This window comes from Camelus ferus, chromosome 18 (genome assembly GCF_009834535.1).
Source record: "Camelus ferus isolate YT-003-E chromosome 18, BCGSAC_Cfer_1.0, whole genome shotgun sequence".
Lineage (NCBI taxonomy): Eukaryota > Metazoa > Chordata > Mammalia > Artiodactyla > Camelidae > Camelus > Camelus ferus.
In genome coordinates this window covers 16169302-16230249 of record NC_045713.1, presented here as the reverse complement: position 1 = coordinate 16230249, position 60948 = coordinate 16169302, and the positions used below count along the sequence as shown (strand labels likewise).

The 60948-nt window shown below is 42.0% G+C and overlaps 2 protein-coding genes across 2 annotated transcripts; one reads left to right on the top strand and one right to left on the bottom strand.

The window, feature by feature from the left end:
- The first annotated feature begins 2297 nt into the window (after nt 1-2297).
- Nucleotides 2298-25706, top strand: MTO1 (mitochondrial tRNA translation optimization 1). Its single transcript, XM_032460319.1, has 12 exons — nt 2298-2620; nt 10097-10296; nt 10378-10495; nt 14357-14646; nt 16525-16637; nt 16720-16910; nt 17140-17270; nt 17879-18083; nt 18314-18485; nt 19844-19962; nt 22301-22461; nt 24003-25706. Exons 1-12 carry the CDS (start codon nt 2404-2406, stop codon nt 24162-24164), a joined length of 2079 nt encoding a protein of 692 aa, XP_032316210.1. The 5' UTR covers nt 2298-2403; the 3' UTR covers nt 24165-25706.
- Nucleotides 25707-37586: 11880 nt separating this feature from the next.
- LOC102523342 (elongation factor 1-alpha 1) lies at nt 37587-40853 on the bottom strand. Its single transcript, XM_032460318.1, has 8 exons — nt 40718-40853; nt 39909-40086; nt 39436-39615; nt 39023-39319; nt 38778-38928; nt 38430-38686; nt 38107-38341; nt 37587-38005 (listed from the first exon to the last, which is right to left on the bottom strand). Exons 2-8 carry the CDS (start codon nt 40050-40052, stop codon nt 37881-37883), a joined length of 1389 nt encoding a protein of 462 aa, XP_032316209.1. The 5' UTR covers nt 40053-40086; nt 40718-40853; the 3' UTR covers nt 37587-37880.
- Between the last annotated feature and the right edge of the window lie 20095 nt (nt 40854-60948).

Below are 60948 nucleotides of genomic sequence, written 5' to 3'. Positions count from 1 at the left end.
GGGGAATACAGCTCAGTGGTAGAGTGCATGCTAAGCATGCACGAGGTCCTATGTTCAATCCCCAGTACCTCCATTTAAACAAACAAACAAACAAATAAACAAACCTAATTACCTCCCTCCCAATTTTTTTAAATAAAATAAAGTCACTTTTTAAAAAAGATTAAAAAAAAGAATATGAACATTACAGCTTAAGATCAATGAGGATTCTCTTAACTCAAAAAAGGGTGTGCAGTAGACCTCGGGTGTTCAAACTCTACACATTCCAAAGAAAGGACTGGCCCCTGACAGGTTCATGCAAGATAACTTCTAAGCCCTCAGAATATCTGGCCTGATAGAATTATCTTTGTACATACCTGGGGCTTTGGACCAGGCTACACAGTTTATACTAATAATGTGATTTATGGTGAACCATGGTGTATCAGTCTGACTTCTGGAGGGGCTGGAGACTAAGTAACTAGGTGGGTCAGTCATACAGCATGGAGTCATGAGACTCCCAGTAAAAGTCCTGGATACCAATCCTACCAAAGTAAGGGTGAGCCTCCCTGGTTGGCAATACTTGGTGCTGTGACAATGTGTTACACATCATTGCTAGGAAAACTAAGCACTGCCCATATGACTCTAGTGGCAGAGACAATGGAAGCTTGTGCCTGGTCTCTCGTGGGCTCTGTCCTATGTGCCTTTTGCCTTTGCTGAACTTAAATCTGTGTGCTTTCACTGTACTAAACCAATAACGTGAAGAGAACAGCTTTTCTGAGCTCTGTGAGTCCTTCTAACTTATCATTAAACCTGAGGATGGTCTTGAGGATTCCAACACAAAAGGGAACAGACTCACTTCAGCATAGAGAGCTTAATCTTTTACAGCAGAAATCCAGTTAATCATGTACCTATCCCTGCCTAAACACTTTATCTTTGGGTCTGTGATTAGCATCTCTGCAGGAAACAGAAGGGTCTCATTTAAATACACACCATGTTAAGGGAATAGTGAAATTGAAAAGGTACGCCTGTGACTATCTAATCAAAGGCTCAAGCTATCGATTTTTAAATATTTATTAATAAAACTACATTGTGCAGCACTTGAAAATGACATAAATCTGTATTTGTTGACATAGAAAAATGTCCATGATAAACTATTAAGAGAAAAAATAGATTACAAGACAGTGTGTATAGACAGTATGATCACATTTTCATTAAAAATATTGAAAATATACCTGTTGCTAGAAATTAAAATCCAGTGCTGGCTACAGTGTGATGAAATAATCTTACACTGTTAATGCAACCTGACACAAAGTTTTTATAAAGTTTATTTAGCAGTTATCAAAAATTTAAACATTGTGGAGTCCTTTTACACAGTATTTTCACGTATGGTAAGAGTCCCATAAATTTTAAAAGATATATGTACAAGGATGATCATAATATAAAAAAATTAGAAACAATCCAAATGCTCAATAATTGGGAGTTTATTAAACTATGGATTACATACACAATTGACTATAACACTAAAAAGTAAGATAGATTCATATATACTGGCTTGGAGATAGTAAAAAATACATTGTTTTTAAAAGAAGCAAACTGAAAAACAATATAAGCACAGTATCATAAGTGCAAAATAATAGTTACAGTATAAAAGAACTAGGAGGCATTAACATCGAAATGCTGACAACTGGAGGTGAGGATTGTAAGTTGAGCTGGAAGTTATGGTTCTATGACTTGGAGTTTTGTATTTCTGTAAGCTTTCAATTGTGTGTCAAGAACGCTTACTATTAATGTAATAAGACAAAAATTATGTATTCGATAGATTTTAATAATCAGAATAAAACTGCCACATTGGTTGTTTCATTATCCGACCAGTCAAAGGTTTCGTTCCTAAAGAAAGTTTTAAAAATATCAATTCCAAAAGTCTGGACGTTTAACCTACAGCCGTTTGAGTCCCCTAATTAGTCATCACGAATCTCTGATCCACAAACGCACCTAAACTCCTTTCGAATCTATCTTTATTCAGACTCTAGTCTTTATAAGCAGAAGACAGTGCACCAGAAAACAAAGAATCTGATAAAGTCATAAAAATTATGGTTTGTAAGTGGCTACGTGGCGACTAGAGCAGCAACTCGCTGAAAAGGACAAAAGATGTCGGAGTTGAAGCCCCTTAGTGCGGAGTCATAAGGTAATCACACACTCTGCGCCCACCAAGAAACCAGGTACACATCCCCGGGCCCCCTGCACCCTTACCCGGGTCTCACTTCGCCGCTCAAGTCGCGCCAAACTGCCAATCAGCAGCGACGCCGGACGTAGACGTGTTACGCCGTGACGTCAGAGCAAGATGGCTGCGCCCTGACGACTTTCGTCCCCTAACTTGTCGCCTCGCTCGCATCAGGTTCAGAGTTAGGCTGACTCGTTTCTCCGACCATGTTCTCCCTCCAAGGCTGCGGTCGCCGGGTCGCGGCTTCCCTCAGCAAACAGCACCTTCCGTCCGCCCGGTTCAGCGGTGACCGCGCGGCGCCCGGGACTCCGCACTTCGACGTGGTGGTCATCGGCGGAGGACACGCTGGGACCGAGGCCGCCGCCGCCGCCGCCCGGTGCGGCTCGCGGACACTGCTGCTCACGCACCGCGTGGACACGATCGGTGAGCAGCGCGGCGTGGGGCTTGGCGTGGGGCTTGGCGTGGGACGCAAGCTGCCAGCATCCTCCCCCTCCCAGCGCCTGATGTGGGCATCCTCTCTACTACCTTAGAGGTGGTGAGAATCCTACCCCTGTGGTCTTAGCCTGAGTCGTGTTTGCAGGTCAGGCGGGCCCGGGCCAGAACTCCGGAGTAGGCTGCTCTGTGGACCCCGGATTGTGGTGCTGCTGACAGAAGTTAGTGGGGGGAGGGGGAGGGAGATCCCTTCGGAAAGGGGCAAATTGTGAGAATGCTAGCAGATACCTTATTTCATTGTGGCCATTTGCTCTTTACTAGCTTATTGCTTTGCTGGAGTGAATTAGCATTACTAGTAACCGTTTATTAAATGACCGTTGTGTTTTTCTCGAGGTTTCGGGAAGCCCTTTTGAAGAATGATGCTACTTTTTATTGCATTCTGTATTTCTACTGGATGTTTATTCCCCATTTTTGTGCTTAGGACCCGACAGCTTTTTTTGCACTTAATAGGCAGCGATTGAACGGCCATACTTTAAAGCAAGACCGCTATCATGATAGATGCTACCTTGTAAATGATGCACGTCTGTGGCTTTCCTCCTGCATTTTGCTTAAGAATGAACAGTAATTGAAATGTTAACTGTGCTTTGTGAAAATTGTTAATAAATCACATACTTATGTACTGAAATACTTTTTTAAAATAACCATTCATCTCATAACGGTGGAGAAATATAACCTGTTAACAGAAATTCTTTTGGAGAGAGACTATAGGATTACCCAAAAAGTTATACTTCGCTTATTATGCATTTTTAAAACCGTAAAGACTGGGTGCTACCCTTCAATAATAATAACTTTAAAAATCTAATGAGCAAAAAAGCACTATTGAACAAGATGGTTATTAAATAGTGTAAGTAATGTAGTTCTGTCAGAGATGAAGGAAGTCTCATCGAAACACGCATTCGTATTCTTATACCAACACACTGTGACTTAAGTTTTCTCTTTAAGTAAATAGATGTCAGAGATATTTTAATAATCCTTATGGATGACTTTAGTAAATGACAATTCTATCTTAAAAATCAAAGTCTCATTTTTAAGGTAATTTGATGGAGTGGAGTATCAAGTATTTCTGTGTGGCGTCAGAAAGATTAGCTTTGGCTTAAAAGGTTGGACTTCCCATAAGACTACAGAATGCAGGGATTGTCCTGCTGTGATTCAGTCTTACCATCTGCCAGTAATGAAGTCAGAGGCAGAAAGAGAAATTTTATACTAACCTAAAGAATAATGCTTTTTGGCAAACTATTTTTTGCCTTTCATGACAAAAGTGAAAAGCCTTCTGAGCCTGTTTATTGTGTTGTATCACATATGCACTTAGTGGAGAATGTTGCCTATTAAAGAAATTGTTAGATATTCTGAATTTTAATCCAGGTTCACTGCGTACTAGCTAAGTGATGTTGGACGTGGAACAGTGTATCTAAGCCTCAGTTTCTTTTCTGTGAAATAGAAATTATAATACCAACTTCATCCAGTTGCTGTATGTTTAAGTAAAAAAATACATGCAAATTGTTTGGAACGGTGCCTGGCCCATTTTAAGTGGTCAGATGTTAAGTCTTGCTTTATTATAAGCTTTTCTACATAGCTGACTAAGTAGAGTGAAAAATGGACTTAGTTGTACATTTTTACTACCATTACCCACCCCAAGTACTAGTACCACACTTGGGATGTTAGTAGCCCCTGTTTAAGACCAGAGGTAACCAATAGACTTTCTTATTCCAGTTATAAATGATTTGGGGTGAATGGTAGCTTTGTGCAGTTCTATGTTGAGAAGGATTTTGAGAGTTAAGCCAAAGAGAGTGGCATGCTCAACTTTTATGCCTCTATGGGGAGGGGCTCAGCACTGATACATATATTTCTTTCAGCAATTTAAAAAAACAAGGATTTCCCTTGTTATTTCTTTTTTTTAAATATTGTTTTTCATTGAAGTGTAGTTGATTTTCAGTGTTAGTTTCAGGTGTACAATGAAGCAATTCAGTTATATACATACATACTTTTTTTTTCAGATTCTTTTCCATTATATGTTATTACAAGACATTGAATATAGTTCCCTGTGCTAAACAGTGGGTCCTTGTTGTTTATCGATTTTACATATAGTTATGTGTATCTATTAATGCCAAACTCATAATTTATCCCTCCCCTGCTCTTTTCCCCTTGGTAACAATAGTTTGTTTTCTATGTCCATGAGACTATTTTTGGTTTGTAATAAGATTTGTATCAATTTTTTTTAGATTTCACATGTAAGTGATATCATATGATATTTATCTTCCTCTGTCTGATTCACTTCACTTAATATAATTTCTAGGTCCATCCATGTTGCTAAGAATGGCATAATTTTGTTCTTTTTTATGGCTGAGTAGTATTCCATTGTATAGATATATCACATTTTTATCCAGTCCTCTGTTGATGGACATTTAGGTTGTTTCCATGTCTTGGCTATTGTAAATAGTGCTGCTATGAACACTGGAGTGCCTGTGTCTTTTCGAATTATAGTTTTCTCCCAATATATGATATGTCCAGGAGTGGGATTACTGGATCATATGGTAAGTCTATTTTTAGTTTTTTAAGGAACCTCCATACTGTTTTCCATAGTGGCTACACCAATTTACATTCCCACTAACAATGTAAAAGGATTTCTTTTTCTCCATACCCTCTCCAGCATTTATTATTTGTAGACTTTAATGATGGACATTCTGATTGATGTGAAGTGATAACTTGTAGTTTTGATTTGCATTTCTCTAATAATTAGCAATATTGAGCATCTTTTCATGTGCCTGTTAGCCATCTGGATATCTTCTTTGGAGAAATGTCTGTTTAAGTTTTTGCCCATTTTTGATTGGGTTGTTTGTTTTTTGATATTAAGCTGTATGAGCTGTTTGTATATTTTGGGAATTAGTCCCTTGTCAGTTTCATTATTTGCAATTTTTTTCCCCATTCTGTGGGTTGTCTTTTCATTTTGTTAATGGTTTCCTTTGCTGTACAAAAGCTTTAAAGATTAATCAAGTTACATTTGCTTATTTTTGCTTCTATTTCCATTACTTAGGAGCTGGTTCAAAAAAATATATTGCTGCAGTTTGTATTAGAGTGTTCTGTCTACGTTTTCATCTAGAAGTTTTATAGCATCTGGTCTTACATTTAGGTCTTTAGCTCATTTTGAGTTTATTTTTGTATATGCTGTTACAGAATGTTCTGATTTCATTCTTTTATATGCAGCTGTCCCATCACCACTTGTTGAAGAGACTATCTCTTCTCCATTGTATATTCTTGCCTCCTTTGTCTTAGATTAATTGACCATAAGTGCATAGGTTTATTGCTGGACTTTCTGTCCTGTTCCATTGATCTATGTGTCTGTTTTTGTACCAGTACCACACTGTTTTGATTACTGTAGCTTTGTAGTATACCCTGCAGTCAAGGAGCATGATTCCTCCAGCTCTGTTCTTCTTTCTCAAGATTGTTTTGGCCATTCGAGGTCTTCTGTGTTTCCATACAAATTTAACTATGTTTTTGTTCCAGTTCTGTGAGAAATGCCATTGGTAATTTGATAGGGATTGCATTGAATCTGTAGATTGCCTTGGTTAGTATGGCCATTTTAACAATATTAATTCTTCCAATTCAAGAACATGGTATATCTTTCCATCTGTTTGTGTTCTTTCATCAGTGTCTTATAGTTTTCAGAGTACAGGTACTTTGCCTCCTTAGGTAGGTTTATTCCTAGGTATTTTATTCTTTTTGATGCGGTGGTAAATGGGATTGTTTCCTTAATCTCTCTTTCTGATAGAGGTGTTAGTGTATAAAAATGCAACAGATTTCTGTGTGTTAATTTTGTATCCTGCAACTTTATTGAATTCATTGATGAGCTCTAGTAGATTTGTGGTGGTGTCTTTAAGGACTTCCTATGTGTAGTATCATGTCATCTGCAAACAGAGGACAGTTTCACTTTTTTGTTGTTGTTAAGTTTTACTTCTTTTACACGTGGATTCCTTTTATTTCTTCTGTGATTGCTGTGCCTAGGACTTTTAAAACTGTTGAATAAAAGTGACAAGAGTGGACATCCTTGTAAGACAAGGATTTCTTTGCATTTGATTCTCAAAAATGTGAATTTTATAAATAGGCATATTATACACAGTAATTCAATAAAGTGCCTAGAAGTTATTTAGTTTAGAGATGTAAGGAATTGGTAGAATTTCAGTAATTTATTCTTAGTTTGAGCTTTTTTCCCTCCTATATATGAGAAGACTCATTTCTCAGGATGAAAGTTTGAGATCTCAGAAATTAGTGAGATTCAGAGATTTTTTAAAAGATTAATTGATACATAGTGAATTAAAAGCTAAGTCATTTTGTTTTTTTCATTTTGGGATTTTTTTTTTCACAGTAGGAAATGCTTTTATTCCTTAGAAGCAGTTGTTTTAAGAAAAAGGAATCAAAACTGCACTTGTTGGTAACCACACTGGCCATTTTTAGAATAGTATGTGCTACTAAGAAAAAGCAATTTCTTTCTTTCCTTTTTTTTTTTTTTCCTTTTGAGCTGCTCCTCGCTGGATGATCCGCATCTATTCTATAATGATGTGAACAAGACATGTGATGAGCATGTTTAGTGAAAAGCTAAGTCATTTTGATGAGTAACAGTATCTAAAACAGGGATCACAACTTCATTTGCTCCAAGAGCCAGACACATAAATTTAAATGTGTGAAGCTATGTGGGTATAAACAACATGGAGTAATGGCAGCAGTGGTGAGCTGGAAAATACATCCCCATTCATTGTTTTGTTTATTTGTTTGTTTTTAACAAAAGCCTTGTGTATATCAAACAAAATACTACAGGCAACCAACCCCCACTGGGTTATGACCTCTATCTTAAAAGTACCTGTGATGTGTCCTCTCTAAAATGGGAAGAGGATTACTTTAGAGTGGTACAGAGTTTGAGATTTACATATGTTAGTCACTATATATAAAAATACATTTAAAAAAAATTTCTTCTGTATAGCACAGGGAACTATGTTCAATATCTTGTAATAACCTTTAATGGAAAAATATGAAAATGAATATATGTATGTATATGCATTACTGGGACATTGTGCTGTACACCAGAAATTGACACATTGTAATTGACTCTACTCCAAAAATAAAAAAAGAGTGGTACAGAGTAACAGAAAAAATCATACTTGGTGATGTCATTCCGCACTTGGTGATGTCATTCCGCACTCCTAGTTTATGTTTTGGTTATTTATTCATTAGCAAGCAATTTCCAGTGGGAGGCTATATAGCTCAGTGGTGGAGCACATGCCTAGCATGCACGAGGTCCTGGGTTCAATCCCCAGTACCTCCATTAAAATAAATAAACCTAATTACCTTCCCCGCAAAACAAGTCAAACAAGCAATTTAAATGTTTGAGGTGTAATTGAATTATTATGTGTTTCTGTATGATTTTTTCTCTACACAAAATAGTCCTTGTCTGCAGTTTGACGGTTAATATGATACCTGGGAGAGAGCGAAGTGAGTAGAGCTATGAAAGACCTAAGATTGGAGCTGGATGATTGGAGATTCATTATACTCTCCTCTCTACTTCTTATTCTTTAATAAAATAGTTTAACATTTGTATATGAAATACTATATTGAATTAGAAACTCAGGAGTGCAAATTGGTTGCTTTCATATAAACCCAATGATAGGATAAGTATTCACTATTAATGCTTATTGATTTTATAGAAAGTGTAGGGAGCACTTTCCTAAGATGCATGTAAGATACTTAGTAATATTTTACACATTTAAGAAAATAGTCTAGAAGAATCTTTTTCAATGTTGCTGGTGATGAAAAATTATTTATGATGAAAAATAGATGTACAAAAACCAATTCAAGAAAATCATGTGATGTTTAAAAGGTAAAGATGAGAAGCAAAGAATATTTTACCCTGAAGTAGGAAATATAAATCAAAATAATTATTAGTGAATGTTGTTTATTGCTTACTTCATGCCAGACCCTGTGCTGATTGCTTTCTGTACGCTGTCTCATTCTGCAGGGAACAACTCCTTATTCAATTAGTTTAAACAAAGAGGAGAATTTATTTTCTAACAAGAAGTCCTACAGGTAGATCAGCTCTAAGCCTGGTTAATTCAGCAGCCTTCCTTCCATATCTTCAGCGTGCCACTCTTGGGTTGTTTTCAGGTTAGCTGTCTTATGACTGCAAAATGGCTGCAGTCGATCCAGGTGTTGCATCCAGGTTTGACAACTTTCAGCAGAAGAAAGTTGTATCTCTTTAAAGAAATAAAAAGTTTCCTAGAGACCGCCCCCCACAGCTCACCCCTCGTGACTTATTTCCTACCCTTAAACCAGACCCATTGGCAAGTAGGAACATGATTACCATGATTACTTTTAGATCAATACTTACCTCTAAACTGAGTTTAGGTTACACTCCCCAAACACAGAGCCTCACAGGAGGGGGGAGGGTACAGCTTAGTGGTAGAGCACATGCTTTGCATGCATAAGGTCCTGGGTTCAATCCCCAGTACCTCCTCTATGATAATGATGATGATAATAATAATAGTAATAATAAACCTAATTACCTTCCCCCTGGAAAAAAATAATTTTTTTAAAAAGCCTCACAGGAGAAAATGTTTACCTGAATAAACAGTGATTCTGTATCAAAGGAGGAGGAGACATAATCCACCACAGCTGTCAGTCCTGTTTTTCCAGTAGGGCCATGAAGGTACAGAATATTAGATAATTTGCCAAAATCACATGGAGCTTGCAAGTGGTGGATCAGATCTCGTTCACTCACTCCTAACCCAGGCTCCTAATCACAGCACTGTTCAGCCATCCCTCTGGAGAACATGGAAACTGTGGGGCTCAGTGCTGACCCCAATGGACCCACAGATCGTTGACATAGCTTTCCCACCCCTCCAGTGCCCGCAGAAACCTTTGAGGTTAACCACTCGAGTTTAGATGTCCAAGTAAGACTAGGGGAATTTAAAGAGAAGGTATAAAGTGTGGTTCTACTTTCAGAACGCTTATCATTTAATTATTTCTGCAAAGTAAGCATAAAAAAATAGCAGATGGTATTTATGGAAGAGTTAATTGATTGTAACAGCGAACCAGTGCAAGGGGACTTCTTAAAAGTACACTTGTTTGGGAAGGTTTCATGAGGTGAGGATTTCAAAATCTCACTGAACAGGAAAAGAAAACCTACTGAAATAGTAAAAATATGCACAAGGGAAAGTTTCAAAAGAAACTACTTTGTCTTCCAGGATGCCCTGAATACCTCTTGCATCCCACTGGGACTTCGGCGTGTTGTTTTAGTGTTTGCTGCAAGTTTTTATTTTGTTGCATGAGAGGATGCTCGTCACCTGGATAGGCATCTCCCTGTCAGGACTCACTGTGTATGAGGTGCTCGTATATAGATTTTTTTATGTCTGTTCTCTCTAGGTCAGATGTCCTGTAACCCTTCCTTTGGCGGCATCGGAAAGGGGCATTTAATGAGAGAAGTTGATGCCTTGGATGGGCTGTGTGCTCGAATCTGTGACCAGTCTGGCGTGCATTACAAAGTATTAAACCGGCGTAAGGGCCCAGCCGTTTGGGGTCTGAGGGCTCAGATTGATAGGAAGCTCTATAAACAGAACATGCAGGTGAGAACAGGGCAAGGAAGCACAGGAGAGAGCTGCGGTGACCGTTTCTCTGTTCGGTTTCAGCTTGCGCTCTCTTGACAGAAGGAAATCCTAAACACGCCGCTGCTCGCCGTGCGGGAGGGAGCCGTGGAGGACCTCCTCCTAGCCAAGCCGGAGCCCCAGCGCCCGGGGAGCTTCCGCGTCAGGGGCGTCGTGCTGGGTGAGTGCGCCCCCCGGTGGTGGTAACGGTGTCTGACTCCGGGGGAGCGCGGCGTCGAGCAGAGGAGGGGGGCGCTCTGTTCATCCCAGGAAATCACTGTGTTTTCTCTTCATGGATGGGGGAAACTATGAAAAAAGCACATTTCTTTCATTTCATGTGTTAGTGTGGGACTTCATAGCCTGCGTGAGTGTGTCTTCTCCTCCTGGTATTTCTTTTTTTGTTTTTTGTTTGTTTTTATTATTATTATTATTCTCCTCCTGGTATTTCTGTTGTCATTTGTCTTTTTCTTAGTTCTGACTTTAAATATTTTGAATTTATATTTTATAAGGTAATTGTATACATTTATTTATTTTATTTTTTTGAGGGGGAGTAATTAGGCTTTTATTTATTTATTTTTAATGGAGGTACTGGGGATCAAACCCAGGACCTTGTGCGCGCTAAGCGTGCACTCTACCACTGAGCTATATCCTCCCCCATGTACGTTTTTGTGAGTCGTGTATTTTTAATCAAAATAACACATGCACGTCCGTTTTACAAAAATCACATAGCATTTAAGTGTGTGGGGGAAAACAATTTCTGTCTGTCATGTCCCGCTGCAGACTTCACCGCGTCAGCTGTCTGAGTTGTCGCTCCTGAGATGCGCTTACACGTCTCTAAATGCTGGGCTCATATTTCACTCCCTAAATTGCCAGTCATAGACTTCATTAACCTTTTTTATGGTAGCTCTCTTTAACGTCCCACTTTCCTTCCCTCCATCCGTCAAATAAATTTGGTTGATAGTATTTACATTATTATGATTATTTAAATACTGTTCACTGCAGATCTGAATAGTACGTTTCATTTGTTCATTTGACCTGTGTACCAACCTTTTTCATTAGAAAACTTCCGACTCTTCCATCAGAGGAGCTGTCACTTCCTCACTGTTCAGTTTGCCGGCCCCGGTCTTCCCTTTGATGCTTTCCTCCAGAGGCGTCAGCCTCCGTGGCCCCCACGCCCTGCCTGCGACACTCAGACCCTTGCTCTCTGGGCCTGTGCACAGATGTCGTTTGAGATGTCCTTTCCCTGCTTTGCTGTGTGACATCGTCCCTGATTGTCTGGCTGCCTCCTCCTCCCTGCCTCAGTTTGCTGGGCCACATCCCCCAGTAGCTTCCAGAGCAAAAGTATGCGGGAAGCAGGGTTTTTGAGTCCTTGCACATCTAGAAATATATTCTCTCCTTAGACACGACTCTTCATCTGGCTGAGAATAGAATTCTAGTTTAAATCTTCTTTCCTGAGAACTGTGACAGTCTTGCTCTTGTATCTTCTAGCTTGCAGCTTTGCTATTGAGAAACTAAACAGAGTGATTTAAATTATTTTGTATGTGACTTTTTTTTTTTTCCAGAAAGCCTCTAGGCTTTTGTATTTGCCTGTGGTGTTCTGAAATGTTTAAATGATGCCCCTTAGTCGTCTTCGTTCATTGTGGGAGACTCGATGTTCCCCTTTTAACCCAGAAACCTGTCCTTGATTTCTGGGTGTGTTTTTCAGTTGTTTCTCCCATGTTCCCTTTCTGAAACTCCTGTCCCTTCCTGGATTGGTCTTTCAGGTTTCTTCTATTTTTCTTTCTTGTCATTTTGCCATACTTTCAGGAGATTTCCTTAACTTTTTTTGTCCAAATCCTTTTTTAAAGTTTATGGTGTTTTTCTTTTATAAACAGCGTCTTTTTTTTTTTTTTGATATTTGTCTTGACATCTTGTTTTTGGTTTCTGAATTTAATATCTTCTCAAGTCTATTTAAGGACTTAAATGGTTGATTCTTGAAGTTTCCTTCTGACCTGTGTGTTGTTTTCTCCAGATTTCTTCATCCTGTTTGCCTATTTGCAATGCGTGTTTCCAGGTCTCTTTCCTCGAGTGTCTAGGAAACGTTGGTGTCTGTTCCAACTTTTAAATGAGGTGCTAAAACACTGATTGGAAGATTCGTGTGTGCACAGTTAATTTTATCGCTTGGCCGACACTATCTGGTGATGAGGGGTTGGACTGGCCTTTTTGTTGGGGAACTCCCAAACATCGATGTGTGTTAGTCCTCAGGAGCAGAATCTGCCCTGGCCAGGGGCCTGCTGGCCGCTTGCTGGTGCTCTGGGAACAGCACTACAGGCGGGGTGGTACTGGGGGGCACGGTGGGGGGGGGTCTCATCATTTAAAATACAAATCCTGACCCCTTTGCCCTGTTGTAAAATTAATTTTTATCATGGACTAATTAATTTGCATGGGGGTACATATTCACGGGGAACAGTTTAAGGGGAGAAAGCAGGCAGAGGGAAGGGTGGTCTCTCCCGTCTGTGCCCCCGGCAGCCAGTTTCTCCCTCAGAAGCATCACTGGTCTCGGCCTGTGCGTTCACTGTGTCTTCAGGTGCACCTGTGTGTATTTATATATAATCTTCCCTCATAACAGTAGCATTTTTTTTCCAACCTCTTGGTCTGTGTTAGCTTTGCTTGGGAGAGTTATGTTTCTTTCTTAAAAGTTTGTGTTTTTGTTCTGTGATTGCCTTAATAACTGAATGATTTTATATTATATATTTAATCTTCTCTTTCTTCTGTCAGTTTTTACACTCTGATTACTGACTTCCCTCTGTGAACGGTTACTAGTTTTATTTTCATTTCCTTTTCTCTCCTCTGCCTCTTTTCCACTCCAGGTTTAATGATTATATTATTTTTATTAGCATAGACTTTTTAACCTTTAAATTATTTATACATCTGTTACTTAATTTACTATCTTCAAATGCCATTTTTGGACCCTGTTTATATTTTATGGGGTCAAAACAACACAGTTTTTATTACAGCAAAATATGCATAATATAAAATTTGCCATTTTAGCCATTTTTAAGTGTGGAATTCAGTACCATTTAAGTGTTGGGCAGCTGTCACCGCTCTCCATTCCTAGAACAGAAGTTCTGTACCTGTTAAACAGTAACTCCTTGTCACCCAAAGACCTAACCTACATCTTCCCGTGAGACGGATCTGTCTGCAGACAAACCATCACATGCTGATTTCAGCTCTTTCTCCCGTTGTCAGCCCCGCCTTCAGGCCTGTGTTTCTCATGTCCGTTTCCATCCCCCAGTTCCTGAGCCCTTAAAGGCCAGTTAGTTGCCTGTCCTCATGGTCTCTCCGGGTTCGTCAGTTCCGGGCTCCTTCCTCTGCACATCAGGTCTCACTCTTCCCACCTCCTTCTGTCTTCCCAGAGTATATGAAATTTCTCATCTTTTGACAAGTTCTTTCCCATTACATGTCCTTGTGGTTTCATATCTTTTTTGCCCCTTTATTTCATTTTCTTGGAGTTTCAGGGGGGAGAAGAAATCATCTGAGGTAGTCTGCCGTATTTCACCAGAAGTCTAGAATTAATGTTCCTGATCCACAGAAACTGTGATAATAAATGTTTATTTTAAGCTGGTAAGTGATGGAGCAACTTATCATAAAGCAACAGATAACTAATATACCTGTATTCACAGAATAGACCTTATTGGCCTTTTCACGATCACCTGTACAAACCTGAATTATTCTAGTGGAAAGATTAATAGTTTGCACAATCTGCTGTATACATAGAAATTAAGAAACACTACTTGAAGACAAAATAAAATTAATTAATTAAAAAAATTAACTGAGACTAACTCTTCAGGAACATGTAAATTGGTCATAACACATTATGCTCTCCCCGCAGTGTTCTTGGATTCTTTAGATTGATAACATACAGCTTTCTTAGTGATTTTAAATCTTTTTCAAGTTTCTAAAGACAACTGGTTTTCTGTAGTTCTGTTACAAAGTGCTCACATTCCAGTTTGCTCCGTGATAATGCTAGAACATGAGTTTCGCCCTCTTTCCTGTCCTGCAGTGGATGGAAGCACGGTGTATGCGGAGAGTGTGGTTCTGACGACCGGCACGTTCCTGAGAGGCACGGTTGTCATTGGATTGGAGATGCATCCCGCAGGACGGTTAGGGGATCAGCCTTCTCTAGGGTTGGCTCAGACTCTGGAGAAGCTGGGGTTTGTGGTGGGAAGATTGAAGACTGGGACTCCGCCCCGGATCGCCAAAGAGTCCATTAATTTCAGCATTCTCAACAAGCAGACACCAGACAATCCATCCGTACCATTCAGCTTTATCAATGAGACAGTGTGGATTAAGGTGAGATATTTATGAGAACCTGGCTTTACGCAGAGGATACAGACCGACCATTTCCTTTTTTTCTTTTTTCAATTGGTGACAATTCACTTTCCATCACTATTACTTAGAGTGCAAAAGAGTGATCTTTAAAAGCATAGGCTGAGTTGGCTATTTAGGTCTTTCCCCCCAAATTGTCAAATTTCATTACTGTGATAACTTTGCCTATTTAAACTTTTTGAAATAATTTCAGACCTATAGAAAAGCTGTAAAACTATTAAATTGCTGTAAACCACTGAAATTCACCTATTGTTAATATTTTGCCCTCTCTCCCTGTAGACATATAGATACGTGTGTATATTTAATGTATAAAACAGTAGTATACACATTTATTTTTAGTCTTTTTTCTTTTCCTAAAACATTTTAGAGTAAATTGCAGAGATCGTGACCCTTTACCTACGAATACTTCATCTGCATCTCAACTGATCACAAGACACCCCCTTATGTAGCCTCAGTGCAGTGATGGGAGTCGGGGGATTTAACACTGACACAGTCCTGTTATCGAAGATAAAATCCATAGTGAGATTTTGCTGATTGTCCCAATATTTTTTTTTGTGCTGACCTTTTTTCCCCAATCTAGGATACTGCATCTGATTGTCATTTCTCTCTAATCTGGAACTGTCCCTCAGTCTTTCACAGTACTGACATTTTTGAGGATATAGGCTACTTTTGCCTATCCTTTGAATTTAAAAAAAAAATGTATATTGTGTGTTTAGAATTGAGGACTAATAATTGACGGTCCTAGTTTCTGGTGAGTGTTATCCTGATGAGTGGCTCCAAATATTCTGTTATTTTGAATAAATCACTTTTATATTACTTTGGTAAAATGTAAATCATGATGATACTTTCTTAGTGTGTATATTTTTAAACTTATTATACATTTTCAAGTTTACAGAAAGTAGGAAAAAAAACATTATAATGAATCTGTATGTGTCCATCACCCAGATTCAACAAATAACATTTTTTGACATTCTTGTTTCATCTTTTTCTCAACACTTTGTTCTTGCTGAGTTTTTTGGAGGCACTGGGGATTGAACCCAGGACCTCATGCGTGCCAACCATGTGCTCTGCCACTGAGCTCTACCCCTCACCCTGTTCTTGTGCTGAGTTTTGTTTTTTCCTTTTTTTCCCCCTTAACAGCAGCACTAGAGATTGAACTCAGGACCTCATGCAGGCCAAACACGCGCTGTACCACTGAGCTCTACTCAGACCCTGTTCTTGCTGAGTTTTAAAGCAACAATCCCAGATATCGCATCATTTTACTCATACTTTGGTCTGTGTCTTTAACAGATAAGAACTTTATAAAAACCAGCCACAGTACCGTTATCACAGCTAGAAAGATAATTTCTTAACATCATTTGATATTCAGTGCAAATTTTCCCTAGTTGTTTCTTACAGTTGTTTTAAAATGCTTATTTAAAAAATTTTTTTTACAGTTGTTTTATCTGAATCAAAAACCAAGAAAGGTCTACACGTTACATTGAATGATGTGTCTTATCACAGCCCCCCCCCCTTTTTTTTAATTTACATGTGGAAGAAAGTGAGTCATTTCTTCTGGAATTTCCCACGTTCTAGATTTGTCTGGTTTCATCCCTCTGGTGCCTTAAACATGTTCCTGCATCCTCTGTATTTCCTGTAAATTGGTAGATCTGGAGGCTTGCTTAAATTTAGGTTCATCTTTTGGGTGGTTTTTGTCAGGAGCACCATCATTATTAATATTTGGCATTTTGCATAGATTTCGTGTCTATAAAAGTGAGTGTGCATCATGGGTAGAATTTATTGGAATATGAGGCAGACTTATACAGAAGCAGAGCAGTGTGGTATCCAGTTCCTGTGTTTCAGCCGGAAGATCAGCTGCCATGTTACCTGACTCACACCGACCCTCGAGTGGATGAGATCGTCCTTGAGAACCTTCACCTTAACAGTCATATTAAGGAGACCACAAGAGGGCCCCGGTAAGGACAAGAACTGAGAACAGTGACTTCAACCCTCTGTTGTTTGTTTCATCCAAGTCTGAATTCCAATGTCCTGTTCTAGGTACTGTCCATCCATCGAATCAAAGGTTTTGCGTTTCCCAAACCGTCGCCATCAGATTTGGCTGGAGCCTGAAGGACTGGATTCTGACCTCATCTACCCCCAGGGGTTATCCATGACACTCCCAGCCGAGCTGCAGGAGAAAGTGATCATGTGCATCAGAGGCTTGGAGAAAGCGAAGGTGGTCCAGCCAGGTAGAGGGAGGCCCCGCTGCCCCACGGCCTGAGCTCAGCACCACTTGGCGGGCAGTGCGGGGACCCCAGCCACAGCCGTGCTCTCAGAGCCTCAGAGCAGAGCCCAGCACCTGTGCACTTAAACTAGGCTTCGCTTTTGAAGAGCCTTTAATGGTCATCTTGGCATCTCTGTCTGGAGGCAGATCCAGCGCCGTTTGTACTCACCCTGCACCATTTCTCCTCGGGCCAGGCTACGGCGTGCAGTATGACTATCTGGACCCCCGTCAGATCAGCCCTTCCCTTGAGACTCAGCTGGTGCAGCGGCTCTTCTTCGCTGGGCAGATCAATGGCACCACCGGCTACGAGGAGGCTGCCGCCCAGGTAAGAGCTGGTTCAGGTGGAACTGTGACCAGGAAAGGACTGTTTCACGCGTTCCTTCTCTTGGCAGCTGTTGGGACAGCTACATAGATCTTAGACACAGCTCATGACCGCGATGGAGCACTTGCTTCTGCTTCTGGGTAGGTGGAGGCAGTGCCGTATACAACACTGCGCTGTACTATCTTCTGAGCTCCTAGAGCTGATGGCATGTTTTGATTAGACTTATTATACTGCTTCTGAAGTGGGAAACAAATTTAGTTCTTTTAATGTAACTTTATTGAAAATTATTACTACTCCTTTTTAGGTGGGAAATATGTTATTTTTACTTGTAAATAGGAAAAGGCTAGCAGTCTTACAGGTAGACTTTTTTAAAAGATGACTCCCCTAGGGTAATCAGAAATGTTGGATACTTGTGAGAACAATGAATCAGCATCCTAGGGTGATACCCTGGCCCTACTCTGTTTCTGACTCGGGACCACATTTTCTCTGTTCTGTCCCTTCTGGGCAGGGCCTGCTCCCTCACTGCCCACGCTGTTTTTCCAGGTAGTGTCCGTGTGGGGTAGCTCTCTTCAGTTCATAATGGCCTTCTAATCATTTCAGTCCTCTTGTAGGGAGTGATAGCTGGAATCAATGCAAGTCTGCGGGTCAGGCGCAAGCCTCCGTTTGTCGTCAGCCGGACGGAAGGCTACATCGGAGTCTTGGTTGATGACCTCACCACGCTGGGCACCAGCGAGCCGTACCGCATGTTCACCAGCCGAGCCGAGTTCCGTCTGTCCCTGCGCCCCGACAATGCCGACAGCAGGCTCACGCTCCGAGGTGACTCCCGGCTGAGTCCTGCAACCAGACTTCCTTAACTCTTCGGGGTTTTTTAGGGTTTTTTCTGCGGGTTGGTGGTAATTAGGTTTATTTCTTTATTTTTAATGAGGATTGAACCTAGGACCTCATGCATGTTCAGCACATGCTCTACCGCTAAGCTATACCCTCCCCCCCAAGGCTTCCTCCTCTTTGAAACCGCCTTCATGACAGCCTTTCCATCCCCCTTCCAGGGTATGAGGAAGCTGGCTGTGTGTCCCAGCAACGCTTCGAAAGAGCTTCTCGGATGAAGGCTTCCTTGGAAGAAGGCATTTCTGTGCTAAAATCCATTCAGTTGTCAAGTTCTAAATGGAAAAACTTAATCCCAGAGGCTTCTATAAGTATTGATAAAGGTGTACCTCTCAGGTGAGCATTTTTAACATAGGCCTTTCTCACTTTTTACAGAAAAATGAAAGAATTTCAGCGAGACATTGCCTACACATTTTGAATTAATGCAGCTATTACTTTTGGCTTCTTTTCAGACTCCTTTAGATGTAACTTATCTCTTTATTCACTATTAAAAATATGTGTGATTCTAAATTATTATTTTTACTTTTTAATTAATTTCCTCTGTGGCTCCCACCGAGTTCTTCCGGCTTTCCTGAGATTTAGTGGGTAGAAACCAAGAAACTTAGTTACCTGCTTTCTCTTTTAGGCCTGGAGCAATTGCACTGGTCCTGTCTTGCCTGTGAGTTATAGCAGAGACACTCTGATTAGGCAGAGTGTTATAAATCCTTTGGACTTTCTTGAGAAGTCCCTAGCTACATTTTGGGTTCTTTTTGTCCTTGTTTTTATCATTCTGCTTATATGGATTCTGAGTCTAAAGGACATTAATACAGAGCTTTTTTTGCTTCAGAGATATGTTCCTAAGGACCTTATTATATAATTCATACTGCAAGGTAGCTCTTTTTTGGGTTAGTCATTAGAAGGTGTATTCCAGTATGTTCTGTAATTTCTGAAAGGGCAGCCCCGTCCCTCTTGGCGTTTAGGGTTATTTGGTTTCATTTCACCATAGCTTATCCGATGAGGCCTCTGAAGGCAGGTGACCTAATTCATGTCCTGGAGCAGAGCTGACCAGTGCCTTGTCGGGGGAGCGCTTCCAGCCAGTCCCGGGCTGGGTGAGCAGCCGCTGAGCCAGTGTCTGCAGAGGCCTGGGGAGACTCGAGACCTCCGAAGGGGCAGGGCTGTCTTCTGCTGACTTGATAATTAATTGGTGTACTTGGTTTTAGGTGGACATAGTTTTTTAAAGGGGGAAAGATCAAAGTAGATAAAGATAAAAGTAATACAGGCAGTAAATGTAGGGAGACCGTACAGATCGGTGAGGCCTTGTGGGACCCAGGCAGAGTGAGAGGGACACTGCAGAGTGCCTTGCAGTCGGAGCAAAAGGCAGGGGCTCTCCTTCCGCTGGTCCCAAGCGAGCGCGGGACGTGGGCTTAACACGACCGAGATGGGAATTCAGAGGCTGTTTGTCCTCACAAGCCAGGGCGAATGGATCACTGCACTGCCACCTTTCCCAACCGCTCATCCTTCCTGAGGAGGGGAGCGGGGGAAGGTCACAGGCTCTGCTTCTGGGTGTGCTGCTGCCTTCACCCGCTGGACTTGGAAAGAATTAGGAGTTTTGATACTACTTGTCCTGAGATTTGGTGCTATTTCCAAGGAACCTTGTTGTCAGTCTGCCTGATGCGCCTGGACCCCGTACTAACGAGAGGTTCGTGTGTCTGCAGCGCTCTCGACATCCTGAAGTATGAGGAAGTCCACATGGAGCTGCTGGCCGCAGTCGCCCCGGCACCTTTGCAGAAGTACGCAGAGTGCAGAGAGCTGGCTGAGAGGCTGAAAATAGAAGGTAGAGGGTGCCCTTCTGTTCCCCTTTCCGTCTGTGTGCGGCACGAGTGGGTTAGATAGGGCCGGCGCGGTCACGGTCTCGGGGGGTGGGGTCCCGGGGAACAGGGGCAGCATCCCGGAGCACGTGGCTTGTTAGGAATGTGGGATCTCAGGCCCCACCCCAGACCCACTGAGGGAGCACCTGCATTTCAACAAGACCCCCAGGTGCTCTGAGTGTGTGTTTCAAGTCTGGGAAAGTGCTACTGTAGAGCTCGTGCAGTACTGTTGAGCTCAATTTTCTTTTGATTTTTTTTTTTTTACATTTTCCCTATTTAATGTTCTAATAATGAGAAAAACACTACTGTCTTTGGCTTTGACAGTGGAATACTCTCCCACTAAGAAATACGTATTTAGTATCAGGCAAAGACACCCAGAGTCTCCCCTATATGTAATAACACACGCTGAGCTCTCACACTCGTGGTCAGTGTACTGGCCAGAAGGCCACCTATGACTTTTGTAGGTGTAGTTTTTTGGTTTTTTTCAAGTTTTTCTTTACAAAAAAATTTCAAACATTACTGAGAATATCAGCTTCTGCATTTTGATAGATTTTTTTTTTCCCCTTGGGTGGAAAATTGTGTGGAAAAAGAGGCAGGGACCAGAATAGATGGGGGAGAGCAGGAGAAGCAGGGGATGAAGGACTGTTGAACAGGAAAGGACCTGGAGCTCCTGGGGGACCAGCATTCCTTCTGGGGCTGGCATTTCCTTTCAGTCCCACAGACGTCTGTCACCTGCTGCGCTGTGGGCTGACCCAAGGGGATGACCTGTCATCCTCACAACTGACCAGATGCTGGTAGTTCACTCATGTAGGAGACGTAATGTTAAACCTTTTATTTCAACATGTGATCTTTCTATTAAGTAAAGTTTACTTTATTGAATGTTTAGGCTGTTAGCATCTGGGGAAAGATGGTTAACTTCTCTGTTTTAAAACTTGGTTTGCAGTTTTACTTTGTCCAGCAAATCATCCAGAATAATTATCTGTGACTTTCTCACGGGAAACCCTGATTCCAGCCATGGGGTAGCTATCGTGTTGCCACGCTCTTTAAAGACTCTGGCGTGTAGACTGCAAAGGCTCTAACTTACACCCATGCTTGAAAGAAGCTGGCCATGGTGAAATAGCACGCATCAGTGGGTTTCAGGTCACTGGACTAGTCTCTCGAGGGCAGACATCAACTTCAGGTTCTTCTCTGTGTTGTCTCTGTTTTGCTGTGTGCATATTTAGAAGATTAAATGTACCTTTAACATACACATCACCACCTCATTTATGTTCTGGGAGCCATAAGGAGTCTATTCATGCATCATGGAGTTTCATTACAACTTCTTGTCCTAATTTGCTCAGTGTTGTATTAAGCTGTTACATGCATGATTTCGCTTGATACTTAGAAGCCTGTGAAGGACGAGTCTTAATTAGCATTATGTCTTAATTGTCCAGAAAAGTGATAGGTTGCCCAAGGTCACACAACTGAGTGGCCGAACTGGGACTGGAGCCTCGCACGTCTGACTGCAAGGCCTTTGTTGCCCTAAAGACCATCGTAGGTCATCGGCTCAGCTGATGGAATGCAGCATCAGTTGTTTTGATTTGACTTGACTTGTAGACAAAGCGGCTGAGGCCAGAGGGTCATGATGTAGCAGAGGGTGATCCCCTGGTGCAGCGAGGCTCAGGGCTGGGATTTCCCGGCTGCCAGTCCACTGATGGAAGCTAAAGCAGCCAGGACTCCTGGGGAAACTTGGTTCTTAAACACGACAGTGACCACCTCAGTTTAGTTCTTAAAACGGGTTTTGAGCTTATTTTTTCTAAGAACAGAAAGAGTTAATTACAAAATAATTGCTGAATTATCTTTCTAACTTCACTTCGAAATAAAACCTTAGTTATTTATCTTATCATCTAAGAAGGTTTACTTTTTAAAACTATAGTTTGATCTGAACATAAGGCAGAAAACCATTTTCTTAGATATATCTTTAGGACTTAAAACTCAGACCCACAGCCCACTGAGGGAAATGTTCACCAAAATTTGCACAGAGGAGGAAAGCAATTTCTTTTTTTACTTTCAATTTTCCAGATTTTTGAAATGAAAAGGCCAGGCAGTAAACTGCCAGGCAGAACGCTGTAGTTAACAAGCAGGACCCTCCCTCTCTTTATTTTAGCCTCAGGGGCCTTATCTGCGACAGGGACAGCTGCCCCCGTCTCGGGGTGCTGAGCTGAGTGTTGCACGAGAGCCTGTGTGCAGAGGCTCTGTAAGTCACAGACAGCTGCAGAAAGCAAGCAGTTCGTATAACCCGAATATGCTGCTTTTGTTCATCAGCCACCTATGAATCAGCACTGCTCCATCAGCAACAAGAAATAAAGGAAGTCCAGCGAGACGAGGCTCTGGAGCTGCCTGAGGACCTGGACTACCTGCGTCTCAAGGACGTGTCGCTGTCCTGCGAAGTCCGGGAGAAGCTGCACCTTAGCCGCCCTCGCACGGTGAGAAGCCAGCCGCACGGGGCTAGGGCTTTCGTTTTTAAAACCCGGGTTTACAGTGGCCGCATAACTCATGTTGTATTTCCTCATAAAAGCTTAACCTCTCGTGTCCACGTTCTTTTTCTCTGACAGATGTCGGTATGTTTTTATGAGAGGTGGAGAAGCTTAGGCTAAGAGAAGTAACTGGGAGTCAGGAATTGGGTTAGTTATAATGATTCTCTGGTCCAAACCGTGTGCTGAACCATCCGTGCAAACTCGTTTATGTGCACAACCGAAAGGAAATGACTTTAAGTTAAAATGGAACATGTGTCAGTGGTTTTCAGATGCTCGCAGGCCCCTACCTGGGGTTCTGTAGTGTTGCCTTGGGAGCTGCCAGGAGGAAGAGGCGGCCAGAGAGCCCCCACCCCTGCTCTGGCCTGTGAGCGCCCAGCTGCAAATGTCTGTTAAAAACTCTATAGTATATATAGTCTTGGACTTGTACTGACAAATATTTGAAGACTGGTAGGCTGTATTTATTGATTCTGAGATACATTTTTACATCTCTGAGTTATCTTAAAAATTGATGGTGTGTCACAGTTTAATGGGCAGTGGATTTTGTTTTGGGGGCTTTTGGTTTTAGTTTGGATTTTTTTTTTTCTTCTTTTTTTTTTTTTTTTTTTTTTTGGTCGTTGTTTATTAAGGGGTATTTACCAAAAATTTAATCTGCAGAATTTTTTTTTAAAGGGAGGAGTGATTTCATCAATTCTTAGTAACAGTCGCCATGGGAAGCAGGCAGAGAAGCCCTTGGTTTTGTGGCTGTGCATCCCTGTTCATTCTGGGTTGTGTTTTTGTGGACAGTCACGGGCTGCACTGCCCAGTGTGAGAGGCATTAGCCAAATATGACCGTTTGCAGTAAATAAAACCTGAGGTAGCTCTTCACTCATACTGGCCACATTTCAGGTGCTCCGTAGCCACAGGAGGCTCCTGGCTCCCACAGTGAACGGTACATTGTTACAGTGAGGATGTTGCAGAAAGTTCCCTTCATCTCAGAAAGTTCAGCTGGACAGCACTGGGCATTGGAGTTCACCTCGTATCCAAAATTCCAAAGTACAAAAAGCTCTGACAGACATTTGCTGCAGACTCATTTGGTGGCAAAACAGACCCGAACTGCTATGAGGCCGTTAGCCTTCCTACCACTTAGCGTGAATGTTCATGCATCTCACTGTAAAATATACCACAGAAATAGTAATTAAACTATAGGGCACTGCCCGGCACACTGCTAGTGATGTTATATCAGTCAAATGAAAAGAAAAAGTAGGTACTTGAATCTGCTAGTTACATGATCTTGGACAAGTCTTCTTAACGTCTCTGAGCCTGTTTGTAAAATGAAGATATTAACAACAACATTTCCTTTATCGACTTTTTGGAGTTATTTTGAAGATACATTAAGATCATAGTTCTGAAAATGTTCTGTACACTGTAACACAGAGATTGTTCTAAGGGGAAAGCTGGTCTGCTTGTATCCGACATAGCTCATGGGTGTTTCTCTCGTGGTTTATTCCCAGATTGGGGCTGCCAGTCGCATCCCTGGAGTGACACCCGCTGCCGTCACCAATCTCCTCAGATTTGTGAAGACCGCCCAGCGGAGACAGGCAGCCAAGCACAGGCTGCCCAACCCCGAGCAGCGTCTCTGTGCTGCAGACAGACTGGAAGAGAGGCAGTTGTAGCTTCCTGTTCACGGAAGACTTTTAATCAAGACAGGGATATAGACGGTCGATAAGAAGTGTTTATATTTAGCACTTGTTCAAATAACCTTATTGGGTTATTATGGGTCTGTCACTAATTTATGAAGAGAGAGATTACAATTGTGCTTTTTTGTGTATCTGAAAAAATAGTTACAAACTCTTCATTTGTACTCCTTCCCTCCCGCGCTCTAATGCCGCAGGCCCGCTGCTGTTCCCGTGCGCGGGGCCACCCGGCGGAGCGCGAGCCGAAACGGAGCGGGAAGGCGAGGCCGCCGCCCGTGGGGCCTCTGGTCGTGACGCGGCCAGCCTTGCCTGCCAGCTTGCTGTGAAGTACGTTCGCTTAGGGGCTTAGGGGCAGTTTCAAGTCCCTCACATTCTGAGGGCTAAAATTTTGAAACTATGCAAAACCGTCCAGAATCATTCAGCTAATTTCCAGGATGGGATGTAGCGGGGAGGGTGAGAGGTGACTTCTAAGGTTTCTGCATTTCTGCAGGAAATCCTCACCAGTAACTGTCTTTGAACATTAACGAAAACCCTGTAAAATGGAAAGATTGGAAATCTGTATAGTTTCCTGTCTTCCGCAGTGCAGAAACCTGTTTGGTAACCTAGTTAAGGGAGAGTAAGTGTGGTTATTTTATATCATACGGTATTTTCTTAGGAAACCGTCAGGACCAGTTTCTTAACACTGAAGACAAATCTGTAGTAATTGGTGACTCATGTTCCCGTTTTAATGTCGGAATGGACAGAAAAATGGACAGAATGGTGCTGGCTCCCCCTTCCTCTGCCATCCTGTGATGTATGCTCCCAAGGGTGAGGTGAGGAGACCAGCTGGGGCAAGAGGGCCCCACCTCTCCCCAGAAATGCCAGCTCAGGTCTCTCATTTCAGCCCAGAGAGAAGCTCCCCTGTCAGCCTCAACCTCAAGACAGGCAGGGACTGAAGACAGTCCCAGGGCTCAGAAGGGACTTTGGTTACAGATCTGTGTTAACTCTGATTATGGGTGTGAGAGAGCCAGACAGCCTTTTGTTTTAATCATATGTGGCCACTCGGATGTAGCTCAGTTTCCACGGATTTGTTTCATATGATTTTTGTCATTTTGTCTTTCCATAAAGCAGTCAAGACCAGCAGCAAATTAGAAGTATTTACAATGCTGGGTCACTTGGCAATGATGAATTCTTTTTGATACTTCATCTAGTAATTTCAAAAAGTGGTAACTTTTCTTTTTACTCTTAGGCAGAATTCTTACTTCAGGGGCATATCCAGTATAATTCTACACTGTATTTTTAAAAACAAGGTATTTTGTGCTACCTGTTTGGCACTAAGAGGGAAACCACTGTTTTTTAACTTTTTTTTTTTCCTGGCTAAATATAGGAGTAAAAGCAGTGAGTGGGAGCTTACTGAATGGGATGTAACAAAAACTTACCTTGAGGAAACAAAATTCCTAAATGCTTCAGAAGGTTCTTGACAGCTGTAATTTGGACATAGTGACACTACACATATAAAGAAATTAAAGGTTTACAATGCAATTCCATTATAGTAGTAACTATCTCACTGAAAAATATTTGATAGGAAACATTTGTTTCAGGTTCTGCCACTTGGTTTAGGATGTGAAACCTCTTTAAATCCACAGTTTAAACCATGTTAACTTCTGCGTAGTATGCAAGGTTAATCTCACTTCAAAGAATATTTCAAAACAGCCTACCTCTGGTGCTGCTAGCCAAAAGCACCCCAGACTACGATGCCCTGGGAAGAACCAGCTAAAAATGTGACCTTGCTTAGCCCAGTTACTTCACAGAAACCCCCAGCAATGCCAGCAGCCAGCTTCCAACAGAAGTCGGCCTCGTGATTTCCTCCACCCACCACAGGCCACACTACTTGCTAGCTAGAAATGCTGGGTACTCACTGAAGTCATTTCAACAGGAACACCAAAATAAAAAAGAGGAAACGGCTGAGGAACACTCAGCATTTGTGAGATCATGGCGGGGGTCGGGTGGGGTGTGAAATGGGGCCTATGCTGAGTTGAATTAGGAAGTGACCTTGCAGCCAGGAGTCTGAATTTATTCCTGATTGCTTTAAAATGTGCTGTCATTTGTGGGTTTCAGCCTAGACAGAAATAACCATGGCTTTTTCCCTTCAGAATTTTCAACTCCTACAAGGACTCCTGGCCCAGAAGTAGCCAGAAGTACTGGGAAAGCCACCAGCAGAGACTCGTAGACATGTCCTGAATAGGACGTGCTTTTTAAATGAATATTGCTAAAGGCAAGAGATGGCCAAACTAAAACTGAATACTTAAAAGGGATAATTTTTTTTGGTAGGGGGAGGTAATTAGGTTTATTTATTCTTAGGGAAGATACTGGGGACTGAACCCAAAACCTTGTGTACACCAAGCACGTGCTCTGAGACTTGAGCTATACCTCCGCCGAAAGGGATAAAAACATGGACGACACAGATCCTCAGAAGGACATCCTTCAGTGTCGACCTCTCCGTCTGCCTCACTGTCTTCACGTTCTCTTCAGCCTCATTTCCTCTGTCTGTCTGCACTGTCCCTGCTTTTCACTGCGCCTACTATGATATTAAAGCTTATTTTTTGGTATTCAATTTATTAAGCAGCTTTTTAGTATTGCCTGATTTAGAAGCCAGATTAAAGACACAGTCAACTGTGAAAAGGCACCCAATGGAATGACAGAAAATATTTGCAAATTGTGTGTCTGTAAGGGGTTAACATCCAAAATACAGAAGACTTATACAACTAACAGCAACAAAGACAAAAATACACAAACAAATGCGTGAAGGACTTGAACAGACATCGCTCCAGAGAAGATACACTGGTGGCCAGTAACCACATGAAGGGGTGCTCAGCATCACTAGTCACCAGGAAAATGTAAATCGAAGCAGCGAGCTAACCGCCTCACACCATTAGGATTAGGAAGACTTGTCCAATCAGCAGAAAATAAATTTTGGGAAGGCTGTGGCCAGATCAGAACACTCAGGTCTGTTGGCGGAAAGGTGAAGTGGTGCAACCACTATGGAAAACAGGATGGCAGTTCCCCCCCACCCCGAGTTAGAAGTCGGGTTACCAGGTGGTCCAACAGTTCCACACCTGGGTGTATACCCCAAAGAATTGAAGATGGGGACTCGAAGACCTGTTCAAGCCTTGTTCACAACAGCGTTATTCACAGCAGCCAAAGGCAGAAGCAGCCAAGTGTCCATGGACAGGTGATGGACAAGCACAATGTATATAAATGCAAGGGGATATTTTTCAGTTTTTCAAAGGAAGGGAATTCTGACCCATGCTACAACCTGGATGAACTTTGAGGACATTATGCTAAGTGAAATAAGCTAGTCTCAGACAAATATTGTTACGATTCCACATACACAAAATACTTAGATTTGTGGGGACAAAGGAGAAGGTAGAAGGTTGGGGAGTTACTGTTTGACGGCTAGAGTTTCAGTTTTGTGAGACGACGAGACAGGAGGACAGTGATGACGGCTGCACAACAATGAAAGTACTTAATGGTCAAGATGTTAAATTTTTTATTGTATTTTACCACAAATTTTTTAAAAAGCCAAATGAATTGTTCGTATGTGTATCTCAGACTCCAAAACTTGTTTATTTACTGATCATTTATCCCCTGCTTATTTCTAAAAATATAATTGCAACATTTTAAAGGATACAGAGCAGTTCAAAATGAAGGATTAGTTGACAAAAAGGCAAATTACATTTAAACAGTAAATTCCAGTTCTTTCTGTCTGTTCAAGGGGACCAGGAGGAAACTTTGTCCTGTTACTAAAATCTAGACGTTTACTACATGAAAAAATGCTTTTCATTGGTGAGTTTATAAAAGATAAAAGTGACTGCCCCCTTCCTGGCCAGAGGCCTGTGGCTTTCTTCTCCCTTCCACAGCCTCAGAAACAAACATCTTCATTAGTTTAAACCAATCTTGGTATTAGCAGCCCCGCAGCGTTCGGCCTAGACCCGAGGCCTGTGTGCAGACTGACCCAGCGCACTGTCCTCTGGGGGGCGTCTCAGCCCTTAAAAAGGACACTGGTCTTAAGGTGATGAAAATGCTCTGAAATGAGATTACGTGAAAATTGCAGAACTTTGAGAAAATACTGAAGACCATTGACTTGTATACTTTAAAAGGGGGAATTGTATAGTATCTGACTTATATATCAATAAAGCTGTTATATATATAAAAAAACTTAAGTGTGTATGATTAAATGGCAAGCCCTTGAGCAGTGATTCATCAGCCTGGTTGGACAACAGAATTCCCAGTAGTGCTTGTGAAAGTAGGTGGCCAGGCCTGACCCCCCACAGCTCTGATTCAGGTGGCCTGGGCAGGCCTGGGCACGGATGTCTCACAAACCCGCAGGTTGTCCTGGTGCCAGGGTGAGACTGAGTCGCCTGTGCGCATGTCCGTTGTCTCAGCGGCTTCTGGCAGACACTAGATTGTAGTTAATTTTACAGTGTCTGCTGGCTCAGGGACCCGAACACAGTAATTTGTACTGTTGACTGAAGAGCTGGAGCAGTTCAGTTGTGCAGAAAAGAAGCTCGTGTTGTGTTCCAGACATTCAAGTCTAAAAGAAAGCGACCCTGCCTTCCATCGAGAGGTGGGCAAGGTCAGATTTTTTTCAAATGGCAGCCTCGGGCCTCCTTGAATGCCTGCCTGGACATAGGTTGAGATCCTGTGCTTTTCTGCCTTGGAGAAAGAATGCAATTATTTTGATCTAGAACCTCACTTTTGACTGTCACTGACCTAGAGCAACATTTTTTAAACTGCTGGCTGCAAAATTCATTATCGGGTCATGAAATTAATTTGTTTTTTTTAATAGGTGGTGAGAATAAGTACTATTCTCTGAAACTTTCAGTAATTGATATACAAATTACATTTCATCAATTTTAAGATGCACATTGTTTCTATCATCTCTAAATTGGTGTATGTCCTATAATCGACAGTATCTTGTAATGCAGCATTTGTGACTTGCAATTTAAAACCTCTTAGATGCAATGAAATACAACATGTTTGTACTGTGTTGTGCACAGGAAATATATTTCGTACTGTGGATTCTACCCAAAAAAAGTTTGGAAAAGACCGATCAGTACATTAGGAATATTTCACATCTGTGTATTCTCAAAGTATATTCTTCTAGAAAGGTTTTAAAGTCTGTTTTTCCTTTGTGAATGATTTTGTTTTTCACAACCACTTCATAGGGTAGGTAGGCAAGTTACACATACTGTCATTTTTACAGATATGTAGAGGGGTTAAGCGACTTGCACAAGCTCACAGAAACTTTGATTCCTGCTATATGTAGTTATGATGTTTCTTTGTTTTTTTAAGTCTTACTGCTCTTCCTGTGCTGTGCCTGGCCAAGTGACGGGATTAAATTGTAATTCCAAGTTGCTGCTGTGCAGTGGCGCTCAGGCATTCTGACCTCACAGCACCTTCCTGTCACTGTCAGCAGGTCTTTTCCTCCTAAGGACTAGAGCTCCTCCACTGGATGAAAAGCTCCACCATCCCACTAAACAATGTAGGACAGAAGTCTGTTTCTTTTGACTTCACCTTCAGTTCCTACTCCCACTCTTTGGAGCCCATCTCATGCTAAGCATTATGGAGTTGCTTAGCTTAATAAAAAACCCTTATAGCACTCAGTCTAATTTTAAGTGTTATCCCAGAGTTCGGAGGCTGGAGGGGGACCTAGAGTGTGAATTTCACTTTGAACAGCATCTCCTGCAGACTTAAAATCCTCTTCATATACTTGAAGACAGTAATCCTTTTCAAGGGTCTGCTAGGCTAAACAAATTTTTTAAATCCAGTTCTTGTAATTAATTCATTTTTAGGCTCTACTTATGTCGGTTGCTCTCTGAATTCTCTTTTATTAGAGTTGGTCTACACCCTTTTAACACAGGGACAATCTAAATTTAAAACATCATAGATACATAAAAAACACACTGCCTAAGTTTAGAAGGAAACATTTCTAGACTTTACTGTATTTAATACAAGACCAGACTGTGCTGTGTGCAGGCAGGCAGCGTTTCAAACCATGAAAAGAAACTTACTGATTTTTCTGTATTTCCAGTTCCACACAGAACCACCTCAAGGAGGGGCACTTTAGCAAACCAGAGACAGGTGTCAGAGCTTTGAAGAATAACACCCGCAAGCAATTACATTAAATATGAGAAATTGAGTTCCAAGAGACGCATTCCCTAACCTCAATATCCAGACTTCGTATGAGAAAATGTTTTCTAGACCCAACCACAACTCAATAAAAACCACCTCCTTTCTCATTAGACGTTTATTGAGTTGCTAGTTTCTATGCAGAATCCTGTAGGAGGCTACACTGTCAAGTTCACAGGGTCGGTCAGGAAGGCCTGACTACAGCCAAAGCAAGGGCTGCAGGCCAAGCCTGGCCAGGCCCTTCCTCCACTGCGAGGAAGGTGGAGCTGCCCCCTTCCGCCTACAGGGGTCCGACCCAGGCCCCAGCAGCGCTGCAGACGCCCTCACCAGCAGGCTCAGCTGGGGCGGGGGGCGGGGCGGAACTCAGTGCTCACGTGGCAGTCTTACAGCTTAGCGCCACACCAACTACAGCGTCCCCTCAATCGCACGATTTTACTGAAAATTTAAGCAAGTGGAGTATTTTTCTTTTGATCTTATTACTCATCTGTTGTTTAACCTCTGGAAACTGCCCTTGCAGGCTCATACCGCCCTGGCTTCTGTTGGCTTCTGCTGCCAGTCACTTTCACTAGAATAAACAAAACTACCTACTTGTGACTATGTCTATTTTAAAATCTATTCTTCTTTATACAAATAATAACCTACATTTTACATAATGTTTCAAAAGAGACTGTTAAAGGCAACATCCAAGGCGGGGGGTGGGGGGAAAGGGCGCAGCATGCACGAAGTCCTGGGTCCAGTCCCCAGCACTGCCATTAAATAATTAAACCTACTTATCCCCCCAAAAAAACACCAAAAAGTAAATAAAGGCAACACTCAGACTGCGCGTGTTGCTTCGATCTGTTCTCAATGTGAAGTTTGACAGAAAGCCAAAACTATCTGAACTCTTAGGGAAAACATGATCGGTTAAGTAGAATATGTAAGTCACGAATGTAAAGATCGTACTCCCACCTTAAGTGGTAGGGCAAACTATTTTTCTCTGCCCGAAAAGGGAAAGTTATTGTTACCGCCTACTTCACCTTGCTTTTTACCAATCAGTTGATAACATTTTCGTAATGATTACCTTATGATTAAATGGTGAAATATGGCCCAGATTATAGTATTATATTGTACATATTGTATATTATATTATACTATTATTAGGTGAATTTGCTAGATCATCAAAATCAAGTAACAGTCCTCTAGTGCCATACCACAGGCCCCTGTTTTTGAACCTGGTTTGCTTAGTACTTCCCAATAATTTAAGTAAAACTACAGAAACAAATATAAATATTAGATGCATAAATGACAAAAGCCCACATTTTTACTTAACATACTATATAGCAGGTTCCAGATTCAATACTCTCAACAAAATGATAAGCTATAGAAGAGATGTAAATATAAATTCCCAAGATTTGAGGTTTTAAATGAACCAAACAGTGGTGTCCTGGATTGGATCCTGGGACAGAAATAAGCCACTAACAGAAAAACTGGTAGAATCTGAATGAAGTCTGGAGGTTAACAGTAACATACCAATGTGGGCGTCTTAGCTTTGACAAAGGTACTGTGGTAATGCAGGCTGATTACATGAGGGGAAACAAACTAGGTGAGGGGTATATGAACTCCTGTCCTATATTTATGCAATTTTTCTATAAATCTAAAGTTACTCCAAAATAAAAGGTTTACTTGTGAAAAAGAAAATAAATAACCATGCAGTTTAAAGATCTTCCTAAAATATAATTTACATTTTAAAAAATCAGGTAGTATTTGTTCAGCATAATCCAGGAGTACAATGGAGTTGCTTAAAGCAACTGTGACCCTCCAAACAACTGTAACAGTAAAAGTTGCCTTTTACTGGCTGTTTACAACAGACTGTGTATGCGGCTACAGTTTTCATCCACTAACTCATTTCATCCTCAACAGTCTTAGAGACAGTTTTATGCCCACTGGGCTAAATGATGAAAGGGACAGCTTTCTCCCGTTTACAGCGCTGATTACCTAGTCTAAATGTGTCAGTTCAGGAAACTAGGAGCTTCAGGAAATGAGGTGACTACCTCCTGGGTCACATTAATCAAAGTGCACTCTAGATTAAGAAGTCAGTCTTCTATGCATCTGCAGCCACAGTATGTTTAATTTTGGTGAAAACACTGCAAAGCTATAACCCGTCGGGGGGGAGAACAGCATGGGAAGCATCTAGGTTAAGAAACAGCTGTAGGAACTCAGTGTTTGGCTCAGACGTGACTAAGGGGTCCTGACTGGCATCTGCGAGGAAATTAGTGACTTTTGTAGAGAAGAGAATCAAGCCATTCAGTTACCCTTGAGGACAGACTAAGTATGATCTTAGGTTACAAGCGGTCAAATTTAAATAGAAAAACACATCCAGCAATGGGACGACTCAGCCTGTCATGTGATGTGAGTGTGACACCTGCCCCACAGGGACTGTTGTGACACTATGAGATGTCTCTGCCCTGCTGTGTAGGGCACGCACACACACTGGCCAGGCAACCAAGCAAAAACCTCAATGAACATATTCAAAGTTGGTTCGAGTAGTTAGATTAAAAGGCATTTAGATTTTCTAAGATTTTTCTGTTCTACATCGTTATGAGATCAGATTGGATGCTGTGTACTGAGATGTCTAAGAAGTAACGCACGTTTCCCACCGCCCAGTCCAGGAACTTCTATGATCCATCAGGTCTCGGCCATGCCTGACAAAGACCTTCTCTACCATCCCAGTGTGGCCCTTGCGCTCTTCTCCCTCACTGCCCTTCCCTTTCATTTCACTCAGAAGTACCTACTAGGTTGGTACCCAGCTCCCCCACGAGATTACACACTCAAAGGGCAGGAACTGTCCGTTTTGTTCACAATACCATCCCCAGTGCCTGGAATGCTGCGTGGCACATAGGAGGCATGACTTAAAGAAAAAAACATCGTTTCTTCACTGTCCTCAGTGGAACACTCACTTAGTCCAATTAATCTTCTTCCTTAAAAATTAATCATAGCAAAATAAAATTTAAAATAAAATTCACTTAAAAAATAACCTAGTATTAACGGTTCATCCACTATGAAAAACAGTTAAGCAGTTTCTCATAAAGGTGAGATGGACACTTGCTACACAACTAAGCAATCCCACTCCCAGGCATTTACACAAATAAAGTGAAAACCTGTATGTGAATGCTTCTAGTGGTTTATTCCTAATTGTCCAAACTGGAAACCACCAAATGTCCCTCAGCTGTAAACAAACCGTCTTCTAATCACTAAAAAGGAACCAACTACTGATACACGCAAAACGGATGAATCTCAAATGCATCATGCAAAGAGAAACCAGACTCAAAAGACTGACACATAGTGTCTGAATCCAGGTATGTGACATTTCTGTAAAAACAAAACTACAGGGACAGAAAATAGGGCAGTGGTTACCAAGGGTTAGAGGAAGAGGAGAGGGGTTGACCACAAAGGGGCACAGGGGACTGTGGGCGGCGGAGGGGGAGAGAAATACCTGGACTGTGGCGAGCTGTATCTGTCAAAACTTGCATTGGGAGTTCAAAAGTTGCAGCTACTAACTAATGTATATAAAATAAACAAGTTTCTACTGTACAGCACAGGGAACTACACTCAGTATCTTGTAATAACCTATCATGAAAAAGAACATGAGAACGAGTACACATATGTACACGTATGACTGAAACATGCTGCACACCAGAAACTGACACACTATAAACTGACTATACTTCAGTTAAAAAAAATTGCTATGCCTGTCACATTTGAAAAAGACATGCAGAACTACATACCTTAAGAGAGTGAATTTTAGGGTAAGAAACTTAATAAAAGCAGGAAAAACTCCTCTCCTGCTTGCTTACTATTTTCTAATATTCTTTGCTCCCTTAGGATGTAATTATTGTAACATTAATTTGGATTACTTTTGTGTCATGATGTCTTTCCCATAGAGACCATAAACAGCTCTGAACCCTTAAGAGATCCACCGGGCTGCTGCAGGCTGTCCAGAGCACATGACCATTTCCCTACTTGTCATTTCTGCTGGTGACCGCTAGACTACAGCATAACCAAAGGACAGTTTTCCTTTGGATCAGAGGTCAATACCCTTTCCGGGGCCGTGTGGCAGTTTCCTAACAAAGAAAGTTTTCCTGTTCTAAATACTACCAACTGAGCAAGTAATATACTTAAGAGTAATTAGGCCTCAATTCCAGTTTTAACTAGTCATGGAAGTTCCCAGAGGTCTGCAAATAATGGAGGTGATTGATGTCACGTGAGTAACCATGGGTTTGGAAGTAAAAGAACAGAAGCTTGAAAATCAAAAGCAGATCAAGAAAATTTCAGGCAGACAAATGGAAGAATGGGTAATACGTCTTACTCCTCTTTCTCTCACCTAAAAGAGCACTCTCCCCCAATCACAGGACCAAGAACCACAGGTCCCCAGAGCACTCCCTTCCAGCCACAGGTCGTTAGCTCCAACAGTACTTTAATTCTCAACTGTTATTTCTGCAGAACTTCACGACTACAAATGCACTGGCATCTATCAATCTAAAACACACAAAAGGGCACCCTGACACAGGAGATCAGCTGTCACCCTTCGTCCAGAGTTGCCCCTTTCATGAATACTGTGACTACTGCAGACCGAACAGCTTGTTTTGGCATGAGCTCAGTACACAACTCAGAGCTACCAAGGTAAGAACATTTTAATTAAAATGAAACCCGAAGTCCAGGCCCGGTAATATTTTTCAGAATTTTTGACACCTTATTCTGCAAATTACTGAAAATCAAGAGCTCTTCCTTTATGCAGTCAAGAGCCTTCGTGGGAGACCATAACAAGTAATTAGTTGAAATTCCTACTCTTGAAAGAACTGCAACTACATGTCAATCTTGCAGAACTAAAAAAACCAGCTCCTAGTTCAGCTTTTTATCGTTGATACACTTCCCTGCAAGATTTTTAAGTTGTGGTCAATTCACACTTTTGTCTAAGAGAGTATTTTAAAATACTCAAAAAACTAAGGTAAGTGGGGGAGGGCACAGCTCCAGTAGTAGAGCACGTGCTTAGCATGCCCGAGGTCCTGGGTTCAATCCCCAGTGCCTCTGTGAAATACAGATGAACCTAATTACCATCCCCCCCCCACTGCAAAAAACACCCAGGTGACAGGTGGTTTTATGGGCCCTGGGGAAGATTACTTACAAGGGCCTTTAATGAAAAATGTGAAAATGAACATGTGCACACATACATACGCACGACTGGAACATGCTGCACACCACAAATTCACACTGCAACTGGCTATACTTCAAAGAAAGTTTATGAAGTGTTTTAAAAAACCACTCCAGCTGAAACTCTCTGGAATTACAGTGAGACTGCATGTTAGCTCAAATTCTAATTCACTACTAGTCTAGGCTCTTCTTGAACCATGTGAAATCTAGATCAATGATTAACTATTAAAAAAAAAAACCCCGAATGGAGTTGATCCAGCCAAAACTCACCCAAGGTTGCCTATTCTGGGCATAGGGTGAGAACAAGTTTATTAAATCAGCAATGCATTACTGGCTATCAAACTCCTGAACTGCCTTCGTTTCCTTCCACATTCTGAAACCATACCAGAATTCTTGGGGCCAAAATTCAAGATCCTTTTTTTTTGCAGTTAATTCAGTAACTGGCCAATCTAAAATACAGTTTAAGGTCAAGCACTGGTTTGTTACCTTAAAAAATCTAAAATTTTGCTCTTAACCAAAGCAATTAGTATAAAAACCTCAGTGAACAAGGGCCAATCACTCTTTTATCCAGAACTTGTAAATTGAGGTTTTAACTAGTTTGTAGTGACCACCAGCAGGTGGTGCTCAGACCAGACAGCTGCACACACTTGAACCCATGGCGAGGACGTGTGCAAACAGGCCTCTGGACTCCCGCTTTCCTGCTCTCCCTTCCTACCCTCCTCCACTGAAACGAAAGCCATTTTCTGCAGTGAAACCTTCATTTTACCAGTCTCCCCTGATAAGCAGATCTGACACAGCTGTAGGATTTATTTATCAGCTACCATTAACTAGCCAGCTGTTTTTATAAAGGAACCCTGTTCTCCTCTGCTAGTAAACAGCATACTTGCTAAAACATTAAGGAGCAAAGACAGGTACCTTATGATGTGGATAGATTTATCTTTTAGTCATATTACGGCACATTCCAATGGCCTCCTGTGTAATAGTTAAATGAGCAGACTCTAAACCCAGTTTAAAATCTAGAACATTGTTCAATTACAGTCAATTCTCACCTTACAGGACAGTCTTGCACAACTGTGCCTTGTAGACTACCAGGTGTCTGATACCTTTCCACTTCCAGCTGGATTAATTTTTCATATCCAAAACGCCTACTCAGGTAGCCAATATCAAGTCATACAGAATTAGATCCATAGTAGTGTTTCTCAAATGCACAAATGTCCTTAATCAACTATCAAAAAGCAGCATTAAAGGTTGCCTCACCCAAGGATACCAATTACTATTAACACCCACCTAGTTTTCCCCTTTGTGCACTGCATGCAATTTACAAGTCACCAAACTCTCAAAGGTTTCAAGGGCTATTTTCATCCCTACTGTCAAATTTTAGCAACTTCAAAATTTGCAATCTTCCAATATCCCTTCCCAATAGGCAATGATTTTAAAATAGCACTTTAAAAACTTCCAACTGGCCCTTTCACTTATTTACCACTGCAGTGGCACAAGGGTGGAAATTCCTATCAGAGAAGCCAACTTCTAAAGTGACAGTAAACACACTCAAAGTAGCTTTTATTTTTTCCTAGAATCTGGATACAATTAACTCCAACGGGGGCAGTGCTCAATACTACTGAAGCCTCCCACTTTGGCTTTACTGCAATATTGTAAATGTGAATGCAGTACCACAACTGGGAAATTTGACAAAATAAAATGTTGATATAACTACACAAAATTTTATACTCAACATGAGCTTTCATATTATAGAATTTCACCTTAACAAGCTAGCTTACATATAAAACAAAGTTACTCTTTGCCTACCTGTCCTAAGATGAACTGTTGCACCAACACTTTACTATGTACTTAAAACAAAAAAGTTCTCTTCACATGAGGTTAGAAACATGCAGTTCCCAGAGAAGAAAATTAGCCACGAAGTACAAAGGTCTTGTTCCAGCAGATTTACCACCAGAAATAGGCTATGGATAGGTAACTCTTACCAAGTCCCTGACCTAAGCAGTACTACAGGAAGTTACAGCGTTGACCAAAAGAACACACAGGTTTCTCATTAAACTTTGTTTTAATGGGTCTCAAAATTCTGTGACAGATTTTTGGTCAAGTTGTTTCCATTAAAAAGTACTGATTTTAAAAACTAATAACTTAAAACTGCCACACACACAAAAGAAACAAATGGTCCACAAAACATTCTCCTTTCCTTCTGAAGGTTTTACGATGCATTGTTATCATTAACCAGTCTTTTACTATTAAACTTAAATGGCCAATTGAGACAAACAGTTCTGAGACCGTTCTTCCACCACTGATTAAGACTGGGGTGGCAGGTATTGGGGATAATATTCATTTAGCCTTCTGAGCTTTCTGGGCGGACTTGGTGACCTTGCCAGCTCCAGCTGCCTTCTTGTCCACTGCCTTGATGACACCCACAGCAACTGTCTGTCTCATGTCACGGACAGCAAAACGGCCTAGAAAAACAAATACCGTATCATTAGAAACACTTGGTACACGTACACAGCACTTACTGTCCATCTATTAGAATTTCTAATTACTGAAAAGACTTCCTTACCCAGAGGAGGATAATCAGAGAAGCTCTCAACACACATGGGCTTGCCAGGAACCATGTCAACAATGGCAGCATCACCGGATTTCAAGAACTTGGGGCCATCTTCCAGCTTTTTCCCAGAACGACGGTCAATCTTCTCCTTCAGTTCAGCAAACTTGCAAGCAATGTGAGCTGTGTGACAATCCAGCACAGGTGCATACCCAGCACTGATCTGGCCTGGATGGTTCAAGATAATCACCTTGGAAAGAAGACTTACATTTAGTGACTCTCAAAAGACAGTTAAGACTCTTGGCACAGAACAAAAAAAGGTGTCACTTAAAACTTACCTGAGCTGTGAAGCCAGCTGCTTCCATTGGTGGATCATTTTTGCTGTCACCAGCCACATTGCCGCGACGAACATCCTTGACAGATACGTTCTTGACGTTGAAGCCCACGTTGTCCCCAGGTAGGGCTTCACTCAAAGCTTCATGGTGCATCTCAACGGACTTGACTTCAGTTGTAACGTTGACTGGAGCAAAGGTGACCACCATGCCAGGTTTGAGAACACCAGTCTCCACTCGACCCACAGGGACAGTACCAATACCTAAGAAGTTTACAGTACAACGTCAACCATCACATGACAGCAAAAAATAGTGAAGTAACCCAACCCATTCAAGATCCCATGATAAACTTACCACCAATCTTGTAGACATCCTGGAGGGGCAGACGCAAGGGCTTGTCAGTTGGCCGAGTTGGTGGCAGGATGCAATCCAGAGCCTCAAGCAGCGTGGTTCCACTGGCATTGCCATCTTTACGGGTGACTTTCCATCCCTTGAACCAAGGCATCTAGAAGAACACGATTATCAATTAGTATTACCATTAAACTTGCCCCTTCCAGAACTTAACAGTCTTGAAAACTGTCGTGAAAAATTGCACTTACGTTAGCACTTGGCTCCAGCATGTTGTCACCATTCCAGCCAGAAATTGGCACAAATGCTACGGTGTCAGGGTTGTAGCCAATTTTCTTAATGTAGGTGCTGACTTCCTTAACAATTTCCTCATATCTCTTCTGGCTGTAGGGTGGCTCAGTGGAATCCATCTTGTTAACGCCAACAATTAGCTGTTTCACACCCAGAGTGTAAGCCAGAAGGGCATGCTCACGGGTCTGCCCATTCTTGGAGATACCTGCTTCAAATTCACCAACACCAGCAGCCACAATCAGGACAGCACAGTCAGCCTTTGAGAGAAAATAAGGCCATATCCTGTTAAACAAAAGCTCTTCAAAGGACAAACCCATGGTTTTGCCAGTTGACAGGCCCAAAGTTACTTTCAGAAGTTTTTAATTCTACAAACCTGAGATGTGCCTGTAATCATGTTTTTGATAAAGTCTCTGTGTCCTGGGGCATCAATGATGGTCACGTAGTACTTGCTAGTCTCGAATTTCCACAAGGAGATATCAATGGTGATACCACGCTCACGTTCTGCCTTCAGCTTGTCCAAGACCCAGGCATACTTGAAGGAGCCCTTTCCCATCTGGAAGGATTAAGAACGGTTACTTGGTAACTAAGACATGATCAAATCCCAGCTTGAAATTCCTTACTGCCACTTATTTGGAAAAACTACTAGTTTCCAACGAGAAAAGTTCGGCGTCTTTACCATACTCTCAAAACGTGCTTTCAAACACAAATTACTTAGCAGCCAACGCTGGAATTTACCCTAATTAGACCTAAACTAGTGGTCAGTTTTAGGAAAACTACCACTTAGTGTACCTAATGCACTTAAGCTGGCAAGCTTCTTAGTTTAACCATCTGTTTTACTTTACCCACCTCGGCAGCCTCCTTCTCGAACTTTTCGATGGTTCTCTTGTCGATGCCACCACATTTGTAGATCAAATGGCCGGTGGTGGTAGACTTGCCCGAATCTACGTGTCCGATGACCACGATGTTGATGTGAGTCTTCTCCTTTCCCATTTTGGCTTAGATTTAGCGGTGGTTTTCACGACACCTAAGTTGGGGGAAAAAAACCCACTTTTAAAGTCCCGTCCCGGAAGCTGGTGAACAAGCCACGACCCGAAGTCCGACGGCAAATTCCAAGGCGCATTCCCGCCAGCGCCGGCCGCGCCCGGCCCGGACCCCCCCACTGCGCGTCCCGAGTCCGCGCAGCAGCCCGGCCCGTCCCTTTGTGCGCACCCCCGGCCCCGGCCGCCGCCTCCATCTTGGGCCCCGCGGCCCGAGCGGCCATCTTTCCGCGCACGCGAGCGGCGGGCGGGGCTGGGCCTCGGCTCCCGGGTGGCGGCGCGGAGCCGCCTCGCCCCGCCGAGGCCGCGCCCGCCATGTGCGCGACGAGGCCCGAGCCGCCGGGCGGAGAAGCCCGCCCCGTCAGAGCCGCCGGCCCGGTCCTGGGAAGCCCGCGGAGCGAGAACCCGCGCGGGATCCAGCCAAGCCTCCGCCCGCGCACGAGGGACGCGAGCCCGGGGAGCCGAGGCCTCGAACCCTCCCGCCCCTCACAAGCCGAAATTCGGGGTCGGGAATTCGGAGGGGAGCCCGGCGGCGCGGAGACGGAGAAACCACGCGGGAAGCAGAAGGAGTGAAACCGCCCCAGAGGCCGCGCCCGCGGACCCGCGCCCCGCACCCACCTGTGTCCTGGCGGCAAACCCGTTGCGAAAAAGACCGTTCACGGGGCCCACGGCGCTTATATATGGCCCTCCCCCACCCTCGGGAAAGGGGCGGAGCCAGCACACGACACCACTTCCCGGCGTGCCCCGCGCCAACTCCACAGGCACCCGCTCAGTCGCCGTCCCCTCCCCCCCATCCTGGGGACCGTGGGCGATGTGCGCTCAGCGCACTGAGGAGCATGCGGCGCCTAGCGCATGCTCCTCTCGACCCGGAGAATGACGACAGCGCGTGGGTGGGGGGCGGGGACGAGCGCGCCATGGGTTCTAGGTTAGTGGGAGTTTGTCGACGGTCCCTGGGATTCCCCGAGGCTGAGGCGCGTCCTCCTTTTGTATGAATTACTCCCCGCACGGCGGGGGGTGGGGACGTCCAGAATCTTCCCCAGTCCAATCCCGGTTTAACTGCAAAGGTGGACAGTGATTGTAGGGTCCCTTAACCCCGCAGCAGGTCTCACTTACTCAGCCTTGCCCTCCCGCAGGTCGGGGACTAGCCCTGAGTCGCTTCCTCTGCGGGGCCAGCTGCCCTCACTCTGCCCCCCGCGCCCCTTCAGAGGGAGCGGGGCCCGCGCCCGGGGACCCGGCGGAGGGGCCGCCTTCAGGCCGGGGAATCCGCGAGGTCTTCGGCCTGGCGGCCGGGAGTCCGACTCTTATGCTGCTGCCCTGGCCTCCTGGCTTTTACCTGCAAAGGTTTTCCCCAAGTCCCTTCACCCCATGTGCTACTCCAGATGTCCAGCTTTTCGTTCAGCATAGACTTAAATCCCGCAGTTCGCTGTACGTCTAACTTTAGTTCCATTGCGTTAGGGAGACCCTGAGTGTGTGCCTACCGTCCCGGTACATCTTTTCCAGTGTACACTCATTTGATGGCAAGCATGAAACACCTAAAAAGAATGTTTCAAATTCAGTCTTTCCACATGATCTCACGTGGAGACTAAGACCTACAGCACCGGGAGGCTTATCCACCCAGTTAACTATCCCAGCACTTGCTGTGAAATCACTGCTTCACAAAAATGGCCTCTCCCGGTTCAATAGATGGCTTCATTTTCTGTGGTCCTGTTGATTCCAAGTGTATTTTAGGCATCAACGTAGGGCGAGACTGAATGAGGCCTTTTTAATTGGCAATCAGGGCAGACTCTCAGAAACACCCCTGAAGAAAGAAGAAACTTTATATTTAATGAGCTAATTACTAGATCATTATGTCTTTCTCCACGTGTGGATCACCACCACAAATTTTCGAGCCAATCTACTAACAAATGTTTGAGAACCTACTATGTGTCCAGGTCTAAGTGTGCAAAAGAAGTTTCCCTTTTGGAGAGGAACCACAAACAAATTGGAAGAAGAAAACTAATATATAAAACAATTGGGAAGCAGTCAAAAGCAAATTGGTATGGTGCTTATTTACCTTCATGGTAGAACACAGTCCTTCCAGTACAAGCTTTGAGTTACTTCTCACGATCCAAATGCTTTTTCTTTATTTTTTTTTTCATTTATTTAAACGAAATAAAGTCTTTTGAAATAACCTTCCTATATCTTTTTTTACCATTCTTTGTAGATATAAACTTACAAAAATCAGGTTTTTTCTTTCCTCATTAGGTTTGTAGCTTTCTTGTTTAAACTGAGATAGTTTTCATGAAAGTAACCAGTTCATATAAAGTTTCTCTAGAAATGCACATAACTAATCTTTTCTTAGCAACAAAAGCCTTTTCTATACTATCAATATTTCTAGTTTTTTCCTTTCACAAATTATTTGTTCACAATGCATTTCCTAGTGCCTTTGCCCAATCATATACATGTGGAATTAAATTATCTTGATTTGCTAGTCCATGTTTGTAATAAGATAAAATTGTAAGAAGTACCAGTGAAAATCAATCACTAACAATAGAACATGCAAGTACCTCTGCTCTTGTTTATTACCTTGGAAATATTAATTAATGGCTAGTCTCTTTGGAACTAGATTCCCACAATCAGCCACATTTGTGTATCACAATATTAAGTATGTAATTTCAGATTAAGAGGGTGCCACTCTAGATTTATTATCTTCCGTGGTTCTTTACCATGCTTTCTTTCTATAAGCCTCAAATGGTTTAGGTTTGTACAGTGTTGAGGATAATACTGACAGGACTGGTTAAAATTTGAAAACGTCAAAACATGGTTATCTAGTGATTCAAGGGAAGGAAGCAAAGACGGAAAAAACCAAAATTTGAATATTTCAAAGTTTTACATGGAATCCAGGATTGCCGTTAACATCTAATTTAAGGAAGAAAACTCAAAATGAAAGTGGTGGTTGGTAAAAGGGGAAAGCATCGAATATAATTTCAGTTTAGAAAAATAAAAGTGAGAAAAGTGATCTGTCAAATACGCACAACTCATTAAAAGTTGTCCTCAAGGCCCTATGGTTACAGACACTTGTGTACACTTTATAAATACCTTATAGAGAATCCTTTTAAAAAGTGGTATCTACGCAACAGCAAAATTCTACTTTAGTCCTTGACTGATATGTAAGTTACTCCTGGGCACCACTGACTGGGCGCTCGTACTCAGGCTGCGACAATGGCCGAGACTTCTGGGGTGGGGAGGGACCTCGCGCCACACGGTGAGCGAGGTCTAGAAGCGGACACGAGCCCTTCCCGGGCAGAGCTCACATTTCCGCGGCCGGGAAGCCCGGGGCGCACCAGGCGGCGGGAAGGCGGGTCGAGGCGGAGCCTGCGGTGAGGTCGACCCGGCCATCCCTTCCGCACGCTCGCGCCTCTAGCGCTCGAACACCCGCTTGCCGGCGAGGGCCAGGATCCGCTCCGCGAGGGCCGTGGTCGCCCCGCCCCGCCCCCTCCGAGAGGTCACACCCCTCGGTCCTCCGACGGCTGCAGGAAGCGCCCGGGAGGGGCCGAGAACCCCACGTGGCTCGGGGCGGGGGACGGCGGACGGCTGTCGTCACCGTGGCGTGGCCTCTAACAGACTGTAGCAAATACTACTCTTCTTTTTTCAAAGCCCTTTTTCCCATACCCTGTGTTCTGATCGTAGTGTATTTTCTCCCATGACTTTACAGCAGTTACAGTATGCCTTTTACTAGCTTCGGTGTTAAGCCGGTAACAGTAACATTGTTGAGACTTGTCAATGTGTTTTGGGGTCATAATCTAAGGTCATATTTTGCTTAAGATTTTCCTTAAAGTTGCTCATACCATTTAGAGTAGCAAACGGTTAAAATACAGTGTAGTGAACTTCTTCGCGACCCCTTTTAGGGAAAAAAAAAGGATTTGGGTCATAATCAAATAAACCCTTGCTTAGTAACAGGGTGAACAGCAATAGTTCTTTAATACTTGTAGGTAACTGATCCACCAAGCATCTTTCAGTGTTGGCTAATCACTCTGCTTTGGGCCTAATTCAAAGCAGCTTTAAGTAATTACATTTTCTATGGCTTGCCATATTTTCATCTTGCCTCTACCAATTGAAAATGATTTTTAAAAGGGTATTTTAGAAAATGATTAAGCGAGGGTATCATTTGGATTGAGAACCCAAGTGAAATGGGACTTCAGTGTGCCAGGCACTATTCTAATATTTGCAGTATTTAATGTGATTCCAGCACCCACATTTTACAGATGGAAAACCTGCAGGCAACCGATAGTTTATGCATAAAAAACAAATGCAGACACATATTCTTTTTTAAAGATGCACTTTTTTTTTGCACAAAAGTGGTGAAATAAAATATATATCCTTGCTTTTCTTCTCTTAATACATACTGGAGCTCTTGTCTGTAAGTACATTACAGCCCAGCAGAGCAGTACTGAAGCCTAAATAATCTGACCAGGGGGCTAGGCCTAACTTTTACCAGCAGGTCTAGGCAGCCTGGTCTAATGGAAATAGCAGTGGTGTTGGAGTCAAAGAATAATGACTCAGTCCACTCTGCTGCTCACAGATCTGCGGTGGTCAGCGTTCTTGGCTTCTCAGTGCACCTGTTACGTGGTTGTGCGCATGACCCCTACTTAGCACCCACCTCACTATTCTAATATGCAACAGCATGGAAAGATATGGGGGCACACCCAATTATCTAGTTAAGACCCTGTTTCTACAGGCTTTTTGGAGAGCACCTGCCCTCAATTGGTATGCCTTGTGATGCTAACTTGACTCAGTAAAGCAAATAGACTCATTGGTATCTTTTTATTTGTAAAAATTTTGAAATAGGTAATACATGCACATAGTAAAAAAAAATCGTACTGAAGTTATACAGTCAAATGTTACTCTTATTTCAGCTGTTTAGAGAAAGTCTAAACAATATGCCAGGAAAATTAAGGAAACAAAATGTATTTCTGCTACAGCTCCCATGATTCCAAATCCAGTGCCACTGCGACATATACTCTCTCACTTGGTGTGAAGGAAAGCGTAAATAATCTTCCCTCACTAGCTTTTGTGAATCCACATTTTACAGACAATATTCATTTTCAGTATTTCTGTGTCTTCATAGGTAACATGGACACAACATCAGGCTAAGAGAAGAGATGGAATCTGTTCTCAGCAATTTTATTTATTAGCTGCATAATCTTGGGAAACATCACCCTTGAGCTCATTATCCTCCTGAAAAATATCTGATAACACCTGTTTCACAGAACTGACCATCAGGATTCAATGAGACAATGTACCTGAAGATGCAGACCATTCTTACAAATGTTAGTGCTCGTTATAATTAGAAAATAATCATTAGCTCTTTCAAAAAGCAAGAAAGAATTCCCAGGGTGTAGCTCAGCAGTAGAGTGTGTGCTTAGCATGCACAAGGGCTTGGGTTCAACCCGCAGTACCTCCATTAAAATAAATAAGTAAACCTAATTACCTGCCCCACCAAGGGAAAAAAATGATAATAAAAAAATAAAATCAAAAAATTAAAACAAAAAACAAGAAAGAAAAATCTATTCAAAACATAAAGACATTTACTTTACCAATGGTCATTATTCATCCTAACAATGAGTACTGTTTGGTCCACTTCATGAACTACAGATTCACCGTACATGTGATTTTGTGTGTATGTGTGTGTCCCATTAGTGGCAGGGACATTCGAATTATGGAGTTCAGTATGATGGTGGTAGTTGCAGAGGACCTGAGGTCAGTATTTACTCATCCATCCATCAGGCACACATCTCCTGTGTGCCAGGCACCTAGCTAGACACTGAGTAGACAGCACACAATCACTGTTGGATGGTGCATGTGGCAGAGCCCTGGAGAGGTTGGGAGAGGCAGGGCAGACAGTAAGGGATGATTCCACGGGGCGTGAGCGCTGGAACCAGGTAAGTGCAGGGTAATTTTGAGCACTCAGGAGGGACCTGGACCTGGGGGTGGGTGGGGTGGTGGATGAGGACAGCAGCCCTGAAAGCTTCTCAGAGAGGAAGGATCTCACCTGGTTGGATACAAACTCTGGGAGTCAGCCACTGGAAGGAAGCCATGGAGTGGGGGGTATTCTGGATGAATTGCCCTAGAAAAGAAGGTGAAAAGGAGAGTTTGCTCCTCCACGGATAGGAACAGAAAGCACGATCTACCTGGGGCAAACCTGAACCCCGTCCCCTGCCCCTGAAGGAACCTGGGAAGAACACTGGGGCTTCAGAGACAGATGGCCCTGGGTCCGAGTCTCACATCCATTACTTACTGAATGTGTGGTTCTGGGCAAGTTTTGTTACCCTCTTTAAGTTTCAGCTCCATCCTCTATAAACGAGGATGATAAAAACCCGCCCCCTCAGACTGTTATGAGAACTAGATTAGAATCTCAAAGGCTGAACGTGCTTTTTCTTTTTTTTTTTTTGGACTAAGTTAAAACAACAATTGGCAGGGAGTTTTTGTTTTCTTCCTTATTGTCCTCCCCTCCCTCCATTGTGTAGATGATATAGTGCTTTCAAAGTGAGAGAGCTCCGCACTCAGAAAGCCTTCACTCAGATCCCTGTTGGCTCCACAGCAGCTAGCGATGGGATGTTTGGCAAGTGATTTAACTGTTCTAAGCCTCAGTTTTCATATATATATATAAAGTGCAGATAATGATAATATCTACCCTGGGGGACTGCGGTGAAGATTAAATAAGACAATCAATGTAAAGCACTTAATCCAGTGTCTGGCACATGGTAAGCATCCAACAAATCTTAATTGTTGCTTGTTATTCTGTTTTTTGTTATTACATCCTCATGAGGTGGACTCTTGTCGTAGATGGAGTTTCTTTACTAAGAAGATGCCACGGTAACCTTGCTCTGGGCTCTGTCTTTGACATCCCTGCGTTTTAGTTTTGCTTATTAATTTCCCTACCAGCTCCATTGTCAGAATCTTAAAGATGCCATATTTGAAATATTGTAAAGTTAGAAATGTTAGAGAAAACAGTTTTTCAAAACTAGGATTTAAAAAAAATAATAAAGGCAGCTTAAACAGTCACTCCTAATTCTTTTTGTGTGTGTGTTTGTTTAGGGGGAGGTAATTAAGTTTATTTATTAATTTTTAATTTTTTTTTTAATGGAGGTACTGAGGATTGAACCCAGGACCTAGTGTATGCTAAGCATGCACTCTACCGCTGAGCTATACCCTCCCCTGGTCACCTCTACTTCTAAAGTCCTGTCACATCCTTGTACTTCCTTTTAAGAAAAATATTTTAGTACAGTATCTTTTGATTTGCTGTGATGTCATCCCTGTTTTCCTGTACCATCTGCTTCTGGTATATCTACCAGTGAGCTGTTCTTGCTGCAAAAAGAACTTTGCAGACTTATGTTTTAAAGAGCCAACTATTTTACATGTAATGATTGTTATGGAAACAGCTTGCCACACAATCATCAATGAAAAGGGAAAACTAGGTCTCAAAAACTGGGGAACTGCTAGAGGTTTTGTTTTGTTTTCACTCAAAATGAAAAAAGAATCTGAAAGCCATCATATGAATAAAACCAGTTAACAATCTCTCCATGAATCCGTGGACTCGCAGGTGCCTAGCACACAGAGATGGACAATAAACGCTTAATGACTGAATGAGTGAATGAATGTAATAGAGAGGGAATCTGGGACTGCAGTCTGCTACTCCTCAAGTCAGTTTCTTCCACTGACACACGGATGCCACCTTCAGTGTGAGAATCAATCATAAAAACCTTCCTTGGGTGTTAAAAATCATCCCAATATTCATCTGTTTTCCCAGAGCCCTCCTAATGTGTCCTGGTCTTTTTCTTTCTCGAGGTTGGACTTGCACTGTGTTTTCTTGTTTGATTTTTTTTAGGATTGCCTAGCAGTGAGGGGCTCACCCAGGCCCTAGTGGGAGTGGGGGACATCCCTAGACATTGTTGCCTGATGTCTGTTTAGCAAACAGAGGATGACATTTTTGTGTGGCAGACAAAGAGGAGTTGACCACACCCATACTGGGATTGGCTTAGATGTGAGCAGGGAGAGGTGAGGGCTGAGGGGCTCATTGAGAACAAAGACAAGGTCCTGTTTCGTCCACCCACCATGAATCCTCCTCTCATTCTGTAACTATAGCATTTGCTGAGCTCGCACCTATACCAGCATGCTCGGAATGTTTAGTGGGTGTTAGTTTTAATTCTGACACTTACCCTAAAGGGCCGGTGCCGTTATCATCTTTGGTTTACAAATGAGAAAACGGATAACTACTTTTTAAGCATTGTTGCTCAGTGCTCTTGGAGAAGGAACCGACAGTCTTTTCCAGAGTCAGGGAGATACTGTTCAAAGAAGATGATAATTTTCCAAATCGTTCTTGACACATGGAATCCTGATGCAACAGTAATAACGCGAAACTGCGTCTAGTGCGGTGGAATTAGGGGAAGTGATGCTGTGTGACCCTTGTTAGGATGAAGTCAGGGCCGAAACGAGCAAAGTGCAGCAGCCTCCGGCGGCCTGGGGTTGGAGACTCGAGGCTGATCGGGTCCCTCCTCTGAGTGAGCTCCGCGACCTTGGGCCTGGGGTCCTCGCATCAGTTTCCCCGTCTGTGAGGTGACAGCCACGCAGCCGCGAGAGACCCTTCCAGAGTCCCAGACTAAACAGGGTGCCTCCCTTCAGTCTTCTTCTTTTCTTTTTTTTTAATTATTTTTTAAGCTTTTTTTTTTGAGGAGGGAGGTAATTGAGTTTAATTTTTTTTAGCTTTAAAAAAATTAGGTTTATTTATTTATTTTGTTTTGGGGGAGGGGGATCCTTAGGTTTATTTATTTAATTACTTTTAGAGGAGGCACTGGGGGTTGAGCCCCGGACCTGGTGCATGCTAAGCATGCACAAGTTTGAGCTATACCCTCCCCCTGGTAATTAAGTTTATTTATTTACTTACTTAATTTTTTTTTAATGGAGGTACTGGGGATTGAACCCAGGACCTCGTGAATCCTAAGTACTAGCTCTACCACTAAGCTATACCCTCTCCCTCACCCGCAAAAGGTACTCTTGATGTGGCCCTCTCCTCCCAGATTGTAAATTCCTTCAGGGCCACGAAGACTGGGGATGGTCCCTGCACCCACCAGGGCCTGAGTGAACCCCTCACTTCTAGTTAAATGTGACTGGTTCCTTAGAGCTCAACTCAGCCACCTTCTCAGGGAAGCCTCCTCTGACCCCCTCCCCACCCATCCTGTTGCTTTGTCTTCCCCCAAATCTAGGACAGTTTCCTTTGCATAATTTGTCATAGAAAAGTTTCTGTATTGTCTTGCTTCAAAGCACTTGTCTTAGTTTGTAAGGGACACTAAGCACCCCCCACCCCAATCCCATAGGCCCCATGGACCCCTAGTCCTCAAGAAGGCAAGGAGGTCCTACTGCATAGCACAGGGAACTATGTTCAGTGGCCTGTAGTAACCTGTAATGAAAAAGCACATATATGTATGTATAACTGAATCACTATGCTGTACACTAGAACTAACAAAACATTGTAAATCAGCTGTACTTCAATTTTAAAAAGTTAAAAAAAAGAAAGCAAGGAGGAACCTGAAATACGTGTTCCACCACTGGAGTCTCTGTGCCTGGGGAGTCTTCACGGAGAACACGGATCTTGAAAAGTGTAAAGGATTCCTACTGTCATTCAAGGCTGAGAAAACAATAATTCAAGACATGTATGTTCACAGTCTGTTTAAGAGAAAGTTGTGAGTGTTTCTAGAATTAGTGGTTCTCAACCAGGAGACGGGTGGCACTGTCTGGAGACTTTTTTTTTTTAGTTTAATTTAAGCTTTTTTTGTGAAGGAGAGGTAATTAATTAGGTTTATTTATTTTTTAGTTTTTTTTTTTAAATGGAGGTACTGGGGACTGAACCCAGGACCTCCTGCATGCTAAGCACACTCTGCCACTGAGCTCTACGCTCCCCCCAGAGCCATTTTTGTACTGTCATGACCTGAGGATGCCGCAGGGATGGAGCATGCAGGGTCTAGGGATGCTGCGCCCATCTTGCAGTGCTCAGGACAGCCCCCTGCAGCAAAGGATTATCCAGCCCACCAAGTGGGGAAACGCTATTTGAGAATAAACTAAGCTGGATATGCAGTTTGAGGCTTTATCCTGAATGGCCCCGGGTTTATCTTTACGACCTCCACCACTGATGAGGACACACTTGTTCTAGTAAATACTTGTGGAATGGATTTAAGACTTGAAAAATCAGTTAAATTCAGGGCAAAGTTGAAGGACATTTTACCAGGTACAGAATGGAGGAGGAAATGCTCTTCATCTTCAGGACAGGCAGTAGCTAGCTAAAGAGACGTTCTCTCTAGATACTTGGCATCTTTAAAAGAGCCATCCTCTAAAAGGACCACTGTGTTTCCACAGAGGAACAAACATATTTGAAACTTATTTGACCAACAGACCCAAAGAGGCTGTGTCCTACAATAGAGGGTTTACAAAATTAGACTCCCTGCGAGATGGTATTAAGGTTCAGACACCCCTCACCTTGACGAACCTGATGAAAGTGTCATCTTTGATTGGTGATGTGACCATGCTTTTTATTTTTAAATTTTTTAAAGTTTTTTTCCTGTTTTTATCCTTATCTTTTTTTGTTTTTTAACTATGGGGGGGGATTAGGTTTATTTATTTGTTTGTTTATTTATGTATTTATTTAATGGAGGTACTGGGGATTGAACCCAGGACCTTATGCATGCTAAGCACATGCTCTACCACTGAGCCATACCCTACCCCAGGACCATGCTTTTTTTTTAAAAGACTTTTTTTAGAGCAGTTTTTTTAGGTTCACAGCAAAACTGAGAAGGTGCAGAGATGCCGCATATACTTCCTGCCCAGACACGTGCGCGGTTTTCCATAAAATGAACACGCCCCCCCCCCAAGATGATACATTGGCTACAACTGAGGAACCTACATTAACACATCGTTATCACTCAAAGTCTTCACCTTAGGGTTCACTCGTGGCATTGTACACTCTATGGGTTTGGACAGATGTGTAATGACCTTTGTCCATCACTGTGCTAACATACAGAGTAGTTTCACTGCCCTAAAAATCCTGTGCTCTGCCTGTTCGTCCCTCCCCCACCCCAACCCTGGACCACTGATGTTTTCATTGTCTCCATAGTTTTGCCTTTTCCAAAATGTCACATACTTGGAATCACACAGTATGTAGCCTTTTCCAATTGGCTCCTCTCACTTACTTAGTAAATGCCTTTAAGATTCCTCCATGTCTTTTCATGGCTTGCTAGCTCATTTCTTTCAAGCCCTGAATAATATTTCATTGTCTGAATGTAATAGTTTATTTATCCATTCACCATCCAAAGGACATCTTGGTTGTTTCCAAGTGGCATCTAACCATGCTTTCTGGACTTTAAAAAATAATTCAAGTAAGAAATATTAGAGATATTTTTAAAATATGATATTTTGGGTCTCTGAAGTAAAAAAATACAAGTTAATACAAATAGATTTGGAAGGATATTCTGCTGAAACTCAGGAATATTTTGTGACTCTTTCAAAACAGAATACTTATGTCTAGAAACAACAGTTGCTTAAACAAGTAGCCCAAATTTTAGTAATTTGGCCCAAGTTTGTGTGCATGAAAGTACAAAGGCCAGTACTGTTACCTCCCTCAATTGTTTTGATAACACTTAATAAACAGAAGTAGACTACAGTGGTAGGTTGTTACCTGACTCTAAGTTTGTTGACTATAAAAGAAATTCCAATGGGCAAGAAACACTGTTGAAGAGTGTGAGAAGTGAGAGAGCGTGGAGAGCCTGGATTCGCACGTTTGCTGGGACTGGGAATCACTGCGGTCTCTTTCTGAAAGCAATTGGACGGGCTCTTCCAGAATTTTAAGTAGCACACCCTTTGACAAAGCTTCTACAAATTGCCTTGTAAACACACACACACACAACATGAATAAATAAAATAAAAAATACACGAGTGCTACAAAGAAAGATGCTGACACTCTATTAAGTGAAGAAAACAAGATGCAAATATTAGAAATAATCCCATTTAAATGTATACTTATGTCTGAATTAAAATACCTGGAAGGGGGCTCCCCAAATTGTGTTAAGTGATTACCTCCTGAGCAGTGGGATTGGGGTTCTGTTAGTCTTCTGTTGCTGTGTGACAGATTCTCAGCGACTTTAACACCTTTGTATTATCTCGCGGTGTCTGTAGGTTAGAGGTCAGCCACAGCGCACCTGGGCGCACAAGGCTGAAGTCAGGTTGTCAGCCAGGCTGAGTCCTCACCTGGAGAGCTTCGGGAAGAATCTAGGTTCCAGCTCATTCAAGGTGCTAGCTGTGATATTGTGACTTACAAGAAGAAATACACATCTGGTCTCCATCTGTTTGTGGCACAGAGTTCCTAAAACCTTTGGAAATTCCTAAGTGATGAGAGTGATTAAAAGTGCCTTTCATTATGTAATAAGTGACTTTCGGACCCTACCTAAAGATAGGTCTGTAGCCAGGAGACTCAACCACATGATTGGAGGGTTGGACCTCTCAGTCCCACCCCCTGAGAGGGGCTGGAGGTTCAATCAGGTGTCAGTGACCAATGAGTTAATCATTCATGCCTATGTAATGAAGCCTCATAAAATCTCAAAGGGGCAGGTTTCAGAGAGCTTCCGGGTTGGTGGACATATGGAGATTCAGGAAGAGTGGTGCCAGGAGAGGGCTGGGAAGCTCCGTGCCCTTTCCCTGGACTTCGCCCTGTGCATCTCTTCCATCTGGCTGTTTCCAAGTTATAATCTTTTATGATAAACTAGTAATGAGTTAAGTAACATTTTCTCTGAGTTCTGTGAGCTGCTCTAGCAAATGGATCGAACTCAAGGAGGGCAAGTTGTTGGAACCTCGGATCTATCGCCAGGTGGTCAGAAGCACAAATGATAACTTGACATTTCAAGTGGAAGAGTGGGGGCCGGTCTTGGAGGACTGAGCCCTTCACCTGTGGGATCTGATACTATCTCAGGTAGAGATGTCAGAATTGAGTTGAACTATGGGACAGACACCCTGCTGCTGTTGCAGAATGCTTGATGGTGTGGGGGAAGTCCCTCCAACACACACACACACACACACACACACACACACACACTCACACTCACATTGGAGAATCTCATTCCTTGTAGTTATAAAACTGAGGTCCCATTTCCTCGCTGCTGGCAGATCAGGGCAGCTTGCTCAGCTCCCAGAGGCTGTCTGCATCCTTTGTCACGTGGCCCCTCCCGCCTTCAAGTGTTTCTAGTCCTTCTCATACTTGAGGACTCACTTCCTCTTCCACCACCAGCCAGAAAAAAACGCTCTGATTTTAAAGGACTCCTGTGATTGGGTCAAGCCCACCCAGATAGTCCATGTTGGGGGCTGATTATGCCGCCTAGTGTAGCCCAGTCATGAGAGCAACAAGCACCATGTTGACAGCTCCAGGGGACATGCAGACCCAGGCGCTGAGGGCACAGGAACTCCCGGGGCCGTCCAAGACTTCTGCCCCAACAGAGGTGGAGTTAAAGGAGAAGTGTTTAAATTTTGTGCTTTATATATATCTGTAATGTTTGATTTTGGGGGGAAAGACTGCTTTTTGTAGTGCAGAATGTCAAAGAATATACACTAATATTTTAAGAGTATGTCTAAGTGGTAGGAACGATTTTTTTAAAATAAGCATATAGTAATCAATTTTTATCATGTAACTATAAGACTATAAAGCTATTTCCACTTTGAAATTTTCATCACTAAGTCCACCTAAGGGATAATCTTCATAAGTTATTCAAGTGAAATTTTCTCTGATGAAATGATCTAAAATTGGATTATGGTGGTATTTGCACAATTCAGTAAACTATACTAAAAATCACTGAAACATACACTTAAAATTGGTGAATATTATGGTATGTAAATTATTTCTCAATCAAGTTCTTTTTAAAACTGGAGGGGAGGGATAAATTGGGAGTTCAGGATTCGTGGACACTAATATATATAAAATAGACAACAAGACCCCACTATATAACACAAGGAACTATATTCAATACCTTTCAATGGCTTATAATGAAAAGGAATATGAAAAGATATATATATATACATATATATTATACGTATAACTGAATCACTTTGCTGTACACCAGAAATTACCACAACTTTGTAAATCAACTCTACTTCATGGCAGGGAGGGTGTAGCTCAAGTGGTAGAGTGCACGCTTAGCAAGCATGAGGTCCTGGGTTCAACCCCCAGTACCTCCTCTAAGAATAAATAAGCAATAAACAAACCTAATTACCTCCCCCCACCAAAAAAATAAAAAAACTACACTTCAATTTTAAAAATTAATTAAATAAAATTTTAAAAACTCTTGGGTATAAACTGAAAAAAAAGTTGTTTTTAAAAGTGAAATCATCTTAACTACTCATGCCTTGTCCAAAGTCCTTGCAGTTCCTTCGGCAGGATGCTGTTAAAACCTCTAATTCTTTCCCAAAAGTCCTTCAGCCTCTTTCTAATAACAGATGGTGCCACAGAAGTTCTTGGAATCCCACAGGAACGAGAAGAGGTCATTCACATCCCTCTCACTGCTACTTCACTTCTCCAAGCTTCTGATTTATTTATTGGGTGGGGTTTTCTGGTTTTGATGTTGTTTTTATTTTTTTGGTCCTTAGATTGATTTGTTTTGTAGGTTGTATTTGTTTAAGAGTTGATTATGCCTCAAGATAGAATAAGAATAGCCATACAAAAGGAGGGGAAGGTATAGCTCGGTGGTAGAGCACATGCTTAGCAAGCACGAGGGCCTGGGTTCAATCCCCAGTGCCTCCACTAAATAAAGAAATAAATAAACCTAATTACCTCCTCCCCAAAAAACAAATAAAAAGAATATCGATAAAGAATGAGCCTGAAGGATAAATTGGGAGTTCAAAATTTGCAGATACTAATGACCGAATAGATTTTAAAAAACAAGTTTATACTGTATAACACAGAGAACCATATTCAATAACTTGTAGTAACCTACAATGAAAAAGAATATGGAAACAAATAAATGTATATGTATGACCTACGGCTGGCAATACGATCAGGCATTGTAACCGCGTGGCAGCCAGTCGATCACATGAACATGTAAAGAGCTAGAGGATGATACGAAGTGTGGACAGAAAATCTATACACTGTTCTCTGCCCCAGTTCCTGACACAGGGCTCATATAAAACTCTTGCGGTTTCCTAAGTGATCAGACCATAGGAGCATCTTTTATTTCAGCATTTGGTCTTGGGTCCTAGTTCCTGACCCAGCTCCTAAACCCCTTGGAAGTTCCTGGGCAGTAGGAGTGTCTTGTTCGAAAGAGATGGACTCTGGGATGGCTTCAGGATGGGGCTGGTCACCAGAGAAACCAAGCCACGATTAGATGCTTGGAACTTTCAGCCCTAACCTACCTCCTGCGGGAAGGAGAGAGGGGCTGGAGATTGAGTTAATGGTGCATCATTGATTATCGTGATGAACCTTCATAAAAATCCAGGAAGAGCTGGGTTTGGAGACTTCGGGGTGCTGAACACCTGGAAGTTCTGGGAGAAGGCAAGTCTGGGGAGGTCAGAAAGAGATGCTCTACTCTAAGAATCTCTTCCTCTGGCAGCTCATCTGTATCCTTACCATAACCCAGTAAACATGAGTGTTTCCCTGAGGTCTGTGAGCCATTCTGTCAAATTATCAAGCCCAAGGAGGGGTAATGGGAACCCTCCTTGCTGGTTGGTCAGAAGAGACAACCTGGGCTTGCCATTGGCATCTGAAGTTGTGAGACTGAGCCCTTGTCTTGTGGGATCTGACCTAACTCCAGGTAGCTGGTGTCAGACCTGAATTAAATTATGGCACACGCCCCTGGGGTGGGGAAAATCCACACCTCTGGTGTCAGGAGTGAAGGAAACAGAGTGAGAGTAGAGGAAAATGAGAGTTTGTCCTCAGAGATCAAATCACATGAAAACAATGAGCTATACAGAAAACTTTTTCTACATCAGTTATTGTGAGGTGATCAATGTCAAAATATATCTTTTAAAATGTACTGAAGTGTAGTTAATTTACAATGTTAGTTTCAGATGTAGAGCAAAGTGATTCAGTTATACTTTTTTTTTTCATTTCAGATTCTTCTCCATTATGTGTTTTTACAAGCAATTGAATATAGTTCCCTGTGCTATACAGTAGGTCCTTGTTGTTTATCTATTTTATACATAGTAATGTGTGTCTGTTAATCCCCAATACCTAATTTATCCCACCTGCCCTTTCCCCTTTGGTAACCATAGTCGGTTTTCTATGTCTGTGAGTCTGTTTTTGGATTGTAAATAGAATTTGCATCTTTTATTTTTTAGATTCCACCTATAAGTGATATGATATTTGTCTTTCTCTGTCAACTTAACTTCACTTAGTGTGATAATCTCTAGGTCCATCCATGTTGCTGCAAATGGCATCATTTCTTTCTTTTTTATGGCTGAGTAATATTCCTGTGTGTGTGTACCACATCCTCTTTATCTTGTCATCTGTTGATGGGTCAAACAAAATATTAATTTTCATTATTTGCTTCTGTTCACCTCTTCTTGACCAATCCTTCATTTTTCTTTCTAAGATGTTGCATGCCTCACTGAGGCAATGAAGCTAAAGACTTATGCATTCTTCCACAGCTGACTGTGTCTTCCTTATTTGTGGCTGTGTTCCCAGTGGTTTTACAGCCATGGTAAGCTTTGGAAAACATTTATCACAACGACCTTCATGTATTTTTAAAAGGCACAGGCCCTGTTGCATCTTGAAGAGCCTGGTGATGGGCCAGAGGCAACTCCCTACTGGCTGCCATGCAGTAAAAGAGCAGAATCCTTTTTGATTCAGTGACATTTTTATGTAAGGTCATTTACTGAGGTCAGTTTAAACTTCCATTGTAAGCAACATCAGAGATTGGTAAACTTCTATGAAGGACCAGATAGTGAATATCTTCCTCTTTGCTGCTCACATGGTGTGTCTGTAGCTTCTCACCTGTGGCCCCAGCAGCCACAGACAATATGAAAATGAGTGGGTATGGCTGTGTCTCAGGAGTTTATTTAAGGATACTGAAACTAGAATTTCATGTAATTTTCACATGTCCTACAATTTTGTCCTTCTTTTGATTTATTTGTACCACTTTAAAAATGTTAAAACCTAAACAACAAAAAAAATTTTTTTAATAAATTTTTAACAATGTTAAAACCTCTCTTAGGGGGAGGGAGGGATAAATTAGGAGTCTGAGATTAGCAGATACTCACTACTATATATAAAATAGATGAACAACAAGGTCCTACTGGGTAGCACAAGGAACTATATTTAATAGCTTGTAATAATCTATAATGAAAAAGAATCTGAAAATATATATATCTATGTCTGAATCGCTATGCTGTACACCAGAAACTAATAGAACATGGTAAATCAAAAAATAGATAATAAAATAAAATGAGGCAGCAAAACAACAATGACGACAAAAACCTGTCTTAGCTCTCAGGCTCAACAGAAACAGTCAGGTGTCCCGCCTGCTAGGCAGCAGTGGTTTCACTCCCTCTGCTCTTTAAGAATATATTTCTTTTGCACCCCAATGTTCACGGCAGCACTATTTACTATAACCGAGACATGGAAACAACCTAAGTGTCCATCCACAGATGACTGGTTAAAGAAGACGTGGTACATATATACAATGGACTACCACTCAGTCATAAAAAAGAATAAAGTAATGCCATTTGCAGCAATATGGATGGACCTGAAGATTGTCATTCTAAGTGAAGTGGGCCGGAGAGAGAAAGAAAAATGCCATAGGACATCATTTACATGAGGAATCTAAAAAATAACAACAACAATAATAAGGACACAAGTGAACTACTTATTATTTAGAACTTAGATGACTGATGACCTATTCTCCCCTAACAACTGCGAATTCTTTTCCGTCCTCTACCACTCGGATTATCCAGACAATCTCCTCCCTTAAGGAAGTGAAGAGTTAACTTGGGGAAAAGAACTTGTTCACTTCCTAATTCAATGACCTGTCATAATGGCTATTGCTAGAATCCATATAATGAGAACAATGTGCTTGGGTCCAAAGGCCATGCTGATGTGAGACGTTCACACCAGACAGCCTGCCCCCCAGGAATGGTGGGGGTTTTTTGGTTTGGGTTTTTTTGTTTGTTTTAAAAACACTTTTTAGAGGGGGAAGTAATTGAGTCTATTTATTTATTTTAATGGCGGTACTGGGGATTGAACCCAGGACCTCGTGCCTGTTAGGCAAGGCTCTACCACTTGAGCTGTACCTTATCCCCGGGGGATGGGTTTTGTATGGGGCCAAATGCTGCAAAGGAAACACATTTTAATGAATATTTTAAGTATTTCATCTACAGTTGCAGAAATAATAACTTATTTGATTCAGAAAACCATTGTAGAAATTTAAATATATCAAATTATGTGATTTTAAGATTAGTCTCATATAAACTAAAATAGTGTATGATGATTAATTTTTATATAATAAAATCTGGAAGATGATATAAAGTAGACTTCAAACAAATATTAATAATTTTTTAATCAGAAATCTTAAAATAGCATTTTCATAAAAATTAAAGTATTTCATCTAAATTTAATTTCAGTTTTTCAGGAAAAAATTCTCTCTTTTTCTCTTCTTCATTTCCCTTTTTTTTTTTCTGGCTTTTTTTGTGGGGAGGGGAGGTAATTAGGCTTATTTATTTACTTATTAGTGGCGGTACTGGGGATTGAACTCAGGACCTCATGCGTGCCACGCATGCACTCTGCCACTGAGCTATACCCTCCTCCCACACCAATTTCAGTTTTAAACAGAGCTACAGGGCGAGAACCAAGGAAGGCAGACTTATGTGATATGATGCTTGTCATATACATGACAATCAATTAAGTCAGATGTCGTGTAAGTCAGTCCCCAGGAGATGTGACCAAAGGCCTCTAAGGTGTGTCTGTGGGAAGAAACCGGAGTGCCTTCTATTTAGGTTTTTTAAGAGTGTTAGCTCCTTTCATTGCAGCCCATGCTGGTCAGCACTGATGGTGTCACCTCGAGGTCCAGGCTGAACAGACACTGAGGCATTGCACCAGCAGGCCTTGTCCTTGGGCCCAAACTCCTCGGACATAGGATGAAGGGCTGAGAGAGCATTACCATCCCCTGAAGAGCTCTGTCCAGAGGTACAGTAAGGAGAGGAAATGGTCATGCAGGTATGGAAAGACAGGAAGGAAGAGAAGCCAGCCTCAGGTGGCCAGCAAAGCAGCCAAGTCTGCAGGATTAGCTACTGGATGTTGTGATTAACATCCACACATAACAAAGTGCTTAGTTTCTTTTTTAAAATAAATCTACTTAGTGAGAGGATATGGAACTCTCTGTACTATGATGCAAATTTTCTGTAAATCTAAAATTATTTTAAAATACAGTTTGGGAGGGGTGGGTGTAGCTCAGTAGCACAGTGTGTGCTTAGCATGCATGAAGTCCTGGGTTTAATTCCCAGTACCGCCATTGAAAAAAAAAGAAGAAGAAAGTTAAAGTACAGCTTAAAAGATCTTTTACTGATGTCTTGATTATTTCTCACTTCCTTTGGTGGCGGGATGGGAAGCACCTCTTTCCCTCAAGAGTGATTTTTGTAAACCCCATGAAATCCCACCAGACTTTTACTGTTAGAAGCAAAAACCCTAGAAGTTACCCTGTGTGTAAACCTAAATCATCAATATTTGTTCTCCCAGGGGAATGAATGATAATTTCAATTTTATTGACATTTTTTTCAAGTTCACCTGTAAAGTATATGCTATAAACATTACACTGTTTACATTTTTTAACAATGGAGGCATTATAATAATAAGGAAAGGAATAAAGTTCTAGCAGAAACCTTCTAATGTCTTAAATGTAAAACCCAGGTTTTCCCTCCCATGTGACTTTTCTTTTGGTATCTGAACTTAAAAGAAATGAAAGTTTAATCACTAAAAATAAAAAAATAATAATAATAATAAAAAGAAGAAAGTTTAATCACTAAAATAAAGTCTTTATGGTTGTATACAACTTTTTCCAGTCAACTATTCACACACAGATAAACCTTTGAGAAAGGGAAATTAACATCCGTTTACTGTATCCCAGGCGCTTTACTGACTAGCTTATTTAATTTTCACAAAAGTGCCTGACCATGTGATTTTTTTTTTTACTTTTTTTTTAATTGAAGTATGGCCAGTTTACAATGTTGTGTCAGTTTCTGGTGTACAGCACAATGCTTCAGTCATACATGAATATGCATATATTCATTTTCATATTCTTTCTCACCATAAGCTACTACAAGATATCAAATATAGTTCCCTGTGCTATAAAACAGTATAAACTTGTTTGTTTATCTATTTTACATATAGGAGTTAGTATCTGCACATCTCAAACTCCCAGTTTATCCCTTCCCACCCCCTTCCCCGCTGGTAACCGTAAGTTTATTTTCTATGTCTGTGAGTCTGTTTTTGTTCTATAAATAAGTTCATTTGTCTCTCTTTTTTTTTTGGATTCCACGTATGAGTGATATCATATGGTATTTTTCTTTTTCTTCTGGCTTACTTCACTTAGAATGACATTCTCCAGAGCCATCCATGTTGCTGCAAATGGCATTATTTTATTCTTTTTTATGGCTGAGTAGTATTCCATTATATAAATATACCACAACTTCTTTATCCAGTCATCTGTTGATGGACATTTAGATCGTTTCCATGTCTTGGCTGTTGTAAATAGTGCTGCTATGAACATTGGGGTGCAGGTGTCCTTCTGAATTAAGGTTCCTTCTGGATATATGCCCAGGAGTGGGATTCCTGGGTCATATGGTAAGTCTATTTT

Bases quoted from the DNA above. Each gene is read 5' to 3' on its own strand.
- MTO1 (XM_032460319.1), top strand. From the start codon at position 2,404: ATGTTCTCCCTCCAAGGCTGCGGTCGCCGGGTCGCGGCTTCCCTCAGC. The intron at 2,621-10,096 runs GTGAGCAGCGCG...TGTTCTCTCTAG, and splicing joins GCACCGCGTGGACACGATCG to GTCAGATGTCCTGTAACCCT. The intron at 10,496-14,356 runs GTGAGTGCGCCC...CCTGTCCTGCAG, and splicing joins CGTCAGGGGCGTCGTGCTGG to TGGATGGAAGCACGGTGTAT.
- LOC102523342 (XM_032460318.1), bottom strand. From the start codon at position 40,052: ATGGGAAAGGAGAAGACTCACATCAACATCGTGGTCATCGGACACGTA. The intron at 38,687-38,777 runs GTAAGTTTATCA...TAAACTTCTTAG, and splicing joins GGATGTCTACAAGATTGGTG to GTATTGGTACTGTCCCTGTG. The intron at 38,342-38,429 runs GTAAGTTTTAAG...CTTCTTTCCAAG, and splicing joins CAGCTGGCTTCACAGCTCAG to GTGATTATCTTGAACCATCC.